The sequence below is a fragment of the Pholcus phalangioides genome, unplaced genomic scaffold, assembly GCF_987345545.1.
Source record: "Pholcus phalangioides strain wild (caught in Gottingen) unplaced genomic scaffold, Ppha-v1.0 ptg000010l_1, whole genome shotgun sequence".
In the NCBI taxonomy this organism is placed as follows: Eukaryota; Metazoa; Arthropoda; class Arachnida; order Araneae; family Pholcidae; genus Pholcus; species Pholcus phalangioides.
In genome coordinates this window covers 21,639,590-21,692,959 of record NW_028301603.1, presented here as the reverse complement: position 1 = coordinate 21,692,959, position 53,370 = coordinate 21,639,590, and the positions used below count along the sequence as shown (strand labels likewise).

Genomic DNA, 53,370 nt, shown 5'->3' with positions numbered 1-53,370 from the left:
AATATCTTCAAAAATTCACCTCGCTTTTTCTCAGGGTCGGGCTTGAGAATTTCGCGGTGTGGTGCAAAGGAAATTTTGCGACCCCCCTCCAAAAGAAATTTTTGTAGTAGCTCCCCGACTGACAAACTTTTCCAGTTACGAACATAAATCCGGAAAGGGAAAATATTGTTCAGAAATAGAGACGCATCTCATTACACTCATTTTTTCATTATTTCCGGATCGCGTTCATGGTTTGGATTGTAATCAAACACTATCCATTAAGAGGGAATTTTTATTTATTTGACAAAATTAATAAACAATTAGTAATGATTAGAGTGGTCCACCTACTCAGGGCCGTCTTAAGAGCATCATGGGTCCCCACTTTTGAAATTCCCGAAAAATTTAACTACTTCTCATCTTTCTCAGGCCTCTCTCCTCTTGAGGCCCATGCGTTAAGAAGGCACTGCCCGGCTGACCAAGCCTGTTGTAGTCCCGGACTTTATGATGATCTTAAGGCGGCCTTAATGTACCCGTAGGCAAGGGAGGCTAGAGAAAAAAAATCTCTACCAGTGCGGGATCTATCTTTGTGCCCCGACAACGTTTTTCTGGTCAACAGTTTTTTTTTACCTTTCCACTCGGATTTGGCACGCCCCCTCCTAGACAGGTGCCCCATGATGTTGCACAGGTCGCACGGCCTCTGGGGGGGGGGGACTGGAAGGCTCCAGCCTAGTGCGATTCTTTTAATTTTGTTCTTTCATACTATAAATTCTTTATCGAGGGACCGGTGAAAAATCTGACCTAAGGCCTTCACCAAAGGTTCCAACCTAGGGGCCCTTCCAGGACCGGATCTCGAATCCTGTGAACTACGCGGCCACAGAAGGTGTCAACCGATAGGGACTGATTTTCTAGGCCGCCAACCATTGAGCTTATATTACTGGAGAGCGGGGCTAACGAGAGGGCTCCCTTTCTCGTTAGCCCCGACTAAGACGCCTTCATTAAGGAGACGCCGTGTATTAAGGAGTTCTAGCCCCGACTGGAGAGAGTATGACGTCAGTGGTCTCCGCCTTGGCAGTGCTAAGAACGGTGTCCCCAACTTCGTCGGAAGATCATGTGACTCGGTGAAAACCATAGACTAAAGATATAAACTTATTCTTACTATGTGGTGAAAACACACACAATCCCCCATTATTTTCTTATGGCATCCACAGACATTTAAAACAATAAATGAAAGAAATAATTTCAGCACCGATGAGATAATTCCAAAATTAATGAAAGAGCTAATTCCAGAATTAATGAAAGAGCTAATTCCAGAATTAATGAAAGAAAATATTCTCTAGAATTAATGTAAAAGAGATAATTTCAGCATTGATGAAAGAGATAACAAAATTAATGAAAGAGATAATAAAATTAATGAAAGAGATAATAATAAAATTAATGAAAGGTAATTCCAGAATGAAGGAAAGAGATAATTCCAGCAATAATGAAAGATAATTTCAGATTGATGAAAGTGATAATTCCACCATTAATGAAAGCGATAATTCCAAAATTAATGGAAGCGATAATTCCAAAATTAATGGAAGCGATAATTCCAGCATTAATGAAAGATGATTTCAGATTGATGAACATGATAATTCCAAAATTAATGAAAGAAAAATTCTAAAATTAATGGAAGAGATAATCCCAAAATCAATGAAATAGGTAATTTCAGCATTAATGAAAAATAATTCCAAAAACAATGAAAGAGGTAATTTCAGCATTAATGAAAAATAATTCCAAAATCAATGAAAGAGATAATTCCAAAATCAATGAAAGAGATAATTCCAAAATCAATGAAATAGGTAATTCCAAAATCAATGAAATAGGTAATTCAAAAATCAATGAAAGAGGTAATTTCTGCATTAATGAAAAGTAATTCCAAAATTAAGGGAAGAGATAATTCCAAAATTAATGAAACGATAAATACGGCATTAATGAAAGATAATTTCAAACTGATGAAAAAGTGATAATTCAAAAATTAATGAAAGATAATTTCAAACTGATGAAAAAGTGATAATTCAAAAATTAATGAAAGATAATTTCAAACTGATGAAAAAGTGATAATTCAAAAATTAATGGATATTTTTCAGATAATTCCAGAATTAATGAGATTTCAGAGTCAATGAAAAAATAATTCCAACATTAATAAAAGAAATAATTTCAGCATTAATGAAAGAAATTATTTAATCTTTTTTTTAGATGAGTTCTCCATCCTTTTTCCTAATCTTTAAAACGCAATGTTATAGAGACTGAACTGTACATTTCAATGAGGAAATTGTCAGGTACGAACTGTTTCCACTGACTCACGTGATTTCTTTGCATTTGATGTCGCTGCCGTCGAGGCGACTGTGGCAGCCACAGTGTGGCTGCCCTCCTGTAATATAAGCTCGATGGCGCCAACTGATGGGAGGGATGACTTTTTTATCACCAAAATATCTTTCGTTCACACTTAAAAAATGTCCAAAACTCTCCCTGAGCAAACACATCTATGGAACGCATGGAACATGTTCCATAGATGTTTCCAATTTTTTTTCTCTTCTCAAGGTGGGGGGGGGGGGTTACGTTTTTTCCTGCAAAATAACACTATAATCTCGACTTGAGGGGGGGGCATTAGAACCCCAACCCCTCCCCCTTTGCGTACGCCAATGCCTCCCACAAATATTGTACAATATTAATTTAATACTCTGGAATAATTTGACTGCGGTTCTCAACTTTTATCGACTCGCGGAGCCCTTTTTAGTATAAAATTTGCATGGCGGAGCTAATATCTTTTATTTATAAAATTTACTTATTTATTTTATTTTCTTTGGGTGGCTCTGGAGCTACTTTGAAGTCCACGCGGATCACCGGTTGAGAACCGCTGCTTTATGTCTTTTTTTTAATATTTTGGTGCTGCCATCTCATGTCAAGATTAGAAGTGACTTATGTGGTGATGATGAAGTTCAGGTTAAAAACTATATTCTTCATTCCACTCAGTTCCTTATACACAAAGCTTATGAACTGAACTGAAAGTTCAAACAAACAGTTCAGTTATTTTTCCAGGAAACAAGGAAACGTCTAAAACAAAGGTCTTTCCAACAAGCAGACGACAGATAAGAAGTGTTCATCACGTCAATTCATAGTGTAAGTGCTGCCATCTAACATCAGAATTAAAAGTGGCACATGTGGTGAATATGAAGTATAATAAAAAACTATATTCTTCATTCCGCTCAGTTCCTTACAAACAATGCTCATAAACTGAGCTGGAAATTTGAACTAAAAGTTCGACTATTTTATGTGAGCATACGGAGACAGCCAAAACGAAGAACCTCTTAATGAGCAGACGACAGGCAAAAAGGTAGATTTGTTCGATTCCTTACAAACTGAGCTCACAAACTGAACTGGAAATCAAACTAAAAGTTCAGTTTTTCTTTTATAACATAAGGAGACGTCTAAAACAGAGAACCTTGGGAGAAGCAGACGACAGAGATTCGAAGGCTTGATTTATTTACCATTGGTGCTGCCATCTAATCTCGAAATATCCTTCAACTCAAACGATGATGAAAAAAAGAGAAAGTTTTTGTTTAGAATAGCAACATTATCGACTTCGTAATCAATATGAACCTAAAAATTATTGATCAAAATGAAAACAAAACTTTTATGATAATTTACTTACTAAATTATCATAAAAGCTTGTAAATTATGATAAAATTTCTTTATGAAATGAAAATTTCGGTAACAAAATTCGTACATTTGTAATAATCAGTTATTTTTTTGTAGGAAAAATAGAATTATTTCTTTCCACCAAAAAGTCCTGACAATATGGATAATCGAACAAATAAGTGAAAATACGGATTATGTGGTCTTCGATAGTATTACTAGATTTAAAACTGAGAAAGGAGGACGCCTGGTGCTAACCTTCGGTAACGCCACTTTTTCGAAGTTTTACAACAGATAGCGCCACTATACTGACAAAAAAACCACACAAGAACCTATCCGACCACAATAATTTTTCACAACTGAAACAACCTCTCCTTAAAAAGTCTCGACACAGAGAGCAACAGTCCTACAAACAGTACAAATATTCAGTCACTACATATCACTCACTTCACTTCTGAGATATAGATGGCAGCACTGAAAAATCATCCACAACATCAGATACGCACTCAGACTGTTAGGTACACGCACTTACACTTCCGGCACAACTCACTAGGTAGTAAATTGCCTATGGCAATAGACCTGAGTTGTGCTCGGTTTGAAAAAAGAAAAAAAACTGAAACAACCGCTGCAAGAAAGCAAAACGGGAAAGGAAAAAATAACGATCAACCTCCCTACGATTTTCAACTTCACGGTCTGGTCAGCTTTACTGCTTTGAGGTCTTTACCTAGGGCATCGGTTCTCAACCGGTGCTCCTTGTGCACTCTCCATGGGCTCCGCAGTCGCTCGAGGAAAATAAAAAAACAGTAAAATTTACAAAAATAAATATTTTTAAATAGTAAAAATATATCAGTAACTTTTTTACTAAAAAGGTTCTCCGCGAGTCAAAAAAGGTTGAGAACCGCTGGCCTAGGGCATAGTTTCCCAACCTTTTTTGTCCCATCGGCCCTCTTTTAAGAAATTTTTTTCTCCCATCACCCCGAACGCAGGTAACCCATACATAGGATCCTATGTTATGCCCGTAGCTTCTACCACCCACGTTGGGAATCACTGGCCTGGAGCATGGTGAGGTGTTTTTGTGGGTAAGAACTTTTTTTTTGCATTGATTGGCATTTCTGAAAGACTTCATAGCTCTACCCAGTGCCGTCTTAACGCATGGGCCCACCCGGGAGCCTCAAGAGAAGAGGAGGGCCTCAGAAAAACGAGAAGTAGTTGAATTTTTCGAGAATTTTCCAGGAAGGGCCTCAGAAAAATCACTTCGCCCTGGGTCCCATGATGCTCTTAAGACGGCCGTGGCTATAAATTAGTTACAGAAGAACCTATGAAAATCTACCCGGGGGCCCTGCAAAAGATCCCAACCTAGACGCCCTGCTACATGATGTAGGGGTCACGGGTCATGCTCTACCGTCGCACATGGGAGAGGGTGGTATTTGCTGAAGCTAAGAGAGACTATATTAATGCGTCTATTTCAGTCAACACCACATATAGAAGATCGTCTTCCCTTCTATAAGTATGGTGTTGCCTCTCATCGCCTCACTCCATAGTCCATGAAATAAGGATAGGAAGAGCAGGGCCGTCTTAAGAGTACAATGGCTCCCGGGCCAAGTGATTTTTCTGAGGCCCTACCTAGAAAAGTTTTGAAAATTTCAATCAGTTCTATTTTTGTGAGGTCCCTGGGCCGAGCCCGGGTGGGCCCATGCGTTAAGACGGCACTGAGCCTGGGTCACGTCTGGTTTGACCACTGAGCTATAAGTAAAGTAAGTAAAGTTTATATACTTATAGCTCAGTTGGTTTGACAGAGGATGTGGTCGTCATGCTTGAAGCCCGGATGGGTCCATGCGTAAAGACAGCACTGGCGTAATGGAATTTTTTTCACAAATTTCCCTTAAAAAATTCTTGCGTTATCTTCAAGCATTCATTTAGTCGACTGAAACGTGTCTGGCTCGCCCCATCCATGCAGAATTTCATTTATTGTAAAATACACTTTTACCCTGAGGCAAAAAGGAAGGATGATTGCATTATTCCTTAATTAAAAAAAGATTAGGTGCTTGGGGTGGTACAGATAACCACACACTGAATACTTTAGTTCCAGCAAGATTCAAGACGCGCAGGGAAGAAACAGGCAACTTCCATTTTTTTTCGTGTTGGATATTTGCAAAGTAAATATCAAAAACATATATAGGAGATTTTTATTTAAATCCTGTGGGGGTGCTCGAGCATTCGCGGCTCCAACGACATTGCTTTCAAGTTAAAGCCATAGCGAGGGGGAGGACTTGGGGGGGTCTAGTCCCCCAAAATGTAAGAAAATGACTGAAAAAAAGGAAAAAAGATGGCCAAATCTATTGTTCTATCACTTTGGTCCGCCCCCGACGATATATTTCTGGCAACGGGCATGTTTTAAGTTCCCCTGAACTAGGCTGACCATATTTCCTCGAGAGAAATACGGGAAATTAGGATTCCAAATATGGGAAAATACGGGATATCGCCAAAAGTGAACAATGTTGCCAAATATTGCAGAAATTACGAAACAATCACAATGGAGGGAAACGAAGCATTACTGTAAATTGCAGTGGATTCCACGAAATAAAACCTTCACCAAGGCAAATGTGGGAGATTAATGTTGTTATTTGTAGTTGTAATTATCATAATATAATTTATGTGTTCAAAAATAATTTTCAATCTTTGACTTCAATAAAGAATAAAAATCCAAGTAGGCGTCATGTAAAAAAATGGGAAAAACCGGGACACTTCTGCCAAAAAGTCGGGACGGCTAGAAAAAGAAAGAAAACTAGGACTGTTCCGGGAAATACGGGACGTATGGTCATCCTATGCTGAACTCGGATTGACTAGATTTAAAATTTTTTTGTTCACAACAGGGCCGTAACTAAGATTTTGGGGGAAGGGGAGAACAAACAAACCACTATAGCTAATGATTTTATAACGGTATTTTAGTTCTTTCTCCATCCTGAAATTTGCCTCTCCCTTAAATTTGCCGCTCGGTCATTATGCCCCTTTCTAGTTATGGCCCTGACTACAAATTTATTCAAGAAATTCCAGTAGAAAGGGGGTTGGGGGTCCGCTAGATCGCAACTTCCTACAGTAGACGCTCGATGACGTCCAGTAATCCGACGTTTTTAGGCGGATTTTCTTCGAGTATAGAACAGAAAAATTTTCCAACCGATCACCCCACCTAAAAAATTGCATTAATCCGTCACTGGGCATGGCAAGATGAGACAGTTGGGCAACGAGAAGAAAATATGGTCCAAAGGGAAGGAGCATGGATGAAAAAATATGGAAAATTTGTTCATTGAAAAATTTTGGCGCTGAATCGAGGAGCACTGCACCGGGGTTTGACTGGGGATCTTTTTGTTCTGTTTAGGTTTGTTTTTTGGTCTGAGAGAATATATTAAGGTGTTTGTGTGTATTACAATCTATGTCCTTGCAGAATTACTGTATGCGTGAAGAATATATGTATACAGTGGAACTTCGGCTAACGAGCTTAATTCGTTCCGCCAACGTGTCCGTTACCCGAATAGCTCGTTATTCGAATCATACTTTCCAATGGAAAATAATGGAAACGGATAATATTCGTTCCACAACTATTCGTTCATATAAAAATGGCTAATAAAAACGGCATTCACTCAGTAATTAACAACAATTATACATAATACAATAAAATATGCATAATATAAATAACGTCATAAATAAACATACAATGCGATAATGTTTACAAAATAACTTACTCTAAACAAAAACGACGAGAGAGGAGGACTATAGCTTTTTAGGACGATTTACAGACTCACTGTTGTTTGCTTAATCTTTTTGCGTCACTTTCAAAAAGAACCTTATCCAATGACACTTGCTTTTGCCTCATTTTTAGGATTTCTGGGAAATGGGAAATTGTAGTGTTCTCTCTCTCTCGTTGGACAGATTCATTGCTCGTTTGAATTCCTCGCTCCAATTTGCTACAGCTTTATTTGCGTTTTTCAGAGTTTTGTACAGATTCTACACATTTCTTTAACGAAAAATCGCTGAACATGTAGCCGGTGGCATGAAAATGGGGGGGGGGGCGGCACCAAAACTACATAAGTGTTTCAAATTTCTGAAAATAATGTGATGATAGCGAAATCTTTGAATACAAAATCTTTGCAAATTTTAGTAAAAAATGTCACCAATTTAACAATGCATTTTTCGATAGCAAATCGACTAAAAATAAATCGATTAATTATAGTATGAAAAATTATATCATGCATGTTAATAATCGCAAATAACTATGAAATATTTAAACATCTATTTAAATATCAGAACTTCAGAAGAGTAAAGATATGCTAAAAGGAATTATATTTTTTATAACATTATTATTATAATACTTAATAATTTTTTCTACATATTTTTTCGTATAATATTTAATTGATTTTATTATGTGAAGATTTAAGATTTGGTGACATATCAATACATACATATCATACAAATTGAAAAATTCAAACAGCTAAAGGCGGATAACGAAAATCTTTGCAAATTTTAGTAAAATATTTTTCCAATTTATCAATGCATTTTTTGATAACAAATCGACTAAAAATAAAAATTATAGTATAAAAAATATATATCATGCACGTTAATTATTCGTAAACAGCTATAAAATATTTAAAAATCACAACTTAGGAAAAGAAACGATACTAAAAGACAACTACGTTTATTATAACATTAATTGGTCTTAATTTCTTCTATAGGCTTTTGTTATAATATTTAGCTGATTTACTATATTCACTATTTTATTTTAAGAGTCCGCAAAATATATTGTAAAATGTATTGCATCAGCAAAGAAAATTAAAATGTTTAAATCATTTTCTGGCGAGGAGTGGAAAAAAACTTCCACGAACCTTGGTCACCAGATTCACTACCTGATGCACTATCACTTACACCAATTCGGTGGACGGAAAAGGTCCTAAAAAGTTTACCACCAAAAGCATATACTTTTAGGGGAAAAAAATTATTTCTTTTTCGAAATGTATTACCACCTTCATCACTCGCTGTGTGCCATCAACCACGGAATTTTAATCCTTCCCTTAGGGGCCGTGCAAGTATTACGTAAGCAAATTTTTAGCCATTTTTACCCCCCCCCCTTTGTTAGCAAAAGTCAGCAAAACGCTGACCTCCTCCCCCCCCCTTGTCAGCAAAATTTCGTCATCAGCTCTGCCCCTCTGAATCCTAACTCATATTTTCATAAAGGGTGGTTGATGACGTAAGCATTATCCAAACCCCCCTCCCCCCTTGTCATCAAAAGTCAGCAAATCGGAAACCCCCTCCCCCTAACGATGATGACGTAATACTTGAACGGCCCCTTACGCGAATTAAAATAAATAATTTTGTTTGTATACAGCGTGTTAATCTTTCAGAATACATTCCAGTAATTACATAATGAGCCAACTTGTGACCAAAAGCACAACAGATCGTACGATATTAAGGTAGTAGGAATTATCGTAAACCAGAAAGAAACGTGATTGACTGAAATCGTGTAAACGTGGAATAGCGGCGCATTTGAGAATTAGCGTCCCGTACCTATGGTACGATCAGCAATACCCCCTAAACAATGTTTTCTCTATGTCGGCGCCTCTGGCTCATGGAGTCATGATCCATGGCCCTTGGAGTCATTTGATGTGACTTACTACCTCAAATCTAATTTTGTAAAATAAACTTAGCGGAACAAAATGACAGAATCTCTTGAATGACCGGATGCATTTGCTTATAACCTGACCCCAGTAGCACAACGATATCGTATCAATGTTGGCCCGACGTCAGAACATCGAATGTCGGAAAGAGGTCGGAAATTTTCATATGTCTGATATGAAGAACGATATACAGTAAAAATGTATTTACTCAATAAACACCAAAACATCTCATTTTTTTCTCTAAATTAAGTTTTACTCTAATTTTTACAGAATTTCATTTCGAAGGAGAATACTTTGTACGATAATTAATCTCTTTCCAAATAATCCAAATTTCTCTATGTCGCACTACGCCGAAAAATTTATGAACTTTTGACGTCGAACGGTATCGAAATTTCTACGTCGTTCTATATCGTTGTGCTACTTGGTGAGGGATTCAAGGTGCAGTTTTTCAAAGAACCTCAGCTCCCCGCTGCATATTTACAGATCACTTAAGATAATTTAAGGGCCCGTGGCACACGGACGTTCGACATCACTTGAGTGATTCGCCGACAGTGCGATTTTAACGCATGGGCAAACCCGGATGCGCCAGGAGAAGAGGTTCTCACAAAAATGAGAAGTGGTTGAAATTTTCGAGGTATGTTCTCAAAAAATCATTTAGCCCGTCGGCCCATGATGATCTTAAGGTGACCCTGCCCACTGGGCAGTTCCACATGACTGAAATGGTACGTGGCAAATCCCCCTCATCACTTGAATGTCCTGCGGCATATTCCCACATTATTTAAGTGACCCGTCGCATATTCCCAGATTATGTAAGTAACCCGCGGCGCATTTACAGATTATCTACGTAATCTGGAAATTAAAACTAACAATTCAACTTCAATTTGAAATCGCCGCATTTCCTGATCACTCATGTGGCCCGTGACACGTTTTCAAACTAAAGAAGTGGCTTGCGCTCTCCAAAGGTTGAGCATCCTTGACTTAAGTGGCTAGTGGAGTGGTTAAGTGGTTCACAGATGCATGTTTCAAGATATTATGCTTTATAGTAGGGTGACCATACATCCCGTATTTCCCGGGACAGTCCCGGTTTTATTCCTTTTTCTGCCCATCCCGACTTTTTGGCAAAAGTGTCCCGGTTTTTCTCGTTTTTTACGTGACGCCTACTTGGATTTTTATTCTTTGTTGAAGTCAAAGATTGAAATTCTTATTCAACTCATAAATTATATTATGATAATTACAACCATAAATAATTAATTAATCTTGTGAACGTTTTATTTCGTGGAATTCATTTTAATCCACTGCAATTTGCTGAATTGCTTCATTTCCCACCATTGCGGTTTTTCCAAATTTCAGCAATATTTGGCAACTTTGTTCACTTTTGGCGTCATTCTTGGCGATGTCCCGTATTTGGAATCCCAATTTCCCGTATTTCTCTCGAGGAAATATGGTCATCCTACTTTATAGTACTCTATAAAGCAAGGAAGCCGCGGACCACAGGTTGAAAAAACTAGATGAAGAGCTAGTTTGTCCACGTTCCCCTTCATAAAAATATGGTCAGCAAAATCGAGAGACGACTGATGCGCATGCCTACATGCTGCCATCTATGAACATATTATGGAAACCGTTTCAGCATTTTGTCTTCATCCATTCACATTGGCAACGACAACAACAAAAAAAAAACCTTGCCCGTCTGGACAGAGGAAGAAAAATCGCGGGAAAAGAATAAAAAATGGATGCCCCGGATCCTCGGATCAGCGGCACATTGAAGAAAGCGCTTTTCGAGACGCTCGCCGCCATATTATCACCGGCTCAAGACCTCCGCACCAACGCCGAGCAACAAATCAAAGTTCTTGAAGTTACCGATGGTGAAACTTATAGTTCAGATTATTATTATTATTTTGCTGCGCTATGTGTATGTGGCCTCTTTTTATCTCGTCCTCCATGACGTGTTTACAAACATCATCGTACGCTTAATAAATGATGTTTTCGGGGTAACTACACTCAGCGATAATCCAGTGTAGTTATCCCACTTGTTATCATGTGCGAAAAAAAACCCCCACATGGGATAACTGCATTTGGCAGGGCTGTAACTAGGCTGGGGAGCAACCGGGGCACTGCCCCTGGATCCCGAGCCAAATGGGTCCCCACAGAAGTTTACATTTTGTTTGCATAATAATAACCCTTTCAAGAAGGGGTACCCAAGGGAAAGTCTGCCCCCGGGGCCTCGAGAAGGCACATTATGGCCTTCGGTTATCGCCACTAACATCTTTGTGCATGCTTCAGTTTTAGTGCCATAAAACAGGTTCTTAATCTATGGGCTCTGACCAAAACTTCGATTTGCATGGGCTTCTGAGTTGGGTCGTACAAATTCACTAACAGTCAGGTATTCTTGAGCTATGGGTAACAACACAAAATTTGATTCGCAAGGGCTTCCGGGAAGAGTAGTATAAATCTTATCACAAAATTCCGAATTCGCATCCAAAGACCACTCGGACTCAGCTAATACAAAGACGAACTCTTCGAGCGACCAGGCGTAAACATCACCCCTCCACGACTCATTCGTGTGAATTCTGACCACGAGGTCCTGATGACGGCTCTCCATTGAAGAGCCGAAACGCTTCGACCAATTGAATTTATTTGTCTTGAAAACATGGCAATTTTTTTATAAATAGTATAAATTAATTTTTACAGCCAGTGGTTCTTGAGTTATGGGTCATGACCCAAACATCATTCGGAGGGGCTTCTGAGATAGGTTGTACAAATCGATGTAGTGTCAAGGATTCTTGAGTTTGGGGCCATTACCTGAACTTCATTTCTGGGGTCTTGTGGCGATGCAATATGACAGAGTTTAAACTACAATCGCAGGAGGAAGAATTTGAGATTGACACAGATTGGTTAAATTTAAGATTTGTACCAATCCGTGTTAATCTCTAATCCTTTATTTAAACTCAGTATCCTGTAGTTTAAACTCAGTCGGTGCATACGGCCGTAAGTCACTCTTTTGGTCTTTATCATGCTTACTCTTTTTGCCTCCCTTTTAGTATTCTCTGACATGTTTCCCTTTTTTACAAGTCACTCCCATGCTTGTACTCTTAATTGGTTGCTCACTGACCTGCCCCCAAAGCAGAATACGTTGAAATCTGTGAACAGAACAATATGGAAAAGTGTTAACAACACACTAATATGGAAATTTTTTAACGCAGAACATTTCTAATTATCCACTAGGGCTCATTGCAGAACAATGCAAAACATTCTGCTTTAGGGCTGATGTGATCCCTCTATATATATATTGCTCTTTGTCGTTCTCATGCTTACACACTCTCTAGGTCACTCTTTTTGTCTTTTGCTCGCTTACTCTCTAGACAACTCTTTTAGCCACTGCACTGACTGACAGTCTCCTCGCTTTCCAGGTCATTCCCATGTTTATAAACACTCAAGATAACTTTTTTTTGTTGCTCACTGACCTGATTCCTTGCTCTATCTCTAGTTTACAGCCATGACCTCCAATAGGTTTGGCTGACACGGCTCCAGGCCAGAGGCCCCCGGGGACAATTACCATAGTTTTTTTTTGTTTTTTCATGCAATAAATTCCCTATAAAAAGCCTGGCTTGTCCTGTGAAGCAGGCTTGGGGCCTGCCAAAGATCTTGGCCTATGGGCCCTGCTGAAGGATGTGGGAGCCATGGCTATAGATACCTCCCTTAACTTCAGCAATTGGGCTTCAGGTTGGATAGTAGAAAGAGTAATACGAGTAATACCGCTTTTTCTCAGCTTAATACATCAAGGAAGTAGACCTTTTCTGGATATTATGCAGAGGTGAACTCAGAAAAGTAATCACCCCACCTCAGCTGAAGTTCAGAGAGGTTACTAATGCCTCTATATTTCAGTGCCTCACGCCACATGAATTCCTGCATGAATTCAGGAAGGCTGTGTGGGTCATGTCTCTGGTGGTGTGTGTTGTAGCACATTTGCCCGGTATGCTAGAAGACCATGCTTTCATAGAAGACCTAAGTTCAATTCTCAGTTGAGACCTTCTTTTGGAGACTTTCCAGACTTTCAGCGTTCACTTCATCGTTAAATTCAGAAAAAGTCTATTTCAAGGCTGGACGAATCAAAAAATTTTTACATGTTCGGTCAGCCATGTCACTTAAAAAAATTACAAATTGAAATCAATATTTTACATGTCCAAAAAATTGCTTTGCTTCCCCCTTTTGCGCAAATTTTTCCCACACATTCAAAACGAATGTGCTGCTATCTGTTAATGAAAATGTGCAGATAATGTAGAAAATTAAGATCATTATGCTGCAATTAAAAAAAAAACAAGTTATTCTTTTGTTTGAGGAAACCTCACAAAATTTTCTACAACACTAAAAAGTTTCCCACACGGAGTGGACTGATTTTGGACAATTTTTCCATTGCGGTTTCATCAGTGATGGCTACCTAGTCTAAGGCTGATATTACACTAACCTTGACAAATGCAACCAATGATTATATTAGTTATACTCAAGCAAATAATACAACCGATAATTTCATTGGTTGCATTTGTCAAGTTAGTAAAAGAACTTTTAAAGTGTGGCCTAATGAAATTTACCTTTTCATAAAATTTCCCCCACACATTCAAAACAAATGCGTTGCTATCTTTTGATGAAAATAAATTACCGAAAAATTTGAGTAATGAGAAATATGCACACACACACATGTATATATGTTGTAAAACCTCTCTTTTGTGGACACAGGCAGGACAAAAAAAGTTGTCCTGTAAAACAGGGGTGATCGTTAATCATGGATTTGAAATGCATACATAAGGGGAAATTATTATTTGCCCATAAGAAGGGGGGAGGGGTGATGACGACCGCATCTGAGGGGTGTCCCCTTTAAAGAGGTTTTACTGTATATATATGTATTTTTTTGTATTTCTCATTTGTTTGAACTCGCAAAATTTGCCATAAACTCATAAAATGCCTTTTCTATTTTCTTTTTTTTTTTATTTTTTACATGCCCGTGTCGAGCATGTGGTCGAAAGAAATTCATGCCCCAGGCATGTCGGCTAATAGATTTGTCCAGGCCTTGTGTATTTCCTTGACGCATTGGGCTGAGAAAAAGCTGTTTCCCTCGCTTCAATGAATTAAAATTTCTATTTGGCCAATTTTGTGTTCAAATATCCATTATAAGGGATGCATATTTCCATGGTTGATTGAAACTCAATCAAACAGATTTTCGTGAATTAATGTTGAAAGTTCTGGTAAAAGTCTTTGTTACTGTTGAGTGTCTTTTAATGTTTTTTTTTATGAGATATATGTATTTTAATTTATGGTTGAAATTTAATTCTGTTTTCAGAGTTTGGTGTCCATTTGACAGAATTGACTCTCGACCAGAACGCATCGTTACCAATAAGGCAGTTGGCTTCGGTTCTTCTTCGACAGTATGTGGAACATCACTGGTGGCAGTATGCCGAAAGATTCAGGCCTCCAGAGACAGTACCAGAGGTAAATGTGATGATGAATTGGCGAAATCTCTTTCAGCTTGAAAAATACTCAGTTTGAAATAACCATGATTGAAACACACACGAATATACACATGCGTATAGCAGATTAAATTTAACGCTGCTTATGTTCCACCATTCCTGTGCATCATTGCTGGAAAAAATCATCAAATATTCGCATTACCGAAAAATATTATTTTTATATTAAGAATAGATTTACTTGAAAAAAATATATATATATATATTTATTTGCGTGTGAAAAAAATTGAAATATTAAAGAAAGTGAAAAAAATCAAAGTATTGAACAAAATAAAACAATTTAAAAGCAACACCGTTGCCAATTAAAAGTGTAAAATTAGTCAAATTATCGTTGATAGTTATAATTTTCCTTGCAGTTGGGTGACTTTCTTTGAAACAGCACAACTTAATTCTATCGCCATGGGCAATTTACTACCTAGTGAGTTGTGTCGAAAGTGGAAGTACCTATCAGTTTAAGTGTATATCCAGTGTGGTATCTGATTTTTCAGTGCTGCCATCTATATTTCATAAGTGTAATTATTGAACATTTTTATCGTTTGTAGTCCTGTTGCTCTCTGTGATCAGGCTTTTTAACGGCTTGCAGACTTTTAATTGGCTTGCATTCGTTCCTCAAAATTTGGAACCACAGAAAGCAAAATTCAGCCAACCACCACTGTGGCACCAGTGGGGTTCGAACCCAGGACCATTATGACGATTGCGATTCTGTCATTATGACCACTCAACTACCACAGTGGCGCAGTTGCCGTCTGAAAAGAATCCTCTCTAGGAATCACAGATAATTTAGAGTACAGGGCTGGACATGGGCAGGTGTAAAGAGCACAGCCAAACTCATGGCTCTGACGTAATGGTGACAGTGCTCCAGCCTGGAATGAATCTCATAAAATAAATTTTTTAACCTATATTTTTACTATAGTGAAAGGCCTATGAAAATCTTGGCCTGGGCCTCCCCCCACAAAAGATACCAGACTTTGTGAAGGGCCCAGTTGCATGATGTGAAAGCTATGACTGTATCAGGCCACAAAATAAATCGGCTGTGAAAATACAGTAGACTCTCTCTGATCCGGCACATATCAGACCAAGGTGTGCTGGATTATCGAAATCACTGAATTACTGGAAGTTAGTTGAAAAAGCCTGTTTGAATAATACAGTAGGCGCTGTTTATCAGAATCACAAATATTATCATTTGGGTATTGTTACGACTTTTGCAAAGTACAGAACCGACCAATCATATGAGAAAAAATTTGTTTATAGTTATCAGAATTTCATTTCGTTATAAATTTTTTGCTGTCAAAAGTTTTTTGAATATTTTGACTGTGATGTTGAACCAGACTTTCTTTCTCGATGAATCATTGTTATCGATCTGAACTGAAGACTATGTAAAAGGTTAGAGGGTGTATCCATTCCTTTTCAATAATCATTTCCATACTTGGTTCACAATGCCCTATTCAGAAAGTAGTAGCTGCTATAATCCATGTTCGCATGAAGTTGCTTTTGCAATGTCTCGCCTATAATGGAGACAAATTTAATGTAAAAACACGCACACAAAAGTCCTTTCTTTCAGTTCTTGGACATTTTCTTCCAGTAGACCTGATTCGCAGTTACTCAGTCGAAACACTTTCTTAGGTTATCTATGAAATGTACCATACATTAAGAAAAATTATAATTTGTAAAATCAATTAATAATTATTAAATTTGACGATTTCATTCACTCCTCATAATAGGTGAATAACAATAATAAACGTAGGATTTTAGTTTAAAGTATCCCCCAGTTTTAGAACAATATGGAAAAAGAAAACGGCAAGATTCAACATATTTTGCAACCAGTTGTGTGGAAAAGAAAAACTATAGAGTCCTGTTTTTATATACGTCCTGTTCAATTAAACTGGAGGTATGGTCATCGTATTTGTTTTTGGATGTCTTTCGAATATAATTATCATTATATTGTTGTCAAACACCCAGAGTCCTGATGTGATCACATTAAGTGGCGTGCACGATATAAAGTTCTGCGCACAGACATGCAGTGGCATGTTTTCCACTTCTGTGGTTTGAAGTAAACCTGGATTACTGAATGGGCTGGGTTAGCACGCAGCTGGGTTATCGAGAGTCTACTGTAGATTGAAATACACTGATTAAGCATTGGAACTTTACACATTGGCCTTTCTGGAGAATTTCACGCATATGTGTAGGAACACTTAAATCATTGAGCAATAAAAAAACGCAAGTCTTTAATTTTTTTGGGAGTTTTTTTTACAAACGTCATGCTCCAACTTGGGCATTGGACCATACAGGTGACTGTTTAAATATTGTACGCATTGAGGCTGATGGTAAATTTCAATTATACTTTATTTAATTCAACTTCTAAATAATTGAAATGAAATTAATAGACCTATGTATATTTTTTCCGTTGTCTATAGGCTAAGGCAGCTATACGCAAACTTCTTCCAGCTGGGCTGCAAGAACCAGTCAGCAAGCTTCGATCAAGTGTTGCATATGCTATTGCTGCAATAGCTCACACGGACTGGCCCGAAACATGGCCTGAGCTGTTTGACATACTTGTGATAAATCTGAATAGCGAAAACAGTGATGCAGTTCATGGTACCATGCGAGCCCTTGCAGGTCAGAGTTACACGAATACCTCAGGAATTAGGAAAGCAAATAGTTTTATCTATGGGGGAAAAATAATTTAAATTTATTATTTTTTTAGACTTTCATTTGAAATTTTTTTTTTCCAAATTGAATGTATCTTGGATACCAGGGGGTAACATTTTATTTTTTTTCAGAGGTTTCAAGGGACGTCAGCGACACTCAGATGCCTCAAGTGGCTCCTATTATATTGCCTCAGATGCTGAAAATCTTCACTGGTGCTAAGGTACAACCAACTGAAATTCATCAGAAATTTCATTTTATTTTTTTATTAATGTTTTTCTTTTCGAGTTTTCAGATTTCTATCAAAGTGACATCAAACATTCTTGAAATATTAAATATGTATGTAATGGTAAATGTGATGACTCCGAGTAATTACGCATAATCACCAATCGTCTTGGTAAGTTTGATAAATTTCACTATCATTTTTGCTGGTGATTATACATAGCACCCAAGCTGGATTATACATATCACTAAGACAAGATTATACATAGCTGGTAAATTTGATGAATGCTAAGAAAATGATCACTTTTAACTGATTACACATAATAATCTAATACTAAACATCTAATGTAATTGGTGAATTTGATAACTATAAAGATTCCCAAATGAGTCTATAGTTATAGTTTGATAAATATAAGTTGGATCCGATGTAAAAACTCTCATTTGATGAATTTAATTATTTAATGATTTGTTTTAAAATCCTGTCCCCGTGTGAATATTAGTGTTGATTGGAACCCTGATATGATGATTTTTCTCGATTTAAAAAATAAAAATATTGGTTTTATCTAATTCATTAAATCCAAGTTCTACCATATTTTGAAAGCAGGCAACCTTTTCAACATTTAGGTAGTAAAGGAAAAAAAAAATGGAATGGATTTCCCCTTATTCATCACCCAGACTTTGGATCACAAGCACGATTACCTGAATAATAAGTCTTATTATGGCAATGGGACCGACTTATATTTACCAACACAAAATGCTGATTATACATCATAACTAGCAAATGCAATGAATTTAGTACAATTTATTATGTTTACCAATGGTGTTTGGTAAAAGTGATAGTTTTTTAATGTTAAAATTATCACTTAAAATTTTCAAATTTACTAATGATGCTTGATATTATGCATAATCGCCAGTAAAAGTGATATAGTGAAATTTATCAAACTTACCAAAATGGTTGGTGCTTATGCATACTTGCCACATGTATCACATTTACCTTGATATATACATAGGGAAAAAAATGTTGATATAGTATGCAATATCAGATGATAGATTCAATTTCCTTTTGTTTTTTGTCTTTCAGAAATACAGTATAAGAACACGTGGCAGAGCTGTAGAAATTTTTGCTACATGTGTTGAAGTCATTTCAGCAATGGCAGAATATGAGCAGGTAATTATGTAAGAGTGTAATCTAAGGGTTACTATCTCTCAATCATGTAGTAATTGGTATAGTTATGCTTTTCATGAAAAAATTGTCTATTTTTGCCCTATCAATCTATCAACATGCCCTTAAATATAACTCTTCCCTTTTTTCCTATTCGCTAAAATATACAGTTGACACTTGTATCAATGATGTGTTATAGTCCTTCCATTGCAATGATCAATACCAATGTTATCCAGAAAATAATTTTGAAGAGTAATTTCATTCCTATCCAAAATTTTAAGGGGTAGCATTGTAAAAATGGGTTATTTTTCAATGATGTTTTTCATTAAAAAATAACTTTTTTTTACAGGGCTCCTACATCCTACTTTTAGGTAAACTGTCTTACTTTTGTCCTACTTTCTAGTTTTTCTTTTTTTACTTTCCACCAAATCCTACCAACAAAATTTGTATGATCGATTTTAATTGGGGGGAAGTTTTGATATATTGCCAAATATTGCAAATTTTTAGATTGCAATTAATGATTCTGCTAAAGCAGAAATTGTATAGTTTTTCAGGTTATTTGGGGGGGGGGGAAGGGTGTATGTGGACCCACTTGGTTTATTAATTTTTCATTTGCTTAGTTTGAGAGTTCAACAAGTAGAGTAGTAGTTAAACACTTCTGTCTGGATGAAAAAAAAAATTTTGTATTTACTACTTTCTTGGACAGTGACTAACATTCATCATTCGAAATTATGGTCCACATTTTGTGTATAGATGAAACAACACTTTGCATTACAAAACATTGAAAAACAGATTATTGAAAATATTTTAGTGAGAATTTTTTTTTTGAGAAACCCCCCAGTTTAGAGAAACAGAAGACGATTTTTGATTGTTTTGCTGCACGTGTTGAAAATTAAATGTAAGTTTTGGCCAACTATAGTATATATGTATTCATGTGAATACAATGCAAGTATTGCATAATAAATTGAAACTTTATCATTCCCTAACATACTACATTTTCATTGCAACTGCTTATATAATAAGAAATTAAATTATCTATTATTTTTATTCTGTTTCATTTTTTTTTTGAGAAGTTAATTGCATGATTTTTTTCAACAACCTATAAATTTTGTATTTATATCAATTTTGTCCTGGTGTTTCATTTTATTATTATGATTACAGAGTGCCTTGAATGTACTTCTTTGTCCGATTTTGCCAAACTTCACACAAGCTTTGGTTGAATCGCTAATGGTTCCTGATGGTGATATCTCTGATAGTGGTCTGAAAAAAGACGTCATAAATGTGAGTGGGTAAAATAAGTATATTTACACAAATAAATAGAGGTATATTCACATTAGAAAAATAGTGAGTTGAAAAAAAACAACCGTTCATCTCAATTATGTAATGGCATATGTGAAACATTAAACAAAGAAGCAACTTTGACTGTTTATGAGCGTAGCTTGATGGATGAAAATGTTTTAAATATGTTTGGGCCTTGAAAATTATACTATAAGTCTTTCCATCTACTCAAAAAGGAATGAATTTATTGCTTTTAATTTATATTTACTGAGACCAAGTGTTCCACTCCATGCCCGAGTGGCGTAGTGGTAAGATGCTTGTCTACCACCGGGAAGGTTGCTGTTCGATCTCAGGTTCAAACCTGAGAGAGGATCTACACAAGATATTTCCCTAACAAACTTGAGGTGACCACCAATAGACAGCGCCTTCATTTCCAACCTATTTCATGAATGGCAGTTAATTGCGATATTGCCAAAGTTGTTTGGTAAAATAGCTGATATTCCATGAAATTCTGTTTTTTAGATATAAACGCAATTTTTAATTTCATAATAAATGTTAGAAGAAAGCACAATCAACACTATTTTTCCTTGATTTCATTAATTAAATGAACAATATATAAGCTTCTTTTAAATATTTTATTTGTTGATGTAGGCTCTTAAGATGCTGATCAGATTTTTACCAAAGCAAATGGTTCAGTGGCTTCCGCATATTCTCCAGCCTATATGGATGTCACTAGCTGATGGCTCTCACCTGTATCCTTGAAAATCACTGTCATATAAGTTACTTATTCAAAAATATTATATGTATTCCTATTTTCAAGTTTTCAATGGAAAAAAAGTACAATTGAATCATCAGTTTTAAAAAGGGAATAAAGATCAAAAATAGCAAAATTACTTTTTGTACTCTAAAGTAGCTCTAAGCTTCACTCTACATGTGAGTGGCAAGAAAAGAACTAAAAATCAGTTCCTAGATGCAGATATAAAACCTTGAAAAAGCGTAAGGTTTAAGGAGTTAATGTACCACTCGTACTGATGCTGGCATACAGTTTTTTTGATTTCTCAAAAACTTGATTTTTGGATCTCCCTTCTTATAACTGACAATTCAATTACATGTGAGAGAGAAGCTGAAAAATACACAGTTTATGCCAAAGTGAACAAATACTTAAAAAACCCCAGCTTTTATTTATTTGATCTTGTGGTGAGCCAGTTGCAAAGTTAACTTGTGTTAAGAAATGGTGCCCAGCCATTAACACAAGTTAAGTTATTAAATAGTTAACTAAATTTTAAGTCTTAAAGTGCTTTAAAATCTATCTCAACATAAGTAGTGAATGCTCATTGGATAATACAAGGTCACTCTTACTTATGTATGTGCATAGCGCCTATTTAATCAAAAATAAAAAAATAAATAAAAAGACTGAATCTCCTATTCTACTTAACCCAGGGCTTAAAAAATCCCAAGTCGCCATGGTGACTAAATAATCGGTATTGTTGCCTATGTGTGATTACTAGTGTCCTCATCTGATTACTTACTACTTACAGGCAAAATAAATACTCTTGGCTCCTAAAATATTTGTTGGAGCCTAAATTTTTTTCAATTTGTCAAGCCCTGACTAAACTACCAAATCACTTACCAACTAAACCAGTGTGAATGGGTCTTAACATTGGTATATATTCTGAAGCAGTGATGACTTAAAATTTAGTTAACTACTAAGGCCGTTTTTTTCATTATAAATGTTTTAGAAAATTCTTTTACAAAATTCAACAAATGCAACCAGAAAACTTATCAGCTGCATTTATGTAATCGATAAACTGATTGGTTGTATTTTCCAAGTTTTATAAAACATATATAGTATAATCTCAACCTTAATCAGTTAACTCATATAAATGGGCCTTTAGGGGATAGAGATAATTGTTCCTGCATTCCAAAGATACAGGGGGAGAAAAAGAGCTCTTCAGTGTATAATATTTTGTCAAGAGTGCACATGTCTTTAAATGTGATATTGAGGCATCTGAATTTTACTGTTGAATGTAAGCTACTTGTAAATTTGAATTTTTTTTTCTACAGTTAACTACAGTTTACTGGCAAATGATGGTAATGTGAATCAAAAACAGATGTATAGATATGTTTTTGTTTTTGCCTTGATTTTAATAATCAGATTCATCAAAACTGTTGTCAATGTTACAGAAGAATCCAATAATCCTGTTGATTCTGATGGTAGGTCACCATACTAATGTATTATGAAGTATTTTTTTTTTACTATATGGAAAAACCTACAGGGTGGACAAAAAGTCTGTAGAAACTTGAAAAATTAATGAAAACTGGAAAAATAACAAACAATGAACTGTTTGCAGGTTTAGCATCACTGTTTTTTTTTAATAACGCGATCATCACGTATTCCCAAGAGATCTTTACGATCTGTCCAGGAAATCCCATGTCACAGGAATTTTTTTAAGACAGAGGGAAAAAAAGTAACTAAAAAATGCTGCCAATAGGTGGCACTGACGTACACAAGTCAAAGAAAACATACACAAATAACAAGCACAATGCTTCCAAATTGTTTATTACAGCAGTATCAGTATGTGTTCCACATGACCACCACCACAAGGGATAACATTGCAGGGGAGTCACAAATCCAGCAATGGCAGAGTGTAGCAGGTCCACATACACGGTTTACAACGGTGAACTGGTTGTGGATTAGGAGCGCAAATTCTTATAATCGTCTCATTTTCATATTTCCATCAAAGTTTCTCATACCAGCGCCACCTATCGACTGTCTTTTTAGTTATTTTTTTCCTGTCTTGAAAAAATTCCAGTGACAGCAATGCTAATTCTGCAAACCGTTTTTTCTTTCGATTATTTTTCCAGTTTTTATTAATTTTTAAAGTTTCTAGCGACTTTTTGCCCCTTGTATATGATGCAGAGAAACCTATTGTTATGAAGGAGTTATCTTTATAAATGGAATATATCAACACTATGGGAAATGTACCAGGACCAGAGAGTAATATTTTTATGTATGCAATTATATCATTATAGATGGTATCGCTATATAATATTTCAACTGCATGTGTGATTTTAGTATATATTTTTTGAAAAATATGTAGTTTAATTTTTTGTTTCAGATTTTTAATGTTCCTTTTTCCTGTATTTTTGTATCAGGTGAAGTTTTAGGCTTTGAAAATTTAGTAGTTAGCGTATTCGATTTCATTACTGGTCTTGTGGAATCTCCGAAATGCAGAGGACACGTGCAAAAACACATACCAGACTTATTATATTACCTGATATTGTATATGCAAGTCACTGAAGAACAGGTATGGAAATGGGATATTTTTATATTCTTGGCAGTTTTATTTTATTTTTTTTGTATGTGATCAGTTTCTCTTCTAAGCTAAATAATATTTGTATAAAACACATGTATGTAAAATACAAAATTTATCATTTAAAATTACTCTACAACAGGGCTGAACAAATTACAAAAAAATTAGGCACCAAAAAAATTTTTTTTTTGAAGAAAAATGTTAAAAATTAAGCATCTTTTACTTTTATTTTCAGGGCATAGCTCCAATAGATGCTCTTTTATGTTGGCAGATGTACTACTATAAATTTCAAACATTTTGTACTGCTTTCAGTCTGTAATTTAGTAACTACAAAAAGAAAATTTTAGTCCCCAATACCAATTTTTTAGTCACCATGAATTTGTCTAGCCCTGTAACATGAACAACTGGACACACTCCGTTTCTTTTAATTTATTAATAAGAATCTCAATTATACACCTACACTTGTGGAAAGTGTGATATGATTCAAAATATCAAGGGGAAAAGGAAAAAAAACCAGGCGTGCAGCTCATTTCTGAGTCCTGAAAAACAAGGCTTGCCTATGCTGTTAATCTGTAGTGTTATCTACACTTTTTGTATTTCACGTGCAGTGTTGAGTTTTTATGACACCGAGCCGAGCCATCCATGAGTGAAATTTTGAACTGTTCATTAATCACAAAAAAAAAAAAAAAAAAAAAATTATGCCATAATAAATATTTTGGTGAAAACTAAACTTTTGGCTGGTCGATTTTTTTAAATTAATTTTTAAAATGTGTCACAGAGAGAGACTTTTTGCCTTTAGAGACTTATTCTAGGTACTTGATTTAGATTACAAGGGATTTGATCTTTCACATGATGAATATGATTTTCTTCATACAAAGGGAGGGGGAAAAGCATTCTTGTGATAAACATAGATTTTTTCTCCATCTGTCAAGAATTTTATTTTGATTAATTATCTCAACCAGCATTATAGATTTTCAGTCTTCATATTTCATAACAAATGTTTGTAATATCAACATTCATGTGATCAATGTTTGAAAATGAATTTTTTTTTTCCTATTTGATGCCTATGTAATAATAATTTTTTTTGCTTAACCCCCTTGACTGCCACGGGCGTATATATGTCTTATGGAGCTTATGCATTAACTGCCACAGGTGTATTTATATGTCTTTACAGCATGTGGGCAAAAAAGGATGGCATTGGGGAGCGGATCATGTTAGATTTTGTCAGCAGTTAAGCAGTTAATTTTAATTCCTATAAAGTTAATAATTTAATAACTGATTCCTTAAAAAAAAAAAGTCCAACATTTTCATTTTGTTTGTTTTTCCCATTTTTATGCACATTAATTGGGGGGAAATATGTATTACATTTAGATTCGTATATGGAGAACAGATTTAGATCGTTTTGTTGAAGATGAAGAAGAGGATACATTCTCATATTCTGTCAGAATATCGGCTCAAGACCTACTCAAGGTAAATTTTCAAAATTTGAACAGGTATACTCATATTTTTTAGTTTCATTTTTTAGTATAGAATAATTTTTAAATTGATGCACATTAATTACTCAAAAAATCGTCAACCAATAAGGCAAATACCAGGAAATACAAAAAAAAAAAAAAATCTTAATGCATTTTGAAATGCTATGGATGTTGTCTTCAGAAGATAAGAGTATCACGCTGACCACGTTTTTCACTTGGGTTGAGTACCAAATCTTCAATCTTGGTTGTTCACCGGAACGGAAAAACTATACGTCTGTTCAAGTCAATTGTCGTGGCAAGAATGAAGCGAAGTGCCTGCATGTAAGTCTTTTGCAACAACCTGATTGGCTGCTTGCGGAATGGAACTATCTGATTGGTGTATTCAAATTTTATTTAAATTCCTGCTCGTAATGAACTTGAGCCATAGCGGTGTGATCGGTGGTGGTGATTTATTGTAGTTTACTAACTTATTTTTGAAGGCCTGGATGCATGTGCCTTCCTAGAAGTCGAAATCAGCCGTGGATTTTTCACTTTGTGAAAAACTCTCGCTTTCTGAAATTGGAATCTATGGCCCTCTTGCCAGCAATGAGCAGCGATGGTCAATTTTTGCACATTCTTGATTTTTAACACAGCGAACATGTTCATTTAATATACAGTTGACCCTCCCCCCTCCCCGTATTCACGGTTTCGATATTCACGGTTTCCGTATGCGTGGTTTTTTTCCCTTCCTTGAAAAAAGTTTTTTGTCAACACACTAGCAATCGTCATTCACGTTTTTTGTTTACAAAATTTGAGTTGTACGTGTTTAGGATGGCTCATTTTTCTAATACTACTGATAATGTTTCAAAAAGACAAAAAAAGTGGAAACTTTACAAAAAAAATTGATATATTGCCTATGTCTGCTTGTGGAGAAAGTAAATCAATTGCTATTGTTGCCCGCCATTATATGGAATCAACAAATCTATGGTGAGATATATCAAGAAAAAGGAATCTGAAATTCAATCAGCTGAGGCTGTAGCTGCACCTATGGCAGCGAAAACTTTGCATTGCCTATGGACCCATGTGTGTTTCTCATAGAGAAAATGCTGTTTTTTGTGGGTCAAGACTGCCACAGAAAAGGTATTCCTTGTAATATTATAAATTAAAAGGCAAAAAAATTTTACTCTTCTATAAAGGAAAGAGCTGGTGAAACGTCTATTTCATCAGAACTTTATGCAAATAAAAGTTGATTTCATAGGTTTAAGAAATGATTTGGATTACGCAATGTAAAAAATTACTTATGATCAAGCCTCTGCCGACCAGGAGATAGCTAGAAAATTTCCAAGGAAATTATAAAAGACATTGTCACGTTAACGAAACAGGTGAGGGGAGAAGGGTTCAATGATATGGATATAGAAGAAATTGAACAGCTAAAAATCAATAGCAATTCAGAGACATTAACCGAAGAGGAAGTAATGACTGCTCCTGAAATTGAAGCTGTACCAGATGAAGAAGATCAAGATAAAGAAGTAAAGACCAGCTCAGAGCATATGTAACATAGCGGAAGGGTTTCGCAAGTTTAAATCAGCAATAGATTATTTTCATGACATAGATCCTTCTATGGTATGTGCTTCACATGTAGAAAAATTAGTAGAGGAAGTCTTATCGAAACATACTCCAACATACTTGATATGAAGAAGAAACAGCAAACAGAAATCAGTGTTTTTTCAAGAAAACATCTCTACCCTCTTTTACATATCCTTTCTACCCCTGCGTCACCCTGCTCTTCTCCTGATGTTCAACAAATGAGATATACAAAAATAAACCTATGGTTTCGGTTATTCGTGGATTTCTGTATTCGCGGCCACCTCCGGAACATAACCCCCCGCGAATACGGGGGGGGGGAAGCGACTGTAGTTTTATGGGCCTCTGTGTTTGTTCTATGTAGCCAAGCGGGCCCATGGAATATAATAAATTCCCCATTGTTCATTACGAGTGGGAATTTAAAGAAAATTTGCATAGACTGCTTGGATAGCTTGATTTCGCAAGCAGCCAATCAGGTTGTTCCGAAAGACTTACAGGCAGGTGCTTCGCTTCAATTTTTGCCACATGTAACATATGTTCACTAGGGGCTCACATGTTCCATTAACACTAAATGGTCTCCCGGGAGAGGATCCGGTCAAGTCACGAGAATTGCTTTGCTATATTTCTTGTCATGATATTTTATTGTGTTGATATATATATAAATATATATATAGTGAAAATATATGTAGTATTAAATACACATTATCTCATGCGCAGAGGTATCCACCCACATGCTTCCATTCATTTTGATGGTTCCATGATCTCATAATAAAATAGCCATGTAAAAAATGTAGGGAGAGCCTGACGAACTTCCTCCATCTTGTTGAGACTGTTGCCACCAAAACTTAATAATGTTGAACATAACTCAACGTCACATGTCTGTATGTGAATCATTTGAATGACATCGTCAATTTCTTCCTATGCAGAGTGCCTGCTGTACGACGATTGGTCTGAGAATAAACCTGTTCACCTCCACTATAAATAGTCTGACTAGACATCACATCATGGCATTTCTTTGTTCATCCAGCTGTGTAAAGAGTAGCCATGAGGCTCTTCATGATAATTTACTAACAACCTACAATGTTGTGTTAATCGCTAAAATGTGTGACTAATCCTACTGAACTTAAAACAACTACGGCTGGTCCGGATAGTTGTCTTCTAATGATGATTTTACTCATCTACTCCGAGGAGTTTGTATATTTCTAATCGGAAAAAGTGTTTGATGCGTGCGAGGATCATCATAATGTGATTTATATCCACATATCTGCAGTACAGTGTTCCAGGATGCTCAAAGGAGCTTACAACGAAAAGTGATGGCCCTCATCTTCCTCTTGTGATGAAATCTGTGTGTTGTCTTCCTGTCTACTAACTTCAGATGTCTTGGCAAGCTACGTCTTGATGTGTTGATTCATGAACCGTGATCTTCTCGCTGGTGGTGTGTACCACTTCATCGTTGTGCTGTCTTGTGAATTGTGATTTTCCCGCTATTAACGTGTGCTTCATCATCAATGTGCTGATTCACAAACTGTGATCATGGACTTCTGTCGATCTGGTTGAATTGCCACCTTCCCAGTCTGATTTCCCTGAGAAGTCAGCTAGATCTTCATAGTCTGTGTGGATAGTCAACAACATAAGTGGATGAGATCTGTTCATATCTTATTCATTGAGATCATGGCTATTCTTGGTTAACGATAATATTTGAACTAACGTATTGTAACTTAATTTAATTGTGTTTTTTATTTGAATGTAGAAATTGCCAATGTTTCTTTGAGTTTGCCTGTGACTTATATTATGGATGCAAGAATCACAGGACGTAGCTGAAACTAACTTCTTACACATGACGTTTGACTTGGAACAGATGTATAGTTTTCCGTTCCGCTAATTAACCGAGATTGAAGATTTGGTACTCAATCCAAGTGGGAAACTTGGTCAACGTGATACTCTTATCCTCTGAAAACGACACCCATAACATGTTGAAAGGCATTAGGAATTTTTTTAGTATTTCTTGGTATTTGCCTTATTTGTTGAATATTTTTGATTATTTAATATATAGGCAAAGTCATCTATACTCCATATGCATTAATTAGTTTCAATGTTAAACATACTTGATATGAAAATGAAACAAGTTCAGAGAATTCAAGTTTTTTATTCATCTGAAATAAGATTAAGATTAAAATGTAACCAAATCTACTGAACTTGCAGACTTGTGCTTAAATTTTCATAGCTTAATAAAAAATATGGGGCCAAATATTTTGTCAATGAAGGAATCTATTTTTGTGTTTCTTGACTATTGCTTCATTTTCAGATGATTGCATTGGAATTTGAAGAAGAAACAGCAATTGGTCTGTGTGCAGCCATAACTCGACATTTACAGGAAACAAGTAAAAGTCCATCTAATATGCATTGGTAAGACTTTTTTAAAATCTGAAATTTTCATTGTTTTTTTTAGTGATACAAAGTTTTTTTTTTATATTAATAATTTAGAATTTCAACTTTTTTTTTCAGGTGGAAAATTCACGAGGCTTGCATGGTTGCATTAGGAAGTGTGCACGAGTACATGACAGAACAGTTGCAAACTAATAAGTTACAGTTTGACATTACTGGTTTTTTACAGTCTGTTATACTAGAAGACATGAAAACATCAAGTGAGATCAACATTTTTTTAATCAATTATCAAGTCTTTGTGCTATTCATTATGTTATAATATGTAAAGATCTTTCTACTTTCTATAGGTGAGGAGGGGGTTTGCTTTAGAAAGATAAAAAATAAATGAATAAACTTGACTCCCAGTGGCTGAATAAATTTTTGCGAATGAAATATTCAAACCTATAAATGTTTGATTAATGGTTAAAGTTTCAGAGTTTAAGTCGATTAATCTTCATTTTAAGAACAAAAAAAGGAAGAATTGTGTTTTCATAGAGTCCCATGTAAAAGTTTTGTGATTTCCCAATTTAGGGACAAACTACTGAAGCTGAGACTTAGTTAATTTTTTCTTTCAGTAGTTTAGTGCTTCTAGATTGCATTTCTGGACTTGAGTCAGAATTGTTAAAAATGTCAGTTACACCACTCTGACTTTAACCCCCCCCCCTCAAATGAATCGTGCAAATTTATTCTATAAGCATGAATTTATTTAATAATTTTGGCTGTAAATCTTCAATCATATGATGAATAGAATTGTTTGGGTGAGTGCAAATCTTTGCTTTTCTGAAGAGCCTGAAATGGTAACTGAGATGATAGGCTGACAATTTTATGAATGAGAGTCAAAATTCAGCCAACTAGTAGCATTAATCTCTTAAAAACTTTAGTAGCAAAATTGAGGAATATCAAGGTTAAGTTGCAGTGTGTAATTTTTCAAAAAGTTGCATCAATAGTTTTTAGAATTTAATTTTAATTGATGTTTAAAATTCTGGTTTAATTGCTCTTATATGATTGAGTAACTTAAAGATTAAGGAGATGAGATATTAATCTTCGTGACAAAATGCAGTTCATCAAGTTTTGCAATATGGGTGAATATTGGGTGAAAAAAAGTCTAATTTATAGTATGAGTGAAGTTTTTCCTTATAACCATTATCAAGGGTAGGTGCGCTGCTATACTTCTACTAGGATTTCAAGGCAAAATAAGGTTTGCGACTGCCTAGAACACAATTTATTCAATTCCTAAAAACGTGCCATTACGTCTGATCTGGTTCAAACTTCACACAGAACTCTTACTATGCCCACCCATTCTGAAATGTGCGGGTCCCCATCTCATGATCTCTATTTCTTCCGAGCCTTCCACTTTTTTTTTCTCCTGAACCTTAAAGTAATCATCTACATTTATCTTCTCAGTCCCTGCGTCGCCTGTGGGAGACAATGAATGACACTTAAAAAAAAGTCCACCTACCGAAGTGGAATGTTCACAGAGACCAAAATTAGTTCTAGATGTTGTAAGTGGTTACTTTTATTCACTCATCTGTTGACAGGAACTAATTTTAGGCAGTTTTACAGTTAAAAATGAACAAAAAACAAAACATTCAAAATAATCTTAAGGACTGAGGAGGTTAAGCTGTTACTCCATTCCCTATTCCATAATTTTTAACAGATTTTATAAAAAATTTTAGCATTAAACTATTATACATAATATACTAGCTGTAACCTGCAGCTTCGCTTGCGTATTTGGTCATCTGAAATTTGCTCTTCAATGATTTTCCCCATATAACATTTGCACCACGTTGGGAGTTCAATTTTCAGACATCTTCCCCCCCCCCCCAGATTCTGTGCATCATAAAATATAATACTCACACCAAATTTCATATTTATAGCTTCTGTTTGGACTCAACAATGATTGCGTTATATAACCTTTGGATACCCCCACCCCACATATGATCCCCTTAGATGTTGAATTTTAAAATATCTTTTTTTTAGTGAGCTTGATTGAATATATCCTGTGAAAAAATATATATATATATATATATATATACGGTCCACGCTGCTAAATGGGATCCTGGTAGGATTCTTGGTTTCTGATAACAATAGCACTAGCCGAATGATTACTATATCCTTAGAAAATCTTGTTTGCAAGTACAGTGGCCATACATCCCCTTTGGTCAAATGGAAGTATGGTAAACAGATATTGGTAAAACTGGACAACTCTGCTTTTCTTTCGTACTTAACTGTTTGCAAAATGTTCAATTGCTCCATATTTTAGTGAACATTACAAACTAAAACTACTGACCAAATTTCAGCTCCAATGATTTCGGCTCTGCATGATTTCCCTATGTAACCTTTGAACCCCCCCTTAGGGGTCAATCAAGCTTCGAAAAACCCTTTCTTAGTGGGTCTTTACTTTATGAAATGAAACTACTGACTAAATTTCATGACTAGCTTTAGCAGTTTTTGATGAGCATGATTTCAGTATGCTACCTCTGAACCCCCTTTTGACCCCCTTAAAGGTTGAATTTCGAAAAGCCCCTTCTTTGCTTTTTTTTACGTCATGAAATAACACTTCTGAACAAATTTGACGATTATAGCTTTAGTGGTTTTGGCTTGAAATGATTTCAGTATGCTACCTCTGAACCCCCTTTTGACCCCCCTAAGTGGTTAAATTTTGGAAAAAAACCCCTTAGTGAGTCCATCATGAATAGGGATATGTGAATTTCGTATTTGCGAAATAACTGCGATAAATGTGAAATTTGCTTATTTTGACAAATAAATGCAAAAATTTGAATTTTTACTACTTTTCTGTGGAATCTCGATAATTTAAATTTTATCGTTAACTCTTCCGTGTGTTTCAAGCTATAATCAACACCTTAAAAGAATACGAAACTAAATACAAAAATTAAGGATCTAGTATAAGGACTCCGTGCATTATATGACTGCTTGCTTCAAATTATTAAAAACACTTCTTGGTGACAACATTTTGCGCTACCAATGCATAAAACGAATCTTGTGGGTGACGCATTCATTAAAGAATTAAAAATAAAATTAATTCTGTTGTGGCCAAGACGATAACTTCTTTTGCACTCAAGAAAAATGAGCAGTGCGTATTTAAGCTACCGAAAAGAAAAAAAAAAGGGTATCACCCTATAAGTAGGCTATTACTGGCAGTAAAATTCTGTAGTAACCAGGCAGAATTCATGGTTCAAAGGTGTCATTCATCTAAGCGAATATCATATATTGCTGCTTTTCTCAATAAATATGAAGACGATTACTCCAGCATAAGTTTCTTAAGTTTTGATAATGAAATTCTATTTCCTAAAAGTTGACTTGTTTACGAGTTTTGTAGGGAAATTATGCTAATTGACAATTTGAAAGGATCAAATTTTCACACATGTTTTGTGGAGTAAGTTAATAGATTTGAAATATTTTGGGCTCAAATTTCATGGGCATTTTTTATGAAAAAAAAAAAATTAACAATTGAGTACTGTAGAGTCTCACTTATGCGACATAAACGGGCCGGCAGAACGGCGGATAATACAGAGATGCTAAGGAAAAGCCTATTCAACGTCAAACTATGTTATAATTTTGCACATTATGAACCTAATAATCATGTTTACAGCAAAACAACAGAAAAAATTAAATGAGAAAATGAATTTACAGTTACAGAATATTTTAAAGTTAAATACACAGTACTTTAAAAAGTTCAGTCCTGTAATGATTTAAAACATTTTTTGATCGTATTCTGTTTTCCTGACGAGTGCCGTTTCTTCGCTGCCAAATCTCGCCATCTTTGCAACATCGTTATGTCAATTCCTGTAGTTTCTTGTTGCTCAATGTATTTAATTGCAGTTTCTAGAGCCTTAACTTCGTCGTTATGTGAAATTCTAAAAGCTCAACAGTTGGTGCTTGATCATTTTTTTTTGGTGGGACGTCGGATAATACTGAAGGTCAGATAAACGAGACTCTACTGTATGTTGGAATTGATGAACACATAGTATTCTGCTGAAGACACAGCAGCAGAAAATATTAAAATGAATTGGCTTTACACATGACATTCAACCAGTGCGTCTTAATGCATGGGTCTGATCGAGCATGGCCCAGAAACCCCAAGTGAGATCTGGTTCAAATTATCGAGAGTAAGAATTTCTAGCAAGTTAGTGGGGGGGGGGGGCTCAGAAAATAATTTTAGCCGAGGGCCTATGATATGATATGCTATTTTTTTAAATATATTTTATTTAAAAAAATGTTCTTGAACAAATATGAAATTTCTGACCCGATTTTTTTTTTTTTTTTTTGGTGAATAAATGCAAAATTTATGATTAAAAATTTCCTTTTTGCAAATAAATGTGAAATTAATGATTTTTAAACCTTTTCTGTTAAATTTCGGATTTTTCTTTTTCTGAGAAATTTACGTATCCCTAATCATGAAATGATCATCCTATATCCCTATCATATCCTATATCATATCCCTATTGATGAAATTTGATATTTATAGCTTCAGTGGTTTCCGCTTGGTGATGATGAATCAGTCAGTCAGGACATGTTATTATATATGTATAGATCATTTAATTAGATTTCTCATTTTCCTACCTATAAATATTTTCCATTCCATTATTTATTTTATAAATAACCAATCATATCATTTATGATTTCAGTATCTCCTTTCCTGCTGGGCAGATGTTTGACAACTGGCAGCTGCTATACCATTTTTATGCCTGATGAGATGATTATAAAGTATATTTTTTTAAATACAACTTCAATATACAGTAGCTTATTATTATGTATGTTTTTATCCCTGTAAGAAAGAATAGATACTGGCATACAAGTCTTGCTTCTTTGCAATTTCATGGAGTTACATGATTTTAAAATATGGTGAATCCTTGATATAATGATATTTTGCGCTCTAAGGAAAAATATTGTTGTAGAGGGATATATTTTTGTTATATCAAGTATTTTTGTAGTGAGGTTTCACTATGTAATGCTGTAAAATTGTTCAATTCAAGAATATTTTATGGTATACAATTGTGCATAAAATTGAATTTTGCTTCTTTTAGCAGATTCTCATCTGATAAGTTGTTTCTATTCAATATCATCATCAAATATGGGCCTCAAATTTTAAATTTATGCTCCAGGACTATGATATTAATGACTAGTTGTACATGTACAAGTTGTCCACTCTTATTGTTGTCTGATAGCTATTTTCTTAATCTTTATAGTTTTAAAGCAGGATTGCACAGGCTTTTCATTTTGTCTAGGTATTGTTCTTAAAAGGTATCAATTCACACACAGCAAGATAAGTACAGCTTTTGGTTTCCAAGCCGTAGCAATCCCTCGTATCCAGCCTGTAGACTAAAAAGCTTGTGTATCCGTTTTGCAAAAAAAACATTTCAAATGTTGTCAGACACCATCCTAGATGGCATTTAAGTAAAAAAAAAAATATTTCTTAAAAAAAGTTGTAAAAATTTTATTTTTTTTTTATATAAATGGGTGTATATATATATTTTTTGAGTAAGAAGTAATTTTTTTAAAATCAAGTTCCCATAAGTCACATTTAATAGAATATTTTTAATGCACAGCATGTTCATCAAAAGACCATATGAAATATAAAATTTTTATAATTTTTTATTTGAAAACCTTCTATGATTATGTCCAACACATGAAATTTTTTTTGTAATTTAAAGCTTTCTGCAAGGTTAAGAGTTGAAAAAATTAGCCATTTGACCCAATAAGAGTAACACCCTATAAATTCATAGTAACATATTGGATTCTCTTGAAAGCTCTCAGAGTTTTTCCTGTACTTTTTTGAGCAGGGAAAAAAGTGCAAGACTTTAGCTCTTGCTTGCTAAAAATTGTGAAACAATTGAAATACTGGTGCTACTACATTTAGATGCATCCATACCAAGCAAATTGAAGATTTTTTCAATCTGCTTGGGACTGAAAATATAGGATATACTGATAGAAATTATTTTTTTTGCCCATGGTAATAATTTTATATTTTCTATTTATGAGCTCTTTTTCATTCTTACTCGAGGTAATGATATGAAGTACTTTGTGTGCCATTCGAATGATAGTATATTGTTTTTTTTCTTTCATTGCAGTTTCTTACAAGCTACTGTCACTGGTCTTCAACAAGAACAGCATCCATGTATTAGGATATCTGCTGTGAGAGCAGTATTTCGGTAAGCAAGCTTAATTAGACCTCAAGTGGGATAGTTTGAAGGGATCGTGGTGACTCCAGATATCTATTTGCTAATTTTCTTGTTATTTACTGTATGTATTTATTATCTATTAATGTGAAAAATTAATTACTGTAAGTCTTTTTTGTTCAAAAATAGGAAATTTGTTCCCATATTGGAGGGGGGGTGGGTCAACTTATCTATGGATCATGGATCAGTTTTTGTGGAGAAAAATCTTGATCTGCATTGTGGTTTTGGTGGTCCTCAAATGGGGGGAGGGGGTATGCACAAATTTATATATTTATATGGTTGATGAGAGCTTGATTGAATATATCCTGTGAAAAAAAAAAAAATATATATAAGGTCCACGCTGCTAAATGGGATCATGGTGGGATTCTTGGTTTCCGATAACAATAGCACTAGCCAAATGATAACTATATCCATAGAAAATCTTGTTTGCAATTACAGTGGCCATACATCCCCTTTGGTCAAATGGGAGTATGGTAAACAGATATTGGTAAAACTGGACAACTCTGCTTTTCTTTCCTACTTAACTGTTTGCAAAATGTTCAATCGCTCCATATTTTAAAATTCTAAAACGAAACTTTTTTCCGATCAAACTAAAATACCTCAGTTTTGTTATTTAGCCATTGTGAGGCGTTCGGATGGAACTGTGTATCACAAATTATATTTTTTAATGTACAATATATGTTTTATAGATCCCTTGAGACAGTCTCTCGGAAAAAGAAATTTGAAACTAGTCAACTGAAAGAAACTGATGAAGAACTGAAAGACAGCACTTTTTTTCCTGTTATACATTTGTCTTCACTATAGGAAGGCTATTGAAAAAGCGGTCCACACGTACATAGAATTTCAGCAAACACTATGGACAGATTATTACATTAAGTACAGAAATGTTTGTCAACGAGGAAGGGAGGAGAGAACACCTTCGAGCCTCCATTGTCTTGCAGCTGGATAACGATAACTTATGGGAAAAGAGTTTAGTTAAATCCTAGCTTCAGAATCCGCAAAAAACTTTAGATGGAAAAAAGAAATTTATAGCATTATCCAAAGTCCTGATAACTATAAAAAAATTTCCCCATATTATATTAGTCGGTCCAGTTCTTTTGAAAAGTGATAACAATACATGAATGATAACATTGTCCATGATTTTAATTAGCATCAACTGTATTTACATTTTAATTATTATTTTTTGTCAGGTTCTGTGAAAATCTGAAAACTGTTAAACGGCATGATATCCTGTTGCCTTATCTTCAACCCTTGTTTGAGGGTTTGTTTTCAGTAGCCATGCACTCGATGCAAGAAATTGTCTTGTCGGATCCATTGTCTCTTGTTCTTGAATCAATTGCTATGATTATTACTGTGAGTTTTGATTTGTTTTATTTTTATATTGCTGCTTTTATGATATTGGTATTGCTGATTATTGATGTTGTATCAATATTAATTCTGTCACCTTGTTAACTTTGAATAGCTTCATGGTGAGAAGCCATTTCAAAACCACATGAGAGCATAAAATAAAAATTACATTGTTTTTATTTTAGGTTTTTCTTCATTCATTTTAATCTATTTCACAGGTCGACGAGAACTTTACTTGCAGTATAGAAAACAAAGTCTCGCCTCTAGCAATAAGTATTTTTCTGAAGCAAAGTGGTGGTGAGTTTCCATTTGTGATTCTTATCCCACATGCATGAATAATATAAGATTATTCCAGAATTTATAAACTGCAACAAAACAATATTTATTGGAAAATGTTAAATGCAATTTGAAGTCTAATTCTTTTATCGTTGTCTTCATAATTTTTTCACTATCATTTGATGATATCCAATTGCATTATGCTAAGTATTTTTTGATTCTTATTGCAGATCCTGTACTTGTAACTATTTCTCAGGAAATTTTCAAAGAGCTTTGTCGTTTTCCTAGTTGTCTGGCAACTCTACAACAAAGATTGCTGCCTACTTTAGCGTCAATAATGCAAGCACCTCCTAATAAGGTTCCTTTAGGCTTGCAAGCTGTAAGTGAATGTTTTTTTTTTGTTTTTTTTAACTTTTTAGCAAGAATATAAGTTAATAATATGTTGAAATCTTTTGATGAACTGAAGAAAAAGTTTTTATTTATGATTTAATTTTAAGATTTTTCATCAAGTTTTCCAATATCCACATTAAACTCTCCGGTTTTATAAATGTACTCTAATCAAATGTTGACACTTCTCCCCACCTGTTCGAATTATTCAGTTCAGACCTCCTACTCTCCACAGCTATTATGAGTGAGAAGACTTACATTATATTTACATTTCACATTATTGCACCTAAATTTTATTTTCAATATAATGTATGTTGTCTTCATAAAGTGATTTGCTCATAATGGTTGATAGCTAGGAGGGCTGAACCTGAGGAACCAGATGCACCCAGATTCCCATTACCTTTGCGATTTGAAAACTGAACTACTACTTCACTGTATGGGTGGAAATGGAGTTCCACTTGGGTTCCACAGAAAAATGTGTACAAGATGCATGTACGTTGTATTTTCAGGTTTCCTACCTCTCTCTGCCATTATGAGTGAACCACCTTATTAAGACTCTTACAATGTATTGAAATTAAAAAAAATTGATACATTTTGATTGCCTAGTGTTTGAATTCAGACTCCCATTTCCCAAAATAAATACTTTGTCATCTATCAGTGAACACACTACAATATACTGTAATTACCATATTTTTAGGAATTTATAAACTATTATTTATAAATTAATTCATTTTTTATGCACTATTTGAATTGAAAAAAACCTCTTAATCTCATAAACGTAATATTGTTAAACTCTTCCAATTTGTTAATGAAAACTTTAAACTTTCAGTACAAGCAAAATGAACTGATGGGCATAATTTTTTTTAAAGGTGTCTTTAGATGTGCTACAGACAATTGTAAGGAATAGTCCTCATCCTCTATCTGAGCCAATGATAAATCAAGCATTCCCTGCTGCTGTGTATTGTATTTTGCACACTGACGACAATTCAGTATTACAAGTAATTGATATTTTTTTAATCTGATTTCCAATTTTACTGTTTTGCAGCTTGTGGCTTTATAAACAACTAAATCTTTGTTCAATTACCAAAGTTTTGTTTTGACGTGTATTGGGTATCTGGTGAAGTTAAAGATAATAGGTTTTTCATAACCCATTAATTAAAATGAAAAAAATATATATACGTGGTATGAATTGTTATATCAATATAACTGAAACAGTGGCTTATACCGTGTTTTATTATCAGCACTTTGTAGCATTGAATTTGAATATATTCTGTATAATAAAATTACTGTTCGCCAGGGCCTGACTTTGACTTGATAGGGCCTTGAGCAAAATAGGTATTGGGGGGATCCCCTTCTCGATTATGGTTAAAGAAGTTTGGCATGTTAGCAAATGCAGTACATGTTGTTTGTAAACACATAAAAAAAATATGCACTATTTCAAATGAGAATTCTAATGTAAAATTCTCCATAAAATATCTTACATTAAATGTTTTTTTTGCACTCTCATAGGAGCAAAATCATTGATAATGTCGTCAAAATCTAATTTCTGAGTTATCTCAGCTTCAATACACAATAAAGCTAAAGATGATAGTTTTTCTTGTAAAAGACTTCAGTGAACTGATGATTTTATTCTTTTTAATAAGAAGGATTTTTGTCTAGAGCAGTTTGATATTGTTGATGTTGTCAATGATGATTCAATGCTGTCTCAACATTTATAAACGTCTCTTCTAAACCTACCTCAAGCTTTATTTAACATTTGTGGCATTGTGTCACCAACATCTAAACTAATGATGAAAATTATTGCAGTTCATCTTAAAAAGTGTTCAAAAGATCAGATGCATAAAGTTTTGCAATTTGCAAACATACAGAATCTTCATGAAGATTTGAGTATTTCATATTCATCTAACATACAAACTTTCTTGTCATTGTTTCATAAATCATTCTGTATTAAAAAAGATGTTAAATTGTGTGTGTGTGTGTGTGAGGAATCAAACAAAAAAATTGAAACATATTTTTGTTGTGGAGTTAATATCGCAATAGGTGCATCTTTTGTGCATGCTGTGTAAAGTCTATTACATATTGGTATAATATTAAAATTGATATTTAATAAGGTTTGCTAATGATAGGCACTTTGGAAATAGTATGATGTGATTTAGAGAATAATATTTGATTTTCTAAATTTTACCAAATAAAATTTATGAAAATTTAAGTAAAATATATGCCACTAGCTATAATACCCGGTGTTGCCCGGTATTTCTTCAATGAGGCTTTTTGGATCACGTGATATCTCCCTCTATTTTTGAGGGATATACAAAACGTGTCCACGTTAACTAATATGGTGACTTCCTGAGCGACTCATGGAAGAAATAAATCTAGATTTAAAGAAACGTAGAAATGAAAATCTTTTTTTCTTTTTTCAAGGGGTGCTACGTACTTAGATCCTCCCCCCCTTAACTTCAAGTTATGCATCTGCCTGTATATACTTCAAAAAATGCTTAATTAAAGCTTTGGAATTTCTTCAATGTACCTGCCCGGGCTCATAATTAATTTTAAAACATCTTAAACTATATGAATTGATGCAGTTGAAATATTAAAAGACAATAACTGAGACATTAATTTTTATGATTGAGAGGATATAAATAAGAAGTTGAAATAAATGTTATATTGCATGTATATCCAACTTAAAAGTAGGTCCAGCTAATTACTTGATATTTAATTTCCTGGGATTCGTATCTCTAAGCAAACTCAAGATTTCAAAAATTGAGAATTTAATCATTTTTTAAATTATTGATGTTTGTCAGAAAACCCCACCAAGTTTCCGCATTCCTACAGTAAAATTAGCAATTTTAACACTGATTTCTATGAGGATCACCCTTTTCCTGACCCTCAAAGCAATGCTGATGATGACTATAACGGCTATTCAAAAAGCCTAATTACTGAGAGTATTAAAAATGTGGCAAACCATTATAAAGGCATAAACTATTATACATATAGTAACAGGATTAGAAAAGTGACAAACCATTGTAAAGGCATAAACACGTCTTAAACGCATTGCTAGGGAACCATGGTAACCAAATGCTGCGGTTGTAGTTGAACCAGTTTTTCGTGACACAAAGCATTTTAAGGAAACAATTATTTTCCGGATATTATGCTGAATTGAACTCGGAAAGAAAAGTCATCATGTCTCTGCCGGGACTTGAACCTGGGTTCAAGTGATGACTTTTTTTCAGAGTTCACCTCAGCATAATATCTGAAAAATAACTGTTTCCTTGATATCTCGAGCTGAAAAAAAGCCATCTATCTCTCAAAAAGCATTTTGTTCATCATTTTACTCTTTGTGTCTCCTTTTCTGAATCAATTTATTGGAAGTATCTTGGATGACCTGAAACTCAATTCAAATTTAGATAATCGAGATCTTAGTGTAATGCAATATTAATTTTTTTTCTTTTGTCTTATAGAATGGAAGCGAATGCCTCAGAGCATATGTGTCAACTGCATTGGACCAAATAGCAATGTGGCATGATGAAAGCGGTCGTAATGGATTGCAATATGTTTTTAATGTTAGTTAAAAAATAAAAATTTAAAACAGAATTTATTTTTGTGATATAGTAAAACCTCACTACAATGATACTCAATAAATATAATGATAAATCTGCCTACATCAATATTTTTCAAGTCTTGTTTTGAAATGTCTATAATGTTAAACTGCTGCCGCTGGATATAATGATAATCCCTGTACAAAGATATTTTTTCTTGGTTTGCAGAGTATTGTTATATTGAGATTTCATTGTATTTCACAAAATATTTTTTAAAGTAATGTGAAATCATATGTATATTGAACTTATTTAGTATAGTATATGTATTAAATTATGTAGTATATGATATGTAAGAATTTTGTTTAATTAGAGATTTAGAGAATTTTTTGTGCAACATAATGCTATATTTTTTGACATTTATGTAATGTTACATTTCTTCAGTTATTTTTTACATTTAATATTTAATTTTTTCAGGTAATAGAAATTATTCTTGATCCGAAAACTGCTGAGAGTGCAGCTGCTTTTGTTGGGGGACTAGTTTCAACCTTGGTCTGCAAAGCTGGTGACACCCTTGGGGAAAAATCGGAGCAACTCTTCAGGGCAGTGTTGAGTAAAATGCAGCAGGCTGAGTCACTTACTGTCACGCAGGTAATATCTAATTTTTTTAAATTTTGATGTTGGATGAGTTTTATAAAAGTTTATGCAAATTTTTGAGGGGATAAATTTGTTGCTTTGAATCAATTTTGTTTTTCACTACAATATATTGCTATATTTCTGTTCGCTAAATAGTTATTTCAAATCATATAACGTGACATTAAACATGCTATCACCCATAATATTCATAGTAAAAACTTTTTCAATATTGTAAAATTTATTATTTGTATACAGTCAAACCTCATTAATAAGTTGCTATTAGGAGACCAAAAATATGACCTTCTAAACAGAGTGACTTGTTAAATGGAGTAAGCCATGGCTGTACTGATTCCTGTCTCCCTATTGATGCATTCACGCAGAAAGAAACAAATTTCAATTATTCAAATGAGTTCAGTCATGAAAACTGATTGACCTTTTCTTAATCAATTAATGTCTACATAATTATGTGGGTCTAATAATGTGCATTTACATTGTCTAATAATTTGCTACATATAACTACACATTTGAAAAACACAAAATATTTCCTTTTTCGATTTTTAAAAATTCTCAAATTTTTCTGTATGTTTATGGAAATCAATGTATTGTCATCTTGAGTATGGCAGTTTAATACGCTTGGAACATTATAAATGAAAATAAATATTTTTTAGAAGTTAATTTTTCACTGAAAAAACACTGGCAAGTTTTGTTTGTGTGGAATTGGAAATTGAAGAAGCGATCCTTTTTCTCCAAAGAAGATAGAAATTGGAAATCTGTCGTGCTTTCCTGTCTCAATACAAATTTTCTTGATAGGTCGATTTTTCACATTCCTCCACTATAACGTTGCTTTGTCTTTAAAGGTGAATTTTTTTCCTTTTAAACTTGGAGAACATTCTGACAGTTGGGTGAACACAGGGTTACAGATGCTCTATAATTGTCTAGCTAAGATTTGTTTAAGTCAACAAAAATATTGAGCGGCCCACAACTTGCCAAGAAAAAAAAACTCCAGCTGAATCATTCCCAAATGTTGAAAGAATCTGTCAATCTTGAAGTGGGGGGAGGGGCATAGAGGCTTCAGTGTCTTCTGCTTGTATTGCTGGATAGATCTTCGACATGATAAGAGTAAATGTTGAACTTATCGTGTATATTCTACTAAGAGTTTCCAATTTGAATGGTAATTTACGAAAGAGTGCTTCCACAAAAAGTGATTTCTTAAGCAGCAGGGATACATTATCAGGGGACGTGAAACGTCTGCTACAAAACAGTTTGGAACGCGGCATAACAGCCTGAAAGGTATGCAATTTATTATCTCTATTAAATAGTTATCATAAAAATATCAAATTTATCATATCAAAGTGCCATTTCATTTACATGAAATGCCTTTGTTTTTTCTTCCATTTTATGTTAAACATAACAGTAGCAAACATCCAAATTTCTGTATGGATCACCTAAAGTTTCTCATGGTCAATAAGTTGGGGGACTGTTGATGTATGAGAATGTTGAAGCAAAATTTTTTTAGGTCTATGAGATCAAAGGAACATGATGCTTTTAGGCACTTCACAGCATACTAATAATTTCAGTGACACTATTATGTGAAAATTTAATTAGCGTGAATAATTATTGATATATATGGAAAAATAAATGCAGCGAAACCTGGCTAAGACTGAAACCTGTCTTGAATGGAATATCAAAAGATAGTCTGCTCAATGATTAGGGCTTTGATGAGCCCTATGAATGAACCGATTCAAGAAAATCTGTCTAAAACAGATGCCCTATAGCTGACATACTATAGGGCATCAGGCACCCAGGATTTTGGAAAAGGATGTGTAAAAATTTTGTTTATTCTTTGTTATTCTTCCCAAGAAAAGAAAAAAATATTAGGGTAAACCTCAGTACAACTGTTTCTTTTCCTCCCCACAATGTGACCTCGGAAAACATTTTTACTATGAAGTACAAAGGAAGTTCTGCACTGCACTGTACTGGTGTGAACCGTAGGCTATCAAAGAAATGGCCGACGAAATATGTAGTGCTCCTGAATGAGAACACCCCCCCCTCCAAAATTTCTCCTGCAGGTTATACATAGAAAATTTCGGTACTTTCATTACTAGCTACCAGAATTCAAAGACAACATGTTTATGGCAAAACTATGTGTTGCAAAATTTTTTTTTGAAACCTTTGGATGGGGCATGTCTATAGAAGTCCATTACTAGTTTCATTAACAGGTGTACTAATACTAAACCACACATGCACCTCGTCCATATTCATCTGCGGAACTTCTAACAAATTGGTACATGTTAGAGTGCTTGTTATGTTTAGTACTGCCATCTGCAATTTATTTTTGTAAACTATGAGTTTTTTCTCAACTCGTAATGAATGAATAATTGTAATGTTGTAGGCCTGTTGCACTCTGTGGTGAGACTTTTTAACAGGGATTCACTCCTCGAAGTTGGGAACTGCAGAAAACCAACTTCAGCTGACCACCACTGTGGCAACGGTGGGGTTTCAACCCGGATCCTCGAGATGTGAGTCCATCACTGTGACCACTCCACCACCACAGCAGCTTAACAGGTGTACCAGTGAATGATGCGGGAAAAAACCAATTTTCTTTGAGAGCCCAACTTCCACCCAAAATGGACCTGGGTAAATTAGAGTAGAGGGGCATTTCTGTGGAATATTATTTCAGACTTTTGACGTTCTGTTTCACATAGGTGTCGCTGTACTGTATATACAAATTATTTTTCTTTACAATCATTCATTCATAGGCTTCTATCAAATCTTTGAATTCACAATAGTCCCTCAACAAATGGAAGATCTTTTAAACTTTCTCATATAAATGAGGTTCCTCTTATTTGCACTACACCTGTGCATTATTTATTTACAGAATACAGTATGTAGAGTGTAGTTTGACAGTGCTGTTGTATTGAATTGTTCAAAGAAAATTGATCTTTTATAAGTGATTAAAAGTCAAAAATGCGTTATTTCTTACATTGAGAACTTTTTCTTTCATTGTAGAATTTAGTGATGGTTTTTAGCCAAATGTTCCGGTCACAGATGGAACAGATATTAAGTTTTCTCTCCGCTGTTCCTGGTCCTACAGGGAAGTCTGCTCTGGAGTATGTCTTGACAGAATGGTGCCACTGCCATCATATGTTCATGGGAGCATATGATAACAAAGTAAGGTGAGAGAGCATTTCCTGTGACTGTTCATTAATTCATTTGTGGACAAAGATTTGGGATGATTTTGGGGATAGACAAGGGATGATTCAGAGAGGTTCTATGAATTTTGGTATTGATGGGTTTTTCCTTTGTATAATTGAATATTTTATCTTTATTAATATTAGCTATATTTTTTTCTCTATCAGTAAATTTGTATTTTTTTTCTAATTCAAAATGTCTTTTTCGAATGTTTTGTTATTCATATTTCAATGTTATTGATTAGTTTCATAAGATGTCAGAACTCAGTTCTGCCCCTGCCCTGTTTTTGCAAAGAAATGAACAAAAAGTGTTTTGAACACTGATATTTGACTTCTGAATCCAACCTACACATACCACGAAAAGTGATTCTTGCCTTATTAGAGAGCTACATTGTAAAAAATTGAACTGTGTAATTTTTTATTCTGTCCAAGTATGGAATTCTCTCAAGAGAGTAATTTTTTTAGAACTTATATACGATATAATGATTGCCAATGTAATGTCTATTTTCTATTCCAAAATATATTGAAACAATAGACAAGGTAATTTCTTGACAATTTATATTTTTATGTGGCCCCTATTTTGATAAGTTTTCATTTGATTGGTGGTTCTCAACCTGGGGCATATGCTCCTCCCCCTCCACATTGATAGTTTTTTTAAATACACCATAGTATATTAAATGCCATACCCTGTGACAAGTATGATATTTTACTTCTAAAAGGCTTTTCATTAAACTTCTGTTTGAAAAATTTATTTCACATGAATTTTCTAGTGCCTTTTCCTTGAGCAAGATATTGGAGCACTGCTTAAAAAACAATGATACAAGACTACAAGCTATAGAAGTCAAAGGAGATATCATAAACGATAATGAAGGTGTTAAAACACGGTCAAAAGCTTTGCAAAGTAAGTCAAGATAATAAAAGAATGTAGATATGGTTGTAAAAAATTTTATTTATTAGTAAGATTTAGTCAGTTACATCTATAAAATTTTTGCAAACAATTTTTTTTCTTCAAATTTTTATGTACATGTAAGATAATATGATCTACCTTAGTACTCAACAGGTTGAAACTTGTCAAATTTGGTACTCATCTCTCATCACATTTTGATAAGAATAAAATTCCTATACTCTGTTCGGATTAAACAAAGGATTATCGAAGTACCCATCGACAATGTCAAAAAATTCTTAGAATGGTAACTCACGGGCAATTTCACTTTCCCCTTCGTTGAAATTAGCATTCTGCCAACCAAGGGATTAATAGATGTCGAGTTATCGAGATTCCACTGTATATATACACTGCTCAAAACAATTAGGGGAGCACATGGTTTTAACAAAAGTACGCAAAGATGTATACCGATAAGTAACATAAAATGAATCATCCATAATTTAAAGCCTAGCAGGAAACGGAAGAAGAAAACTTCATATGCAAATCAAAGTTCATGACGTCAAAAACCAGAAAAAGGAGATAAGGGCAGAAATCGGGATGTTGCAGAAACGTCTGTTTTACTGCCGTAACTGTGAAATTCAATTGCACAGAATTTTCTTTTGGAGACAAGGTGACTTGAGGATATCTCAACAACGTGATTTACCGGAATCCATGGCATGGCGTGTTATAGGCAGACTGGAATCCGGGCAAACACAACGTAGTGTCGCGGACGCTGTTGGAGTCGTCAGAAGTGTTGTTGCAAGGCTGTGGAATCGATTCCAAGAAACAGGAAATGTTAGACGTCGACCAGGGCAAGGTCGGCCACGCACTACTACAGCAACTGATGACCGGTATATACGGTTAACAGCCCGTCGAAACAGAACAGAGAATGCTACGCAGCTGCAAAGATGGTTGCTCTTGGCAACAGGACGAAGGGTGTCCAGCCAAACAGTACGTAATCGGCTTCATGAGGGAGGGCTCTATGCACGTAGGCCAATGGTCTGCATTCTGTTGACCCCACGCCACCGTGCGGCCCGAAGAAGATGGGCTGCTGAACATCGAGATTGGGAGCAACATGATTGGAGCCAAGTGCTGTTTACAGACGAGTCCCGATTCAGTCTGGAGTGTGACACCCGACGTGTTCTGGTATGGAGGGACAGGGGCACTCGAAATAACCCTGCATTCGTTCGTGAAAGGTCACAATACAGACGAGCTTGTTGGATGGTATGGGGTGGAATCAGCATAGGCGGACGTACAGACCTGTATATCATTCAGAATGACACTTTGACGGCCCGAAGGTATGCAGACGAGATACTGCGACCTCATGTCATCCCTTACGCTGGAGCCATTGGAGATTCCTTTGTTTTCCAGGATGATAATGCCTGACTGCATAGAGCTCGTCTGGTGGAGAACATGCTTGAAGCTGAAACAATACAGCATATGGAATGGCCAGCATGCTCTCCTGACCTGAATCCAATCGAGCATATTTGGGACATGCTCGGACGACGCATTGCTGCGCGACCAAGGCCGCCTGTTACTGTCCGAGACTTGCAGATTGCACTTCTTGAGGAGTGGAACAGTATTTCCCAAAGTCTGATCGATAACCTCATCGCATCCATGGCAAACAGGTGTGCAGCAGTCTTAGCTATTTTTCAAGGAGACCACACGCCCTATTAAAACTCATGCATCATGTATAAACAGTACTTTTTTTTATCGTTTACATGTAACCAAATTGTTGCCCTAAATCATCTTTTCATGTTTTTTCCATATTTTCAAAGAATTAAAGCTTAATTCCAAATTTTTTTACGTCTTTTTTCTGTATTGCGCATTGATACGCGGGTACTATCCATTGTATGCCAATACGTGGCTGTCTCGCACGGTTTTCTTCACTTTTTTGCTTGCTCCCCTAATTGTTTTGAGCAGTGTATTTATAAAATAATAAACTTTGTAATATGAAACACTGATTGGTTATCTTTGAAAACAGTACAGCGATAAAAGTTAAACAGGTTTTTGAAGTGCCAAAAACGAATAATTATCTATTTCAAAAGAGTTTTTCCTTCACTGTTCCCAAATTAATGAATAAATTTCAATTAAAACACCAGATGACAAACAATATCCCTCCAGTAAAATCCAAGTGTATAATTATGCAAAAATACTTTAAATTATGAAAACATATTACTATAATTTACGTGCTTATGATGTACATGTTTACTTACGATAGAAAATTAAATGTTTTTGTATATGATATATTTGTATCCCTTTGTTATGTATATGCATCAGGATTATAAGAATTTTTTCTTTTTTCATATTTTTTTTTTAAGGCAAAAATTATAGAACTGATAATTATTAGGCATGTATAATACAAAAATATGCTATACACTTGATCTATTGAATTGTGGCGGCGAATGTTAGTGTCAAGTATTTAACAATCTAATCTCTTTTACATCTTATTTTCACAAATATTATTTGCTTGTCATACAGTTTATTTCATTTGAATTTTATTTAAATAATTTTTTTTTCTATCTTTATTGAAAAAAAAAAAACAGATCCAGATGAGTGGACGATGATACCTTTAGTGGTCAAAATTTATAAAATCCTTATTCAAGAGCTGTATGAAGGATATCATCAAGATGACGATGATGACGACTCAGATGTAGGTTCATTTTGCATCATATCATTTTTACTGAAACTTTCATTTTGAAATTAAATTCCTTTCAAACTGTTTTTATTTTTCCAAAAGAAAATTTAACTTTCATTATGAAACTATCCAATTTAACCTAATCTGGCAAATTTTGTATCCAATTGGATTGATGTTAATATCAATTTACAGGACCAAATAGATGATGAAAATAATGAAGGAGGTGGAGAGCACAACTTCCGCATGCAAGCTGTTAACAAAGATTTCTTTGGTAATACAATTCAAAAGAAAATTTGTACCTAGTCATTACCAAGGCCCAGATGTAGATGATATTTGCATTTTTCAGTTTTTCTCACTGTTAGGGCATTTTTTATTTCTGTGGGCATTTTTTGGCATTTGCATGATATTTTTCACTTTTCCAATTTTTTGAAAGTCTAAAAGATTGAGAAAATTATATGAATAGTGATTATATAAAGTGAGCACTTGAGAAAAAATATGCTTGAATTTCTTGGAAAATAAAATAAAAGATATTTTCTGGCTTCCTAATCATAGGCATACACACGATTTTCTCAAGGAAGGCGGTTCATATTTAATTTTTTAATGCAAAAAACCTATTTCCTCCTCCCCTAGAACGCCAGTCATTGCTCCTACATCTAGCAATAGGGCATTCCTGTCAGATTCTTCATGGGGACTCTCAATAGTGAATTTCTTGTGAAAGAAACAAAAAATGAGAAGAACCGTCTCAGGCTCTCCAAGCCAGAGCCCTGTTAGCCTCCACCCTTGGGGAGCCTAACAGGGCTCTGGTTGGAATTCAGGAATTGGTTAGGATCATTGTCAATGATCCTAACCCATTCATGAATTTTAACTCATTTATTAGAAAAATTTTTACTTTTGATGAAATCTAAATGAGAGGAAAAAACTTGAAGAAAAATTACATATGATTTTGTGCTGTCAAAGCTTTTTATTTTGACATTTGAATACAGCCAGTTTTTCAAGAGAACTTTGTTTTATTATTTTGATTTTTTTTTCTAATTTTTAGGGCATCTTTTAGTCATTTTTCAAGATTTTTTAGAGTAACAACATTCAAGCTTTGGTTACAACTAGGACTTGAATTTCACTGACTTTTCATATTTTTTTATTTTTTTATATTTCAATATTTTTATGCTGTGGAGCATAGTTTCCCAACCTTTTTTGTCCTGTCACCCTCTTCAGAATTTTTTTTTCTCCCAACGCAAACTAACTCATATCATCTTTTGTTATACCCATAGCTTCTACCGTCCCCCTGGAACCTTCCATCTCCCATGTTGGGAATCACTGCTATAGAGCATTTTTCATGATTTTCTGAATTTAAAGCATATTTACATTACAGTAATTTTTACAGTACAGTATTTTTCATATTTCAGCAGAAGAATGAATAAGGATTACCCCCATGCTTACTCTTCACTAGCTTCATTTTTTGCAAAGAACAAATTTTCAATGATATTAGCAACAATCAACAATTCTACCTACCTTTGGCATCGTTTTCGGCAATGATTGGTGATTTTGCGGCAATATTAACAACAATTAACAGTTTAATTTGTGTGCATTTGTCATCATTTTGTACAATGATCAGTGATTTCCCGTAATTTCAAGGGAATATGGTCAGCCTATTTATAAAGGCATATTTTTAGGTTTTTATGACACATTTTGTTTTTTATGAAGCATATTCTGTCAATTTTTAGGTCATAAAAATCTTAATTCTAGTTATAACATTCATTCTCTGTGTATGCACTGCACTAACTAAATTTTTCTCAAATTATACCAATTGGGACAAAGTAACACCTGAGAAGCTGAAAAAGCATACGTATACACTGGTGAATGGTTGTTCAGTCAGCTGTTTTGTGTCTTGCACTTATAGCTATCAATGAATCTTTTGATTTAGTATCCAGCAATTTACAAGGATCAAGATAGTTTTCATAACTTATAAATTATATTAAGATAATTGTGACTATAATCATCATAATTATTCATCTCTTATATTTTGACAAACTAAACATTTTTAATGAATTACATTTTAATCCAGTGTGATTTGCAATTGCGCTTCATTTCCTGCCATTGGCGATTTTTCAGTGATTCGAGTAAAAGTAATGACAACTTTGCTCACCTTTGGAAAATATTTTGGATATGTCCTGTATTTTTATTGATAGAATATAGTTAGGCTAAATCAGGCATCTTCAACCTGTTGCTCACGAGCACCACGGTGCTCCCTGAAGCACTCAGAGTGCTTAATGCTACTGTCCAATTTTGTGCTCGTGAGCACTTGATCAATGTTATAATTAAATTCCTCATGCAAATTGTGTTCTAGGGTTGAAATCATCCTGATTTCACGCATTCGCATGTCAAATTTTCCAAAAAGGGTGCTCTTCTTTTGGTGATGGATACAGGGAGTGCTCGCAACTAGAAAAAGGTTGAAGACCTCTGGACTGGGTATATATTGGGTTGTGTGTATTGATACTTTTCTATTGGAATACTTTTCAAGGGCTGGATGAAACCACTTGGTGGGTCGCATGTGGCTTGCGGGCCAAAGGATGTGCATCCCTGCCTTGAAAGATGAATCCCAGTAATCTGAGTCTTTTGGTAATTGGAGCAGATTAACACAATTAATTTGGATAAGTAATAAGATAGCGACTACCCGGGGGAGGGGGTCGCAAAACATTTTCCAAAATTTAAACTCTTGAAATACATTTGTTTTCTTCTTTCACAAAACCTTTATTGATATACTATATGTCAAATCTAAAACACACCTTAACTTTCTATGCTACTTATTATTAATGAATGCACTCACTAGTCAGAGGTAAAGCATACAACTAAAATAAAATAAAAACTACAGAGAAGGCTGTTTTTTTTCATGGCCAGAGATTTGTAATAAAGTACCAACCTAAGTATAATTTGCAATATTTTATATATTAATAAAGTATAAATTTGTAATATCATACCTTTCGGGCTGTTATGCCATGTTTGAAGCTTCTTTGAAGCAGACATTTTTCCACAACTGCTGTGAACATCTTGAGTGCAGTTTTTTACAAGCAAGGAGACGAAGTGACCTCCTTGGATGACTGTTAACCACTGACACATTTGCTGGAGATTTGGGAAGACCAACCCAGCCGTTGTGATGACGCCATTAGTGGGACGTGGCAGCTTCTGATCAGGTCAGTGGGGATCAGAGTCTTCTCTCAAATTTGAATGGCGGGGGATCAAAATTCAGAAGAATAGATTTTCCTAATCATCCTGATTATGGTCTTTTTGGATTGCAGGGTGCCATGTCTTGTTTAAGTGCAGCCATTCTTCCTTCTCGTTGAAATTTCATTTGTTAGCAATCTCTAGAGCTTTGCAATTCGGCCAGGAGTAGTAATGTGTTTCTGAAGAGAGGATATTAGTATCTTGGAAATGAATGCCCTGGCCCTTGAGGAAGGCATGTTCTGTGACAGCAAATTTTTCCGTTTGCCCCAGGCGATAGTAGCAAATAAAAGCTCACCTCACAGAGCATCAACACCTGGTGAAATCATGTAAAAAAAGTTGCAGATTTTGACGATAGGAAGCCCTACAATCATTCAGCTATCATTTGTTGTCAGACACAGGTTGAAGTATCTGCTAAATACACACACACAAGCATGAGTGCTCACGTATTTTCATGCATCTCAATCAGAACGTCGATTTTTCAAAAAAATTGAAAATTGCACAGGTGATTATGCATATATGAATAGTTTTTTCGTGCAGTGCCATCTATTGATTAAAATTTTCACTGAAGTTGAAAACAAATTGGAAGGGGGTTGCCAAAAAAAATTTCTTTTCAACAGTTGGCCATGCTCCATAAAGTTTGGAAACTACTGCCTTATCGTTTTTCTTACAATTCTGTTAGAAATAAATGTTTGAAATTTTTTTTTACTCATCTGTTCACACAATTATATTTTTTTCAGAATATTCACCAGAAGAAGAAGATGATCCCGATATGTTGGCAGATCCCTTGCATGCCATGAATTTCAAGGAATACTTGGTTGAGTATCTGCAAAAGCTGGCACAATTTCCTTATTATAATTCATTTACAGAGCATTTAACTCCTCAGGAAAAAAGTATCCTCTCCGTTTTTCAAATACCTTGTTGAAAATGAATGTGCCTGAAAAAAAAAATAGTTGCATGAAAAAACGTTCTGAAAACATGTGATTTGAATCTGGGAACAGCTAGTTTGCCATACGTGATGAATTTACCTCATGTACATGATATCATCTGTATTGTAATATGGATTTTTTATAAATATATATATATATATCTGAATGTATATTATTGCATTAAATATGCTTTAAACTTTTTTTTATGGCCACTTATTTAAACTGCAGGTATCACATGTTATTAATACATGAAACATCCAGTTTGGCAGGTCTTGAATTTGCTTCTGTGGCTTCCGATCAGGTTTCATAGTCCTTAAAAATTGGCTTTAACCCTTCGTTGAACACAACTGATCTAATAGGCACAGCCTTCACATTTTCTCTTCTCTCTATTTCCTTAGATGAGGGAGCTATTGAGTATCTGTCTCTTTTAATCTAGTCAGGTTTGGGTTCATTCAGTTCACTCAAAGCCTTACTGAACATGGGTGGTGACCAATGATCTGCTTGGCTTAATGTGCCTGATTCCGCAACATTGAAATTTAAGTATTTTAACCTTCCAGTGATGGATTGGGTCTGTGAGACCCATGTAAATTTATTTCTCTCATTTACAGACAGGTGACAGGAACAATTTTCTTGAGGTTCTCATTAGTTTCCTTCCATCTGGAGCATTTGATCTGACGGACGCAGTGTAGTAATTTTTTCACCTCGCCCTGCCGCTTTAAAATTTGCTTGACTAGTTTCATGTCAAATACATAATTTTGTGCAGAAACTTTTGTGTTTTTTCTTTTATTGCACCTTTTTTTAATAATGATACTCATCACTTGGTTGTTGTATAAATCAACTTAATTAGGTGTTTATTATGTTTTTTGAATGTGTTCCCATCAAGCACAGTGCACCTGAACTCAGCGATCAACTTATTGTGCCAGACAAAGATTGAACTGTAAATCCAGGTCAGATATACCCTCACATGCAAAAAATCATTGTGATGAAAAAGAAACGGGGGATCAAATGATCGTACCAATAAGATAACCAAGTGCAAAATCCAGACAATTTTTATACAAATACATAATTAGAAACCACAACAGGCAAATTGCTCAACAAGGTTGCTAAAAAAAAAATGAAAAAGGAGAAAAAAAAAATAGTATTAGGAAAAAACCCCCCATAATATTATGGTTGTA

General features: G+C 34.8%; 1 protein-coding gene across 1 annotated transcript; it reads left to right on the top strand.

Annotated features, from left to right (window-relative positions):
* The first annotated feature begins 10,981 nt into the window (after positions 1-10,981).
* On the top strand, positions 10,982-52,396 carry LOC149081106 (importin-9-like). Its single transcript, XM_089237889.1, has 25 exons — positions 10,982-11,182; positions 14,653-14,801; positions 17,251-17,452; positions 17,617-17,705; positions 18,786-18,872; positions 20,028-20,147; positions 20,796-20,896; positions 22,300-22,358; positions 23,301-23,452; positions 24,830-24,928; positions 28,802-28,902; positions 29,002-29,141; positions 33,570-33,648; positions 35,013-35,093; positions 36,311-36,473; positions 36,686-36,764; positions 36,974-37,122; positions 38,000-38,128; positions 40,589-40,690; positions 41,141-41,314; positions 44,309-44,475; positions 45,261-45,391; positions 47,959-48,065; positions 48,243-48,321; positions 52,007-52,396. The coding sequence occupies exons 1-25, from the start codon at positions 11,047-11,049 to the stop codon at positions 52,189-52,191; spliced, it is 3,060 nt and encodes a 1,019-aa protein (XP_089094015.1). The 5' UTR covers positions 10,982-11,046; the 3' UTR covers positions 52,192-52,396.
* Positions 52,397-53,370: the final 974 nt, after the last annotated feature.

Bases quoted from the DNA above. Each gene is read 5' to 3' on its own strand.
- LOC149081106 (XM_089237889.1), top strand. From the start codon at position 11,047: ATGGATGCCCCGGATCCTCGGATCAGCGGCACATTGAAGAAAGCGCTT. The intron at 18,873-20,027 runs GTAATTATGTAA...TTATGATTACAG, and splicing joins CAATGGCAGAATATGAGCAG to AGTGCCTTGAATGTACTTCT. The intron at 41,315-44,308 runs GTAATATCTAAT...CTTTCATTGTAG, and splicing joins AGTCACTTACTGTCACGCAG to AATTTAGTGATGGTTTTTAG.